Source organism: Phoca vitulina, unplaced genomic scaffold, assembly GCF_004348235.1.
Source record: "Phoca vitulina isolate PV1807 unplaced genomic scaffold, GSC_HSeal_1.0 scaffold10, whole genome shotgun sequence".
NCBI classification, from domain to species: domain Eukaryota; kingdom Metazoa; phylum Chordata; class Mammalia; order Carnivora; family Phocidae; genus Phoca; species Phoca vitulina.
Genome location: NW_022589713.1, coordinates 18,234,251 through 18,295,198, shown reverse-complemented (window position 1 = coordinate 18,295,198; position 60,948 = coordinate 18,234,251). Strand labels below are relative to the sequence as shown.

Genomic DNA, 60,948 nt, shown 5'->3' with positions numbered 1-60,948 from the left:
CCTCTGTGAGCGGTACCCTCCCCATACCAGGAGGAAGTAGGACATTCTTGTTACCAGGGACAGAGAATTTAGGGCTGGGAAGGCTGTGTAAACAAGCCTTGTTAAACTAACCCTTACCTTCCTAGTTACTTCTTCACCATTTACTACCCCTAGCCCCAACCCCCTTGTCTTGTCAATTCTTCACAAAATTTTATTTCCCTAAAAGGTATAAAACCTTTCTGCTCTGGTCCCTTCTTCAGGTCTTCATTCTCTTGGAAGGCTCCCATGTACAAGTAAAATTTTTTGGAAAACATTATTCTTTCCTCCTGTTAATCTGTCTTTGTCAGTTTCATTGTCTGACCAAGCCAGGGACCCTGTGAACCTCGAGGGAAACTTTTTCCTCCCCTACAATACCATCACCTTTGTAATCTCCCAGAACCTCCCCTTTGTCACCTCTGCTAAGGCACCCTTAATTGGTTTCTCTTACACTCGGGGTTTTGCAGGTGGGAAGACAGCGTGGAGCGGGTGTGGGGCTGTTGTAAGTGAGACCTCCAGGGCAGAGGCAGAACCAGGAAGACAGCTTTTGAGATACTCAGCTACCTAATCCAATTCTCCTTGCATACTCAGCAGCCTCCCCTCCCTCTGCATGACAATGGAAGGAAAGAGGAAGTGGGGGAAAAATAAGGTCTTATAATTGAGTTAGAAGGGGTAATTACCAGGACCCTGCAGTAGAGGGAAAGTACCTTCTTAAAGACAAGCCTAGGAGGCTGAGTGGAGAAATAGTAACAAATACTTGCCTGTGCAGGGAAGCAAAAAAATAAAACCTCAGTGCCGAATTGGCCAGGCACTGGAGAAACCTGAGGTAGGCAGCAAGGACTGGGCTACAGTAGATTCGAGGGAGGAGGAGAGAAAGCTCCAAGCCAGGCGGGGGTTTTGCCGCAGCCGCTGTGCCCTGATACTGAGTATCGGTGCCGCGAGGGAGGGATGAGTCAGTCCCAGCAGATCCCAGTTTAGGATTAAAGAACTAGTCGAAGGCACTCGGCAAACACTTTCCCGTGAGAGGGCTAGTGACCATTCTAAAGTGGGATCCCAGCCGCTCACAGGACACCAAGGAGGTCCTGGACCTGCTGGAAGGGATCGTTTGCACGGAGACTGAGAGTGAGGTGCTGTTTTCCTTCCTCTCCCCGGAAGTTCCCGCCAGATTTGCCACCCTTTGTTTCATTTCGTTGAGTTGTTTTAAAACCAGGGTTGGCTTAGAGCGGAAGGCAAAGGGGGAAGTGCCCGATTATGGTTGTGAATGTCGCCTCTTGCTACAGGAGGCAGGGAAGGGCGTTTTGCAACAAGAATTCTTGGTCATGGGCGTGGCTGTACATGCATCCTGCACCTTGATGCCTCATGGGAGAGTGTGAGGAGCGGTGTGGGGCTCGGGCCAACTGTGGGCTGATTTCTTTGAGGAAGGTAAGGTCCACCACCCCATCCTGACATTTCGAGGCAGTTGAAAGGATAGCAGGATCAGGTTCCATCACTCAGCCTAAGTCTGCGTGGAAACAGAAAATGACCCAGAGCACATATTGGCCCGCTCTGTGAGCTGCCCGTTCAAGGTGGCTGAGCAGCCCCTGGAACAGCATGTCAGAGAAAGAGCCCCTTTTGGGGGAGGAAGTTTGTGATAGGTGACTTTGATTAGATGGTTTTATGTTTGTTTTGAGGCAAGATATACACATCATGAAATTTGCCATCTTGACTGTTTTTTTCTCTAAAGATTTTATTTGTAAATAGTCTTGACACCCAACGCAGCGTTGGGGCTCAGACTCACAACCCTGAGATCAAGAGTCACGTGCTCTACCGACTGAGCCAGCCAGGCACCCCTTAACTGTTTTAAAATATACAAATACAGGGCGCCTGGGTGGCTCAGTTGGTTAAGCGACTGCCTTCGGCTCAGGTCATGATCCTGGAGTCCCGGGATCGAGTCCCGCATCGGGCTCCCTGCTCAGCAGGGGGTCTGCTTCTCCCTCTGACCCTCTTCCCTCTCGTGCTGTCTCTCATTCTCTCTCTCTCAAATAAATAAATAAAATCTTTAAAAAAAAAAAAAAATAAAATATACAAATACAATGACACTAATGAAAACCACAATGTTGTACAACCAGCACCATTTCCAAAATTTTTTCATTACTCTAAACAGAATGTCTGTACTCACTTGTGTGCTTATTTTTGTGTGTGGTTTTTTTTAAGATTTTATTTATTTATTTGACAGAGACAGACACAGCGAGAGAGGGAACACAGGCAGGGGGAGTGGGAGAGGGAGAAGCAGGCTTCCCGCAGAGCAGGGAGCCCGATGCGGGGCTCGATCCCAGGACCCTGGGATCATGACCTGAGCCGAAGGCAGTCGCTTAACGACTGAGCCACCCAGGCGCCCCAAATAAATAAAATCTTTTTTTTTTTTAAAGATTTTATTTATTTATTTGACAGAGAGAGAGAGAGAGAGAGAGCGCACAAGTCGGCAGAGAGGCAGGCAGAGGGAGAGGGAGAAGCAGGCTCTCCACTGAGCAGGGAGCCCGACGTGGGGCTCAATCCCAGGATTCCGGGATCACGACCCGAGCCGAAGGCAGCCGCTCAACCGACTGAGCCACCCAGGCGCCCCCCCAAATAAATAAAATCTTAAAAAAAAAAACTTTTGCCAATTTGCTAGATCAAAAATAATTACCCCTAGCTGTTTTCATTTGTACTTCTTTTTATTATGAATGAAGTTGAGCATCCTTTCATATAAATGAGGGCCATTTGTATTTATTTTTCTGTGTGTGGTCTGTTTATATCCTTTACCTATATGTTTTCTTCTTTTTGTTGCTTTTCTTGTCAATATTTAGACTTTAAATGTATATATATATTTTATATATATAAAACATATCGTGTGTGTGTGTGTGTGTGTGTATAAGTGGGCTCCATGTGTTGGAGCCCAACACAGGGCTTGAACTCAAGACCCTAAGATCAAAACCTGAGCTGAGTTCAAGAGTTGGACACCTAACTGAACCACCCAGGTGTCTCTGTAATGTGTATATTTTTAATATGCTTAATTTAACATAAAAAGACAAATACTACATGATCTTACCTATATATGGAATCTGTAAAGTGGAGCACATAGTAACAGAGATAAGAATGGTGAGGAGCGCCTGGCTGGCTCAGTCAGTGGAGTGTGCAACTCTTGATCTCAGGGATGTGGGTTCGAGCCCCAGGTTGGGTGTAGAGATTGCTTTAAAAAAAATAAAATCTTTGGGGCGCCTGGGTGGTGCAGTAAGTTAAGCGTCGGATTCTTGGTTTCAGTTTGGGTCATGATCTCAGGGTCTTGAGATCAAGCCCTGTGTCAGGCTCCACACTCTAGTAGTCTGCTTGAGATTCTCTTCCTCTGCCTCTGCCCCTCCCCCTGGTGAGGGCTCTCTTAAGTAAATAAATAAATAAATAAATAAATAAATAAATAAATAAATCTTTTAAAAAATAAAACTAAAATCTTTAAAAATTTTTTAAATTTTTATTTATTTGCTTTTTTTTTTAAGATTTTATTTATTTATTTGAGAGAGAGAATGAGAGAGAGAGAGCACATGAGAGGGGGGAGGGTCAGAGGCAGAAGCAGACTCCCCGCTGAGCAGGGATCCCGATGCCGGACTCGATCCTGGGTCTCCAGGATCATGACCTGAGCCGAAGGCAGTCGCCCAACCAACTGAGCCACCCAGGCGCCCTATTTATTTGTTTTTTAAAACATCTTATTTATTGATTTGACAGAGAGAGAGTGCACAAGCAGGGGGGGCAGCAGGCAGAGGGAGAGAGAGAAGCGGGCTCCCCACTGAGTAGGGAGCCTGATGTGGGACTCGATCCCAGGACCCCAGGATCATGACCTGAGCCGAAGGCAGACACTTAACTGACTGAGCCACCCAGGCGCCCCTAAAATCTTTTTTTTTTTTAAAGAATGGTGATTACCAGAGACTGAGAGTGGGAGAAATGGGGTGACGTTGGTCAAAGGGTACAAATTTTCAGCTATAAGTTCTGGAGACCTAATGTATACCATGGTGACTAGAGTTCATAATAATGTATTGTATACTTGAAATCTGCTGAGAGTAGATCTCAAGGGTTCTCACCACCACCAAAAAAAGGGTAATTAGATGACATGATGAATATGTTAATTGGCTTGATTGTGGTAATCATTTAACAATGTATATGTATATCAAAATATCACATTGTATACCTTAAATACACACAATTTTGATTTTCAATCATAGTTTAATAAAGCCGGGGTTTATTAGTACTTTCTTCTAGAGCTTCTTGTTTTATTTATTTATTTATTTGAGTGTTTTACCATTGTGAGGAAGGCTTGTCCACAGCAAGATTATATATATAATATATATATATATATATATATATTCTGTGGTGTTTTCTTCTGGTACTTTTTTTCTTTCACTTTTCACATTTCAGCCTTTCCTCTGGCTAGAATTTATTTTGCTATAAAGAACAAGGCAGTGATCCAATTTTATTCCAGGTTGCTCTTCAGTGTTCCCAAACCCTTCATTGAATAATCCATCTTTTCCCAACTGATTTAGAATACTATTTTTTTTTTCTAAGTAGGCTCCACATCCACTGTGGGACTTGAACTCACCACCCTGAGATTAAAGAGTGGCATGCTCTATGGACTGAACCAGCCAGGAGCCCCACCCCCAGAATACTATCTTTATTTTATTTATTTTTTAAAGATTTATTTATTTATTTGAGAGAGAGAGAAAGAGGGTGGGGTGAGGGACAGAGGAAGAGGAGAGAGAGAATCCCAAGCAGAATCCCCATTGAGTGGGGATCCAGATGTGAAGCTTGATCTCATGACCCTGAGATCAGGATCTGAACCAAAATCAAGAGTTGGACACCCAACCAACTGAGCCACCCAGGTGCCCCCCCCAAAACTTGATGTTTTAATCCTGGTTATGTTAAATGTATAGATAATTTATTGTGAATTGACATCTTTATAATATTGAGTCTTCCTATCTAATATGTATATTTTCTTCCTCCTACCAGACTATTTTTTGAGGCAACTTATTCCATCATTGGATGGTTCTGCTAATTTTTAAAGTTCCTCCGTGTTTTGAAGTGCATGTCTTTCTGTGTCTTTTTTAGGCAATGGTTCTAATTTTGTCCCTTGAAACTATATAGGAGTTAAAATGTAAAGTGTTTAACATGATTTACAAAAACTTACATTAGCATTTCTCAACTTTCCAAATCATGGAACACAAAGGAAATTATAATATGTGCACAGAACACAGGTAAGTAGATGGAACTTTTTGAAGTCCAAGGTGATGGTGGTAGGGAGGGAATCAGGTTGCCCCAGTCCTGCTTCTGCCTAGTGGAGGGCTGACAGGATCAATAGCTGGGGGTCATGTGAAATTCCTTGGGGAACATCATCTGGGAGGCTCTTCACAAGAGGGTCCACTCCTTGCCCATCTGTGCCTCTCTCACTTCATTTGAGCTTCCAGGACCTGCTTTTCTTCCCTAGACCTTAAATATACTAAACACATTCTCTCTCTCTTTTTTTTTGAAAGATTTTATTTATTTGTCAGAGAGAGAGAGAGAGAGAGAGAATGAGCGGGGAGGAAGAGTAGAGGCAGAGGGAGAAGCAGACTCCCTGCTGAGCAGGGAGGCCCATGTAGGACTCGATCCCAGCACTCTGGGATCATGACCTGAGCCCAAAGGCAGTCGCTTAACCCACTGAGCCACGCAGGTGTCCCCCAAACACATTCTCTAAAAGGGGCTTTGCATTTGCCTCTGCCTAGAGTGCTATAGCTCCAGAAGTTCACACAGTTGGCTCCTCATTCTTCATCTTTTTTTTTTTTTTAAATGTAAGCTCTAGGGCACCTGGGTGGCTCAGTTGGTTAAGCGACTGCCTTCGACTCAGGTCATGATCCCAGGATCCTGGGATCGAGTCCCACATCGGGCTCCTGGCTCAGCGGGGAGCCTGCTTCTCCCTCTGACCCTCTCCTCTCTCATGCTGTTTCTCTCTCGCTCGCTCTCCAATAAATAAATAAATAAAATCTTTAAAAAAAATAAAAAATAAAAAAAAAATAAATGTAAGCTCTACATCCAGGATGGGCCTTGAACTTACAATCCCCAAATCAGAAGTTGTGTGCCCCACCAACTGAGCCAGCCAGGCACCCCTGCTCCTCAGTCTTTAGATCACTAGACTATTACACCTAAAGGAGCACCCCTCTTCTGCCCCAAGTCATGCTATTCTCTTGGTAACACTTATCAGCTTTAGAAATTTCCAGATGATTTGTGTGTTCGTTGTCTCTTTCCCCACCACTAGAATGTAAGCTCCGAAATTCTTGTCTGTTTTGTTCTCTCCTGTCGCTAGTGCCCCACACAGGCCCTCAATAATTGTTTGCTGTGTGAATGAGTGAATGTGCTTCATAGAAGTTATGACTTCTGCTATCTACCCTGTCTATTACTTTTTTTGGCCATCCTGGCCACAGAGAGACCACGGGACCTTATCATCCCCTTTGCAGAATCCAGATATACCGTGTCAGCAGTATTCTCGGAACCCATCCAGTTTAGTAACCCTATCAAAAACGGAAATGAAGTTAGCTTGGCAGGAAATGAGGTCAGTTTGGCAACCGATGGTGAAACATGTGAACAATGTGGGAGTTCGTGGTCTGAGTTAACCATGTCAGATATGTCCCATGGCAGAGGAATAGGAAGATCGAATGGACCATGAGCTGTGTAGGGCTGTGTAGGAAAGATCCCTGTAAACTGGTGATTGCTTTCTGTGTAACTTGGGCAGCAAATGTGTAGTGGAGCATGGCTGAGTCTTCCCAACCTGGCATAAATTTCTCATGGTATCTGCAGGATGTGGGTTTGGCCAAAATCAATAAACACCATTTATTGAGCCTCCCATACCTTGTGCTAGGCATCTGTTATCTCTACTCCTCCTAATACTCCTGCTAAATAGGAAATGTTATCCATTTCAGAGAGAATGACACAAAAACTTAAATGACTAAAGGACCTGCCCAAGGTCACAGGGTGTGTGATAAGGCAGGGAGTCAATCCAGGCCCTCTACCCCAGTTTGGGCTCCCCTCCTTTTTTTTTTTTTTCTATGCTAAGTGAGAAAAACAATGCAAATCTAGGGCTCTAGTGAATTCTTTTGCAAGCAAACGTTGATTTGAATCTATCTAGTGGGGTACACAATGCTCAATTCTGAAATGCTATATTTAAGTCTTTGGAATTACTCTTGTTAACATAACAGAAATAGAAGATGAGTCCATGTAAAAAGAAAAAAATGTACCAAAATATCTATAGTGATTATCAGACACGATCAGCATACTCAAATTTCCGTGTGTCACATTCCATCAAGAACTAATAGGCATAAAAGCTAATCAATAGAATATATCCATAAATGAAAATAATGATGCTGTTAATATACATGAAAGATATAGTTGAGCTCATTAACCTCCTGTTTTATCCATATCATTCCTAAATTTGTGGAAACGATGCAATTATAACGAGAAAGAACAGAGGCCGGTGAAAATTAGACTTCCATGTGGAGGACATTTAACTGTTTAATTGCCTGTTCCCATCTTCCCATTTCTTCTGGATAATCAAAGCCGCTGGCTACCTTTCCCTCCCCCCTCTCTAAGCCCCCTGTCCTGCACAGGATGTTTGAATTGGCACTAAGAGAAGGAGTGAAGTTCTTGGGTGGGGTAGTTGGGAGATGCGGTCTGGAAACTGCCAACAGCTATTCTTGAATTCACTTGTAGGAACTTGTCTGAGGGAGAATGGAGTTGACATGTAGAGAGATGTACAGACAAGAGAAAGAAGAAGAGGAAGAGAGAGAGCCAGTGTTAGTTGCACTTGCCCTTGAGGCTCTTTCTGTGGTTGTCTAAGCTAGTTGAGTTGGGTTTCTTTCACCTGTAACCAAGAGTCGGACTGTTTACTTATTCATTCCAAACACCTAAACCATCAGCTTTCTTTTGGCTATTTGAACTTCATCCTTTCTGATCTAGGGAGAATTCTGTTCTCTGTGTGTTGGTGTGTGTTTGTCCTCACCCATTTTCTCTTAAGAAATCTTCCCTTCTAGGCTCTGCCCAGTGATCTGTTCTCAGGGACTGTAAATAAGTTTTAGTACTCACTTTGTTGAAACAAAGTTAATTCTACTTTTTAAGTCAGCGTCATCTGTTTAAAAATAATGTTTTTTTTTCTCTTTCAAAAATTTTTTTTTTAAGATTTTATTTATTTATTTGACAGAGAGAGAGAGAGACAGCGAGAGAGGGAACACAAGCAGGGGGAGTGGGAGAGGGAGAAGCAGGCTTCCCACGGAGCAGGGAGCCTGATGCGGGGCTGGATCCCAGGACCCTGGGATCATGACCTGAGCCGAAGGCAGACGCTTAACGACTGAGCCACCCAGGCGCCCCTCTCTTTCAATTTACCCTAAAACTGGATGTGGGCAAGTCTTGGAGTCAAATGAGGAGTAGTAAATAAAGCACCAGATATGGAGTCAGGACAAAGGGGTTTGAAACCTAGCCCTTTTATTTTATTTTTATTTTTAAGGTTTATTTATTTATTTACTTATTTATTTTTAAAGTAATTTCTACACCCAACGTGGGGCTTGAACTCGCAATCCTGAGATTAAGAGTTGCATGCTCTTCCAAACAAACCAGGCAGGCTCCCCAAAACCTAGCTCTTTTAGTCTGACTGTGTGACCTTGGGCAAATTTCTTGAAGGTTTCTGAATTTGTCCTCATCTGTTAAATGAAATGAATATGTGCAAGCATCTCGTACAGTGCCTGGGACACAATGCATGCTCAGTAAATGTTTGTTAAATGAATAATGTAATGAAGGAACTGAATCATAGTATCCCTTTTTGAATCTACCATGTGAACAGTAAGTTCCCTTTGTCTTTAGAGCTCTACCCCATTTTCTTAGCTCACTGAGATCAAAGGTCATACCCCTCATCTCAGTTTGCTCAAATGTCAAAGCCCTAAAAGAGAGCATTTGATTGGCACACGTTAGGTCACATGCACCATGTGGGCAGTGAGAGGAAGTTTCTATGGGAAGGATCTTCTAGGGACACTTACAGGTTCTTTTTTTTTTTTTTTTTAAAGAGTTTATTTATTTATTCGACAGAGAGACAGAGAGAGACACAGAGAGAGACACAGCGAGAGAGGGGACACAAGCGAGGGAGTGGGAGAGGGAGAAGCAGGCCTCCCACTGAGCAGGGAGCCCGATGCGGGGCTCGATCCCAGGACCCTGGGACCATGACCTGAGCCGAAGGCAGACACTTAACAACCGAGCCACCCAGGCGCCCCGACACTTACAGGTTCTTTAGTGAGAAGACAGATTCCCGGATCAACTAATTAATTCATGCTGGGGATTACTAATAAAGGCTAATTTAGGGGCGACTGGGTAGCTCAGTTGGTTAAGCATTTGTCTTTGGCTCAGGTCCTGATCTCAGGGTCCTGGGATCAAGCCCGGAGTTGGGCTCCCTGCTCAGCGGGGAGTCCGCTTCTCTTTCTACCCCTCCCCCTCCCCCTGCTCCTGCTCTCTCTTTCTCTCTCGAATGAATAAAATCTTTTTTTAACGTTATTTTATTATGTTATGTTAGTCACCATGCATTACATCATTAGTTTTATTTTTTATTTTTTATTTTTTTTTAAGATTTTATTTATTTGACAGAGAGAGAGAACACAAGCAGGGGGAGTGGCAGGCAGAGGGAGAGGGAGAAGCAGGCTCTCCGCCGAGCAGGGAGCCAGACGCGGGGCTCGATCCCAAGACCCCAGGATCATGACCTGAGCCGAAGGCAGCCGCTTAACCGACTGAGCCACCCAGGTGCCCCTACATCATTAGTTTTTGATGTAGTGTTCCATGATTCATTGTTTGCGTATAACACCCGGTGCTCCATGCAGTACGTGCCCTCTTTAATACCCATCACCGGGCTAACCCCTCCCCCCACCCTCCTGAATAAAATCTTTTTTAAAAAAGGCTAATTTATCATAAAATTATCACAATATACTTCAAAATAAAATATATTCATGGAGGGGCACCTGGCTAGCATGCCACTCTTGAGCCCCACGTTGGGCATAGAGCTTACCTAAAAAAAATTATATGTATATATTCATGGGGTCGATTATTTTTGGATTATTTGTGCCTTTTCCCCACTCCATGGGGGAGAATTATCAGAACTGACAACAGAAACTCAACAGCTTTGCCATCGACCACATTTATGAAGCTACTCACTGTGATGGAAGAGCTGGAGAAATAAAAAGGTGGTAGGTACAGACCTGAATCCTGAAGACTTTGGCCATGCCAGAGACAGCCTTACCGCAGTAGTGTTCATTTACAAATCAGCAAGTGTGTTTACGAAAGGAACTGCTAAAATCTTTTAGGGTCTAGATTGGGAGGGCGGCAGAGGACCATTTTACTTTATAGAAAGGAATGGCATTTAAAATTTTTTCCAAGTTTTATTGGGATATAATTGATATATAATATTGTATTCATTTAAAGTATAAACCTAAGAAAAATAAAGTGTACAACATCATTATCTGATATATATATATTGCAAAATGGTTACTGGAAAGAGATGTTAAAACACTTCACAATCTTGGTAACTTTCCTTTTCCGTTCTGTCATCAGTTCTTTTGCCTCCTTCTTGTCTCTTGGATACTAAATGTTTATTTCCTCTGATTATAAACCTACCCATAGATTCTTATCCCATACTGTGCAGGGTTACAAGTAGATTATATTCAAATGCTAATGCAACTGGTGGCCTGCCTCCCATCCCCCATAATGCCAGGACCCGCTCACCCACATGCGGGTTCTGCACACCGCAGTTCTTCCGGAAGGTGCAGCTGGGGTCCAAAGGATGCCTTGAGCAGTTTCCTGGCTAAGACCCACGCCCATGCTTGACCTGCTCCTGCTGGTCATTAAGTCTAAAGGAGCCTTTTTCAAGGGTCCTTTGTAAACCACAAGTGTGGATTTACTCTTGAGGTCTAGGTAAACACTCTCCCCGTTGAACCCGGCTCAAGTGTAAGGTCTCCCCATTGCAGAAAGCACCTTAGCAGAAACTCCCTCTTTCCAACTCAGGCTGCCCTGCAACTCAGCTGAAGGGAGCAAAGTTCAGTCTGCGCGGAGCCTCACCTTGGCTATACTTCCTTTATTGTGTTTGAGCAGTTCTTTCCAACGACCTCGTCAGCCGTACTCAGGCTCCTCAGCCTCCTAGTCCAATCCCCCAGCCCTCAGCCCTGCACCTCAGTGTACCTTTAGCTTACCATGTGACCTGAAGTGGTCCAAGCTCATCACACCAGGTGGTAGTGGCTAAGCCATTCCTGTGCCTTGGGGCTAGGATCTGGAGTTTCTGGCTTAGTGATCAGCAGGGGAGAGTCCTTCCTGAGCAAGTGGCTTTGACTTTCACCCAGAAGCAGAACCTGAGTGAAAATATTAACTTTAGGGGCACCCGAGTGGCTCAGTCGTTAAGCATCTGCCTTTGGCTCAGGTCATGATCCTGGAGTCCCAGTATTGCCTTTCCCTTTTTGAAATTGTGTTGTATTTTATTTATTTATTTATTTTTAAGATTTCATTTATTTGACAGAGAGATAGAGCACAAGCAGGTGGAGTGGCAGGCAGAGGGAGAAGGAGAAGCAGGTTTCCCGCTGAGCAGGGAGCCCAATGTGGGGCTTGATCCCAGGACCCTGGGATCATGACCTGAGCCGAAGGCAGATGCTTAACAGACTGAGCCACCCAGGCACCCCTGAAATTGTGTTTTAATATGATCAGGTTTTTTTTCTTAATACTGATGTGGGAAATAAAGGCAAAAGAAAAATTAAATTTCCTCATTACCTATAGCTCCTTTTTTTTTTTATAATTTTTAAAAAATGTTTTATTTATTTATTCATGAAAGTCAGAGAGAGAGAGAGAGAGAGGCAGAGGCAGAGGGAGAAGCAGGCTCCCCGCCTAGCAGGGAGCCCGATGCGGGACTCAATCCCAGAACCCTGGGATCATGACCTGAGCCAAAGGCAGACGCCCAACCATCTGAGCCACCCAGGCGCCCCTACCTATAGCTCCTTGATGGGTCCTTGAAACAGGCAAAGTAACAGGCTGCCTCAATGTTAACACTTTGCTGAGGGCAAAAGGCAATCTTAGCCCAACCCCCAGGATCCTGTAAGTCTACTTTAATGTGTAAAAGTTCCTTTGGAAACTTCCTTTATCTCTACCCCCCAAGATATATGTTGGCAATCATCCCCCAAGCATATGGCCCACTGATACACATCTGAAGAGTCTCCTGACTGAGTTTTTACTAAACAGTAATAAATGACCTTTTCCTAACAATAGCTAGCCCCCTCAAGGTCCTGAAAACCTTGTTTCCAAAATACCTGGGAGGCTTACTCTATCCCTAGCCCCCTCCCAACTTGAAAGTATATAATGGGCCACACCTCATGACCCCAGTACAGCTCTTTATGCCCACGGGTCCTGTCCCGTGCTTTCATAAAAACACTTTTTTACACCAAAGACGGCTCAAGAATTCTTTCTTGGCCATGGGCTCTGAATCCCAGCAACACTCCAAAACTACATCAATACTGTGCATGTATTGCGGAGACTTTTCAGTGTCAGCTCTATCTCATTCTTTTAAATTGCTGTTTAGGGGTGGCTCAGCTGCTGAAGCTTCGGACTCTCTATTTTGGCTCAGGTGCTGATGTCTAGGTGGTGAGATTGAGCAACCGGCTTGGTGCTCAGCAGGGAGTCTGCTTGACATTCTCTCCCTCCCTCTCCCTCTGCCCCTCCCCCCTCAAATAAATAAATCTTAAAAATAACTTAGAAATAGGGCGCCTGGGTGGCTCAGTTGGTTAAGCATCTGGCTTCCGCTCAGCTCATGATCCCAGAGTCCTGGGATCGAGCCCTGCATCGGGCTCCCTCTCCTCCCTCTCCCCCTCCCCCCCACCCCCACTCGTGCTCTCTTTCGCTCGAGCGTACTCTCTCTCTCTCAAATAAAATATTTTTTAAAATATTAAACAATTAATTGCTGTTTAATATTTTATAGCATGAATGTATTTGACTAAACTAATGGATATTTAGGTCATTCCAAATCTTTTGCAATTAGAAACTATACTGCATTCAAGATTATTGCATGCATTTCCCTGTATACATGTGTATTTTTTTCAAGTTTGTTTATTTTTAAGTAATCTCTACACCCAATACGGGGCTGGAACTCAAAATCCTAAGATTAAGAGTCAAATGCTCTTCTGACTGAGCCAGCCAGGCACCCTTGATATTTAAGTTCTTGATAATTCTCTCTCCCTACCTTTGTATTTTGTTGCTTTAATTCACATTTTTGTGATTACTAGTAAGGATAAGTAACTTTTTACATCCATATTGGATGTTTAGATCTCCTCTATAAATTACATCTTTATTATTTGTTATGATTTGTCACTGTCTCTTCTTTATTGATTATATATCCTGTGTTTTAGTGATTTGGATGATTATATGCACTTCTTTTTTTTTTCTTTTTAGAGAGAGAGCATTGTTGAGCGAGGGCGGGGGGGGGGGAGGGGCAGGGAGGGAGAGGGACAAGAAGGAGAGGGGAGAATCTTAGGCAGGCTCCACACCCAGCTCAGAGCTGACCCAGCTGGATCTCACATCCCTAAGATCATGACCTGAGCTGAAATCAAGAGTCCAATGCTTAACTGACTGAGACACCCAGGGGCCTTGATTGTCTGCACTTCAAATATATTTTCCTAATTATCACTTGTCTTATAATATTGTTTTTTGTTTTGTGTGTTTAGTCCCATAGAAGTTTTTGAATTTTATGCAATAAAACTCAAATTCTTCCTTCATGGTTTCTGGGTTTCATTTCATGCTTAGGAAAAGTTTCCATTAATAAACTGAGTTTATGGTAATAGTCTCATATTTTCCTCTGATAGTTTTATGTTTTTTTAGTACTATGATTTTTTTAAAAGATTTTATTTATGTATTTGACAGAGAGAGACACAATGAGAGAGGGAACACAAGCAGGGGGAGTGGAAGAGGGAGAAGCAGGCTTCCCGCTGAGCAGGGAGCCCGACGTGGGGCTCGATCCCAGGACCCTGGGATCATGACCTGAGCCAAAGCTAGATGCATAACGACTGAGCTACCCAGGTGCCCCTTTTTAAAAATTTTTTAAAAGATTTATTTATTTATTTGACAGAGAAAGAGCACAAGCACGGGGAGCCATAGGCAGAGGGAGAGGGAGAAGCAGTCTCCCCACTGAGCAGAGAGCCTGACCCCAGGGCTCAATCCCAGGACCTTGGAATCATGACCTGAGCAGAAGGCAGATGCTTAACCAAATGAGCCACCAAGGTGCCCCTTATATTACAATTTTTGTATAAGGTGTGAGGTAGAGTGTAACTTAATTTCTAAATAACCAGTTGCCCAATTCCTTGCATTGCACCTTTATCAGAAACTAAGTATATTTTTATATATACACGAAGTCTGTTATTAGATTTTCTATTCATTTCATTCATCTATTTGTATTCCTGCAATGATACCATATTGTGTCGATTACTATTGCCTTTTACTATCTGATATGGCAACTCTCCCCATTACTGATCATTTTTTAAAATGTCCTTGGCTGTGGGACACCTGGCTGGCCCAGTCAGTAGAGTATGCAACTCTTGATCTTGAAGTTGTGAGTTTGAGCCCTACGTTGAGCATAGATTTTACTTACTAAATAAATAAATAAATAAATAAATAAATAAATAAATAAATAAAATGTTCTTTGCTGTGCTCATGCATTTTTACTTCATCTTGGGAATTAGATAAGCTTGAGGATTACTATATGATCACTCCAATAGATGTAAAAAAAAAAGCTTTGATGAAATGGACATCCACAATATGGAATACTATGCAGTTGTTAACAAAAAAGGGAGTTATTTGTACTGGAATGGAAAGATCTCCAATACAAGTGAATAAAGCAATAGAACAATGCATACCTTATGAATTACTTGAAGTAAAAAAAGAAAAGGTCTATACATATACACCTGTGTATGAAAATATATATGTATATGAGTTTTAAAAACATAAATCTGGAGGGATATAGACATGTCATGGTTTTTGTTTCTGGAGAAGGGAATAGGAGTGTAGGGGTGTCCTGGATACTGTGGGGTGTTAGCCACATGCTTTTTTTTTTTTTTTAGGACAAGGCACTTCAGATGGTTGCCAGGAATGTTGCCTGCTGACAGCTAACGCAGAGTGCCTTTAGAAGCTTTACCCTCAGCTGCCTATACCTGCTTTGCCAAGTTTAAGTCCCTCCCTGGGGACTAGTTGCATCCAATGACTGGTTACTATGCAGTAAAAACACATGTTCCCTTTGCTCCAAATTGGGACAGTTCAGAAGGACCATTCTAGCTTCAGAGTTCCCCCAAGATACTGCCTATTATCGCTTCTCTCATTCCTTCCAGATGTTGTTTCTGAACATAGTTCTCAATAAACCACCTGCACGTGAATATGTCTATTTCCTGGGAAACCTGGCCTACAACAATGCGCACTGAATTATTGTAGGTGGAGGGGAGCCTGGGCGGCTCAGTCAGTTAAGTATCTGCCTTCAGCTCAGGTCATGATCCCAGGACCCTGGGATCAAGCCCCATGTCAGGCTCCCTGCTCCACGGGAAACCCACTTCTCTCTCTCCCCACTGCTTGCTATCTTTCTCTCAAATAAATAAATAAAATCTTGAAAAAAAAGAAAAAAATTATTGTAGGTAGAGAATAGGTGGGAGGGTCTTTCACATTTTACTCTCTGATAAAAAGGGGGGAATGAGTGATTATGTATGTATGTATGTATTTATTTATTTATTTGAATATATTTTAAAGGATTTTTTAAATTAAATGAAATTTAATTTTTTTAAAGATTATATTTATTTATTTGTGAGAGTGAGAGAGAGCCAGCACAAGCAGAGAGAAAGGACAGAGGATAGGGAGAAGCAGGCTCCCCATTGAGCAGGGAGCCCTATGTGGGGTTCAATCCCAGGACCCTGGGATCATGACCTGAGCTGAAGGCAGACACTTAACGACTGAGCCAACCATGTGCCCCTTGAGTAAATTATTTATAAGAACACACTGTATAATTTTGAATTTGTGTTTAAATACTACTATTGAATGGGGGGCACCTGGCTGGCTCAGTCAGAGAGCATGCAACTCTTGATCTCCGGTTTGTGAGTTCCAGCCCCATGTTGAGTGTAGAGATTATTTAAATGAATAAAGCTTTTTAAAAAAAAATGATATATTAAGAGGGTCTTAAGAAAAAATAAAAAATAAATACTACCATTGAAAAGGAAATATAATAATGTTGTCCTGATTTTTTTTTTTTAATCTCTACGCTTAACGTGGGGCTAGAACTCACAACCCCAAGATTGAGAGTTGCATGTTCTACCAACTGAGCCAGTCAGGCACCCCCTTATGTTGAGCTAACTTTTAAAAAAGAAACTGGTGTCTTGTACACCTTTCTTCCCATCCAGCAGTCTCACTACCGTAGCAAGAGTCATTTCATTTTGACATACTTCCCTGAGTGGGAATCACACAGAGTCATGTTTTTGCCTGGCTTGATGTGGTGCAAAGAACCACAAAGTAATGCAAAAACTTCTCATAAAGGTGGATTTTTCACAGCTCTATAAAGATGATAAAAAAAACAAAAAGTACAGTTGAACCAGAACAGGTGTTCAGAGAACTGTGGCAACCATTGTGCCGGAGATGAGTTAGTTGAATTCCCCGAAAAAGGAAATTCCTGGAGGAAGTTTTTTTAACATCGCAAAGCCTCTGAGCCAAAGTACCAGAGGTGAAACCCAGGATTCTGAGCTCCAGATGCCCAGTGCAGCATTCTTTCCAAAAAATAAAAATCGTCATTTTCCAAAGGCTGACTATGTTTTCTGCTTAGGATCATCCTCGAGATGGGCACAGCAGACTTCTATGCTCTAACTAGGGTAGAGGAATTCTTGTCCTTGGAGGGGAAGGGGATAGGGAAATGTGTTCAAAGGAACTGCTTGCTAGTCTGCGGTCACCCTGAGGAAATAGCTGTGGTCCTCAGCTGCTCAGGAGCCCCTTCCTGCCCCACTTTTCTTCAGAGTTCTATTTTTAGGTTTCCCTGGGGACTGATCTCCAGAAGCTGTGGGGAAACACTGTCCCACCTTATTCTCACACACCCATGAAACTCCCCATTCAGGAGCTGGTATCTTCGGTTGGACAATGAATAATTAAGCACAAGTGGGGCGGTTGGATACTTCCCTCAAAAATGAGGAACTTCAAAATTGAGGAGTCTATGTTTGTTGATCCAGGACAACGTGCTTTGTTCTGCCCCAAACAAACCTCATGCAACCCTAAATGCAGAAAATAACGTGTTGATGAGGAAGTGGAGAAATTGGAAGCTTTGTGTGTTGTTGGGGGGAATGTAAGATGTTACAGGTGCTGTGGAAAACAGTATGGCAGTTACCATATGATCCAGCAATCCCACTTTCAGGGATATACCCCCCAAAATTGAAAGCAGGGTCTTGAGATACTTTCACATTTATGTTTACAGCAGCATTATTTAAAATAGCTAAAATGGGGCGCCTGGGTGGCTCAGTTGGTTAAGCGACTGCCTTCGGCTCAGGTCATGATCCTGGAGTCCCTGGATCGAGTCCCGCATCGGGCTCCCTGCTCGGCAGGGAGTCTGCTTCTCTCTCTGACCCTCCCCCCTCTCATGTGCTTGCCCTCTCTCATTCTCTCGCTCTCAAATAAATAAATAAAAAATCTTTGAAAAAAAAATAAATAAAATAGCTAAAATGTAGGGGCACCTGGTGGCTCAGTCAGTTAAGCAGCTGCCTTCGGCTCAGGTCATGATCTTGGGGTCGTAGGATCGAGCCCCAAGTCGCCCTCTCCCTTTGTCTCTGCCCCCATCTCTCTCTCCCTCTCTGTCTCTCATGAATAAATACATAAAATCTTAAAAAAAAAAAAAGCTAAAATGTAGATGTGACCCAGTATCCATTGATGGATGAATGGATAAACAAAATGTGGTATACATATACACTGGAATATTATTAGCCTTAAAAAGTAAGAAATTCTGTTACATGCTACAACATGGATGAACTTTGAGAACATTATGGTATGTGAAATAAGATAGTTACAAGAAGACAAAAACTGTATGATCCCCCCCACTTAAAAAAAATGTTTATTTTTTTAGAAATCTTGACACCCAGCATGGGGCTCAAACTCACAACCCTGAGATCAATCGTTGCATGCTCCTCTCACTGATCCAGCTAGGTGCCCTGTATGATCCCACTTACATGTGGTATCTACAAGAGTCAGATTCATAGAAACAGAAAGTTGAATGGTGGTTAGTTACCAGAGGGAAGGGAAATGGGGAGTTGCTGTTTCATGGGTACAGAGTTTCTGTTTTGTAAGATGAAAAAGTTCTGGATTGGTTGCACAACAATGTAAATATACTTAACACTCCTGAAATGTACACTTAAAAATGGATAGGGTGGTAGATTTTATGTTACATGTTTTTTACAATTAAAAAATATAAAATATAACATTGTATCTCAACTATACTTCAAAATAAGTAAAAAATTTAAAGCCTTTTTTTTAAAGATTTTATTCATTTATTCATGAAAGGCAGAGAGAGAGAGAGAGAGTGGGAGAGGCAGAGGGAGAAGCAGGCTCCCCGTGGAGCAGGGAGCCCAATGCTGGGCTCGATCCCAGGACCCTGGGATCACAACCTGAGCTGAAGGCAGACGCTTAACCGGCTGAGCCACCCAGGTGCCCCAGGATAAGTAAAATATTTAAAACACTAAATGAACAGGTCAAAAAACAAATTAGAGGGAGTTAATAAACTAGAAGATAGATTGTAGAAATTATTCAGAATATAATACAGAGAAACAAAGAGATGTTAGGAAATAGGAATGATGCAATGAGAAGGTCTAACATACAGACAACTGGTTTCTAGAAGAAAAGCATGGAGAAGATGGAAAAAGAGATATTATTCAAAGATAAAGTACCTGAGAAATTTCCCAGAATTGATGAAAAATATGAATCCTTTGATTCAGAAATCAGAATGAATCCTAGGAATAAAAACAAATAAAAAAAATAAAAATAAATTTACCCTACACTCTTTTTAGGGAAACTACAGGAGATCAAAGATAGGGAGACTATATTAAAAGTATCCAGGGGCTCCTGGGTGTCTCAGTCAGTTGAGCATCCAGCTCTTAATTTCAGCTTAGGTCATGGTCTCAAGGTTATGAGATGGAGCCTTGTGTTGCACTCCATGCTGGGCATGGAGCCTCCTTGGGATTCTCTCTCTCCCTCTCCCTCTGTTGCTCTCCCTCCCTGCTCTTGCTTTCTCTCAAAAAAAAAAAAAAAAAAAAGAAAAGTATCTACGTATCCAGAGAGCAACTCAGATGAACAACCAATGACTGAAGGCAGTAGGTGAAATGGGTAAACAAACTATGTACATCAATACATGAACTATTCAGAGCTAAAAAGAAATGAGCTATCAAGACATGAAAAGATGAGAAGGAAACTTAGAAACTTAAATGCATGTTACTAAGTGAAAGAAGCTAATCTTGAAAAGGCAGCATACTGTGTGATCTCAAGTACTATATGACATTCTGGAAAAATGCAAAAAAATTCTGCAAAACTGTGGAGATAGTTAAAAAGATCAGTGATTGGCAGGGGTTATTGGGGAGAGAAGAATGAATAGGTGGAGCACAGGAATTGTAGGAGTGAAACTATTCTGTACGATCCTATAATGGTGGATACATTTGTCCAAATCCATATAATGTACAACACCAAGAGTGAATCCTGATGAACTCTGAGTGATAATAATGTTAATATAGGTTCATTGATTGTAACAAATGTACCACTCTCGTATGGGATGTTTGATAGAGTCTGTGTTTAGGTGTCAGGGGGTCTTTTAGGGTTCCCAGGCCCAATGTGGAGGGGTTCCCCCCCACAAAACACCAGGCAATACTTGGATACCAGCAGGGTGTCCAAAAGTTTAACTCAACTCTGACACTATCTACCCAGAGATAACATAAGATTCCACAGGTTAAAGGTTCAGTCCTACAAGATTCCCCCCACCTCCCACTTCAGACACGAGTTCCAAGTTCCAGGCTATTACCTGTGCTTCTAACCTTCTAGCTACAGACTGGAGATTCCAACAACCTCCTCCTTAGGTTGGATTAATTTGCTAAAGTGGCTCACAGAACTCAGGGAAATACTTACTTATGTCTTCCAATTTGTTAAAGGATATGATAAAGAAAAAGATACGAAAGGATATGAACCGACAGTCAGATGAAGAGATACATAGGGCAAGGTCCCCAAAAAAGGAGCTTCTGTCCTTGCAGAGGACATGCCCACGTGCCATGGGGCCAGGCTTTCCCCAAATGTGAAAGCTCTTTGGAAAAAAAAGACCAAAAAGCTGTCCTCTTGGGTTTTTATGAAGTTTTCATTACATAATCATGATTGACAAAGTCATTGGCCATTGGCTGATTCAACCTCCAGCTCTTTCCTCCTCCCTGAAGGTCCGGGATGGGACTGAAAGTTCCAATCATTTAATCCCATGGTTTGTCCATGTAGCAATCAGACCTTCCCTAAGGTGGGGTCCAAAAGTCACCTTCAATAATAAAATACCCATTTCACTTTTATGGCTCTGTAGCATTTTCAGGAACTGTGGAGGAAGACCAAATATATCTGAGAAATATATGACCAAATACATATTTCTTATAAATCATTATATCATAGGAGGTAAATAAGAGTTTTCTGTATTTTCCACTCAATTCTGCTATGAATCTAAGACTACTCTAAATCTTTAAAAAAAAAAAGGGGGGGGGGCATCTGGGTGGCTCAGTTGATTGAGTGTCTGCCTTCATCTTGGGCGATGATCCCAGGGTGCTGGGATCGAGCCCCGCATCAGGCTCCCTGCTCAGTGGGAAGCCTGCTTCTCCCTCTCTCACTCCTCCTGCTTGTGTTCCCTCTCTCACTGTGTCTTTCTCTGTCAAATAAATAAATAAAATCTTTAAAAAAAAATAAGACTACTCTAAAAGATGAAGTCTATAAAAAAAAAAAAAAAAATCAACCCAAAGGGACAAAAAAAAAAAACCTACCCAAACATCCAGAGAGAAAAAACAAATAGCTAACAAAAGAACAATAATTACACTGACAGCAAACATCTGAAAACAAATTGAAAAAAATTTTTTTTATTTATAGATTTTCTTTAGTAATCTCTACACCCAATGTGGGGCTTGGACTCACAACCCAAGAGTAAGAGTTGAATGCTTTTCTGAGCCATCCAGGTGCCCCACAACAAATTTTTAAAAATTCAAAAAAATACACACAGGGGCACCTGACTCTCGGTTTCGGCTCAGGTCATGATCTCAGGGTTGTGAGATGGAACCCGAGCAGGCTCTGTGTTGAGTAGGGAGCCTGCTTGAGATTCTCTCTCCCTCTCCTTCTGCCCCTCCCGCTCATGAGCTCTCTCTCTCTCAAATAAATAAATTAATTAAAAAAAATACACTTAATAAGAAATTTAAGGTTGGTTATTGCTAGATATGGTCTTTCCCTAGTCCCTTCTCCCTTCCCCCTACCGTTTGTTTTCATTAATATGCATGGCAGCTTTTATTTTGTGAATAGGAAAAGGGTAAGCCAAAGTAAAGGGAGGAAAACGGAAGTTTACTGAGGGAGGAAAGGATATTTGGTTTTTAATAGTGATATTAACCTCGTGAGGGAAGGGATCTAGAAAGGCCATTGGTCCATTTCCATTTTAGGGGGATAAGAATATTCCCACTTTAGTCTCTATGGGGTAGGAGACTACTGTAGACTTTTTTTATTTTTATTTTTTATTGAGTGATAGTAAAGTTTATTCAATAATAGACTACAAAGCTCCTGAAGAGAGAAGGGACCCACCCCAGAGGGTTGCCCACTGTAGACATGTCAATGATGGTGCCCATCTGCCTAGGAACTTGGAAGCTCTAAAGCACACTTAGATATATCAGCCCCTTTAGGCTCTGAGAGAGGTCACTCTCCAGCTCTGTCAGGCAATGCCCAACTGCAACATTTCTAGATATTTTGGTTAATCTTTTTTTTTTTTTAAGATTTTATTTATTTATTTGACAGAGAGAGAGAGAGAGCACAAGCAGGGGGAGTGGCAGGCAGAGGAAGAAGCAGGCTCCCTGCTGAGCAGGGAGCCCGACGTGGGGCTTGATCCCAGGACCCTGGGATCATCGCCCGAGACGAAGGCAGACACTCAATCAACTGAGCCACCCAAGCGCCCCTATCTTGGTTAATCTTATGCTTCCTGATATTTATTGGTTGAAATTCTGTAGGCCCCCTCTCATTCCAATGTTTCTTTTTGCTTATGAGCAGAGAAAGGCAGGCTAAGATTTCGAAATGTTTTACCTACAGCCTGGACCTTTCTCAGGAACTCTGGATTGGTATCTGAATATTACCACTGGAATGTCTAAATAAGCATCTCAAATTTAATATGTCCCCAAATCAAGCTCTTGATTTAGTTCTTTCAATTTACTTGTCTTGCAGTCTTTCCTATTGCAGAAAATGGCAATACCACCCTTTCAGATGCAGAGACCAAAAACTTGGAAGCATCCTTCTTTTTTTTTTTTAATTTTTTAATTTTTAATTTTTATATTTTTAAGATTTTATTTATTTGACACACAGACAGAGACAGCTAGAGAGGGAACACAAGCAGGGGGAGTGGGAGAGGGAGAAGCAGGCTTCACACTGAGCAGGGAGCCCGATGTGGGACTCAATCCCAGGACCCCAGGATCATGACCTGAGCTGAAGGCAGACGCTTAATGACTGAGCCACCCAGGCGCCCCCATCCTTCTTTTTTAGAAAAGATTTTCATTTAAGTAAACTCTATGGCCAATATGGGGCTCAAACTCATGACCCTGAGATCAAACATTGCATGCTCTCCTGACTGAGCCAGCCAGGCGCCCCATGCAACCTTCCCTTCATACCTCATGTCCCGTCCACCAGGGAATCCTGTCGGCTCTACCTTTCAAAATATATCTACTATCCAACCACTTCTCATTACCTCCATACTGGTCCAAGTCTCCATTATCTTTCACTTGGATCACTGCAGTAGCCTTCTTAACAATCACACGTGGTAGGAGCTCAATAAATAATTATGGAATGCATACATGGAGCAATGCCCAGGTATGGGTTATCATTGGCTCTCTGGTGATTCATGGTTAAACTTGAGACCCCTTGCCATATTTTGGAGAAAGAGTGGGAAGAAGTAATATTTGGGCAGCAAGTACTGTGGGCTCATGGAGACAATGGGGAAAGTTGAAACAAACATGACAAATACAGGAGAGAGGATTTAGCGGCATTTGAACTCAGTGGGCATCAGCAAAGGTGCTCCCGGGCACTGAGTGCCCTGACTCTGCTGTTGTGATTGCCCATTCTTTCTCCGTATAGAGCCTGGCTGGATACCCCACTTCCTTCCGCTGACCAGTCCAGCCTGGGATCCTGTGAGGTGATCTGCAAGAAGTCCAGGCAGTTGAATGACCTTTGCTGAACATCAGGTGAAGAGAGCAGTTTTCCTTCTGAGCTTTGGGGGTGGTGCATCCTGTGGAGGGAGGGAATTGAGTGGATTGGGCAAGCTCCTGGAACTGGAGAGGCAAGGTAAGGAAGGCATGGAGGTGTGGCCTGGCCTAGGATCCTTCCTTCTCCTCCTGGGCCACCCCATTCCCCTCCTTCCCCCTCTCCCCATAGGAGATCCAGCAGCTGCTTCCGACAGCTTAGGTCTTCTGCCTGCTTTCAGAGTCATTCCAGAAGCTCATTCATTGTTCTTTGGCCTGACTCTTTTTAGTCATTCTTTCAGTGAACACCTAAAGCCTGGTTCCCTTGTCTCTATCACCAGGGGCTCTTTTCCAGACTGGTTAATGGAGTATAGTTTGGGGAAAGTGCCTGGCTGGGTCCCCTACATGTTGAGTTCAATTTCCTCCTTTGGGTGTGTTTCAGCTTCCAACTGGGATCTTTGCCACTGCAATCGTAACAACCACAGTCTGCATGGAGGTTCTTAAAGCTATACAGGCAGACAAAAAACAGAAAGGAATTCTTTTTTTTTTTTTTTTAAAGATTTTATTTATTTATTTGAGAGAGAGAGAGCATGAGAGGGGGGAGGGCCAGAGGGAGAAGCAGACTTCCTGCTGAGCAGGGAGCCCGATGTGGGACTCCAGGATAATGACCTGAGCCAAAGGCAGTCGCCCAACCAACTGAGCCACCCAGGCGCCCAAAACAGAAAGGAATTTTTTTTTTTTAAAGCTTTTATTTATTTGTTTGACAGAGAGAGACACAGCGAGAGAGGGAACACAAGCAGGGGGAGTGGGAGAGGGAGAAGCAGAACCCCTGCCGAGCAGGGAGCCCAATGCGGCACTCGATCCCAGGACCCTGAGATCATGACCTGAGCCAAAGGCAGACGCTCAACTGACTGAGCCACCCAGGCGTTCTTAAGAAAACACAAGCGGTTATCAGAATTTCCACTCCCATCAGACCCAGATGCTCTGTACTCGCCTGCCCATAACTGCTTAGTAAGAAGTATTTAACCAGCTTGCTGATCTCAATAACCACATTGAAATCAGACATCCTGAGGGAAAGGGAAGTTTCCCCCACCCCTACTTGCTCTTCCTCCAGCCTTCCCCATCCAGACAGTAACACCGTTATTCACCTGGCTGTTTGAGAGAAAAAGCTAGAAGTTTGCCTCTATTTTTCCCTATCCCTCACCCCTCATCCTTCCAATCAGCAAGGCCTGTTGCCTCTACAAAATATGCCCAGAATCTATCTTTTCTCCACCACTTACGGACAATCGTCTTCATCTTGGCCAAGTGCGGTGTCTGTTCACTGGTCCTCCTGCTCGCTCTTGTCCTGACACAGACTACCCTCCTCACAGCAGCCCTAGCCATCTTCCAAGGACGAGCCACATCCCCTTTCACATCGCCCCAAAAACTCCCACTGAACTTTTGAACTTTTGATTCATTTCTAACTTCTTCTTCTTCTTCCTCTTCTTCTTCTTTGAGAGAAAGAGTGTGTGTGCACTGTGGCGGGGGGGGGGGTGCAAAGTGAGAGAGAAAGAGAATCTCAAGCAGACCCCCCACTATCCCATGACCCTGAGATCATGACCTGAGCCAAAATCAAGAGTCGATTGCTTAACCGACTGCACCACCCAGGCGCCCCTGATTAATTTCTAACTTCTTACCATGGTGCCTGAGACTCTGCACACTGTGGCTCCGTTCCTTTCTCTTCAGTCACACATCTACTGCTCTCTCTCTCAGCCACATGGCCTTGTCTTTTCCTTCAGTGTGCCAAGCTTGGTCCTGTCTCAGCGCTACAGGATTTGTTGTTGGCAATGCTTAAAATGCTCCATGAAGATTTCCTTCTGGCTGGCTCCTTAGTATTTAGGCCTCAGCTCAGTACTGTTGCTCTGTAATGAAACCTTCCAAAACTCAGTGGCTTCAAAATAGCAGTCATTTATTTAGTTTATATATCTGTAATTTGGGCAGGGTTTGATGGGAAAGATGCATTTTTGCTCCATGAAGCTTCAGATGGGGCAAATCACCCAAGAGTGGGGATCTGCTTCTAAGGTGGCTCACTCACATGGCTGGCGTGGTGGCGCTGGCAGTGGTCCATGAGCTAAGCCAAGGTGGAGCATGGGGGCCTTGGTTGTTCGTGTAGCTTGGTTTCAAGGAAAGTGTCCCAAAAGACTCAGGCGGAAACTGAATTGTCTTTCCTGACCTCAGAAGTCACATAGCATCACTTCTGTTGTACTTTATTAGTTCAGCAAGTCAAAAGGCCTGTCCAAGGTTAAGTGGAGGGAACATGGACTTTACCACTTGAAGAGGGAGTATCAGGGTTCATACAGAAATGGAAAGATTGCTCTTCTGGATAATTCTGGGTAATGTTATCTACCACAGCTACGTCCTCAGTGTGACTTTTACTGACCACTCTGTATAAATTAGCTCTTCCTCCCCACCCCAAATAGCCATTCTTTATCATTTTAGCCTCTGGTTCCTTCATAGTACCTACCATTATCTTAAATTATATTGAATGGGGCGCTGGGGTGGCTCAGTCGGTTAAGCGTCCAGCTCTTGGTTTTGGCTCAAGTCATGATCTCATGGGTCATGGGATGGGGCTCTGCACTCAGCAGAGAGTCTTCTTGAAGATTCTCTCTGTCTGCCCCCCATTCCCACTCGTGCAAGCACATGCACATGCCCTCCTTCTCTTTCTCTCAAATAAATAAACCATAAAAAAAAGATCTTGTCTATTTATTTATTTTCTCACTTTCAGCCTTACACAAGAATGTACATCCTCTGAGAACAAGAGCCTTGCATGAAGGAGGCCAGCTGGGAAGCTGATGCCCTGAGCTCTGGCAGTTGCAGTCACAGAGGTGATGGCTATTTAGAGATACGTAAGGATGGAGACATTGGTGTTTAGACTGACTGACTATGGGGGATGACGTGAGAAAGGAGGACACTGGGTTGCTGGTCCATCTCAGATGGAGAAAGGGCACGGGATTGAGGGCGTGCATGGCTCAGGATTCCCTGGCAGAGGCCATGCTGAGACCTGCATCCTGGAGTGGTGGTGTTTGTGTGGGGAGACTGGCTAGATGCACACCAAATCCCTTTCTTCTTCTTTCAAGCTTCCAGCCACATTTCCCAGCCTTCCTGCAGTTAGATGGGGGCCACGTGAAGCTATGTCAAAAAAATGCAAGTGGAAGCTGATGTGGACCACTCTCTGCGATGGCCTATTGAATGCCACCCTGTAAGATTCTCCAGGCCCCCTTTCCCTTCCCTACAGGAGGCGTGTTAAGGATGGCAGCATCACAGAGGGGGCAGGTCTGGGTTCCCAAAAGACTATGTGGAGTAGAGAACCACTCCATCACAACCTTTTTTATTTCATGACACCACATTTTTGAAGAGACAAGGATAGTTGTACAGTGTCTCCATGTTCAGGACCGATCTCAATGTTTCTTCTTGCTCTTATTTAACTTCTTCCTCTGTTCTTTGTATTTTCTGCCAACTCAGTCAGCTCTCTAGCTTGATTAGCGTCAGGTTAACTTTTTTGGTGAGAAATATTTTGAAGATGATGTACTTTATGTTGCATTCTATCTGGAGGGACATCAATGTTAGGTTGTCCCACCTCTGGTCCTGTTATGTTTGAAGACTGAGTTTAGATGGTGGTTGTTATATGTCTCCATTGTAAAGGCACTTCCCCCTTTTGCAATTAGTGTGTAAACTATGAGGTAACCCTTGGTCACCATTCTGACATCCTGTTCCTGAACAACATTTCATCTAATCTTTTTAGCATCCGTTGTGGTTTCTTCCCTCAATTGTTTACATTTACTATTTTTCTAGCATTTATTTAGCAACTTACTAGTTGCCGAGCACTCTTCTCTGGGTTCTACCTGTATTTTCTTCCTTCCTTTCTCTCTTTCTTTCTTTCTTTCAAGATTTATTTATTTATTTGAGAGAGAGAGAGTGTACACATGCGGGGTGGGGAGGGGCAGTGGGAGAGGGAGAGAGAATCCCAAGCAGACTCCTAGCTGGGTGCAGAGCCTGACTCGGGGCTTGCTTGATCTCACAACCCTGAGATCATGACCTGAGCAGAAACCAAGAGTCAGATTCTTAACCAACTGCACCACTTAGGCACCCTCTTTCTTTCTTTTAAAGTAAGATTTATACCCAACGTGGGGCTTGAACTTACCACACTGAGATCAAGAGCTGTATGCTCTACCGACTGAGCCAACCAGGTGCCCCTATATTTTCTTTTTTAATCATCACAGTAACCTTATGAGATAACTTTATTTTATTATTATTATTTTTAAAGATTTTTTTTTAAAGATTTTATTTATTTATTTGACAGACAGAGACAGCGAGAGCAGGAACACAAGCAGGGGGAGTGGGAGAGGGAGAAGCAGGCTTCCTGCTGAGCAGGGAGCCTGATGTGGGACTCGATCCCAGGACTCCGGGATCATGACCTGAACCAAAGGCAGATGCTTAACGACTGAGCCACCCAGGTGCCCTATTATTATTTTTATACTTTTAAAAAGTAAGCCCTACCCTCAAGTGGGGCTCGAACTCACGACCCTGAGATCAAGAGATGCATGCTCTACTGACTGAGCCACAGAGGTGTCTGAGATAACTTTATAAGTGAAGACTGTGAAATAGAGAAGGTGTATTAGTTTTCCACTACTGTTATAATAAAACACCACAAACTCAGTGACTTAAAACAATATAAATTTATCTTAGTGTTCTTGAGGCCAGAGGTTTGAAATGGGTCTCACTGGACTGAATTTTTTTTAAAGATTTTTATTTATTTATTTGAGAGAGAGAGAGCATGAGCAGGGGGAGGGCAGAGGGAGAGAGACAAGCAGACTCCCCACTCAGCAGGGAACCCAAGACAGGGCTGGATCCAGGACCCTGAGATCATGAACTGAGCTGAAGTCCTACCCATGTGCCTAATTTCAGTCTCACTGGACTGAAATTAAGGTGTAGGCAAGGCTGCTTTCCTTCAGAGGGCTTTAGGAAAAATCTGGTCCTTGCAGGTTTTAGAGGCTACCTGCATCCCTTGGCTCATGGCTCATGGTCCCCTTCTAGCTTCAAAGCCAGCATTGGTGGGCTGAATTCTCATATGTTCTCACCCTGATCTTTTTTTTTTAAGATTTTATTTATTTATTTGACAGAGAGAGAGAGAGAGAGAGAGAGCACAAGCAGGGGGATGGGCAGGCAGAGGGAGAGGGGGAAGCAGACTCCCCGCTGAGCAGGGAGCCCAATGCGGGACTCGATCCCAGGACCATGGGATCATGACCTGAGCTGAAGGCAGACGCTTAACTGACTGAGCCACCCAGGCGCCCCTCTCTCTTTTTCTTTTTTTTCTCTCTCTCTTTTTTTTTTTTTTTTAAAGATTTTATTTATTTATTTGAGACAGAGAGAATGAGAGAGAGAGCACATGAGAGGGGGGAGGGTCAGAGGGAGAAGCAGGCTCCCTGCCGAGCAGGGAGCCCGATGCGGGACTCGATCCTGGGACTCCAGGATCATGACTGAGCCGAAGGCAGTCGCTTAACCAACTGAGCCACCCAGGCGCCCCTCTCTCTCTTTTTCTTAAAGATTCATTTATTTATTTTAGAGAGAGAGAGAGCAGGGGGAGGGGCAGACGGAAAGGGAGAGAGAAAATCTCAAGCAGACTCCACACTGAGTTCAGAGCCTGACACGAGGCTAGATCTCATGACCCTGAGATCATGACCTGAGCCAAAAGCAAGAGTCGGATGCTTAACTGACTGCACAACCCAGTAGCACCAACTTGATCTCTTTTTGAAGAAAAGTTTTTCTGTTATTAGTTACATTAGTGGTTCTCAACTGACAATGATTTTGCTCCCCAGGTGACATCTGGCAATGCCTGGAGACATTTTTATTGTCACAACTGTGGAAGTGTCCCTGGTATCTAGTAGGTAGAGGTTGGTGATGCTGCTGAACAGCCTACAGTACATACTACTGTCTTCCACTGCAAAGAATTATCTGATCCAAAATGTCAGTGGTTCCACATGTGTTCCCCTTTGTCCACTGTGTAAAAGCAGCTCTATCTCCTTCTGCTGATCAGGGTCAATTGCCTTTTCCAGTGTGGTGACTCCTTCTTTCATTGGCAGGATGCTGGTGAGGAGCTGCAGCTTGTAGTTCAAAGGGAACTTGTTGTGTCCCCCTTGGGGACCAGAGCCTCCTACCTTGCAGAGTTCAGACTTGCAGGCACAGGAAGCACAAACTGGGTCATGGGAGAGAGGGCAAGCTTCCATGTTTTGGTTCCCAGACCCAGGAGGATGTTCTGTTCCGCTGCAACCTACCTTCTCTGGCTTAGCTGATGGATGGTTTCTTGGCTGCCTACACTCCAGTCTCCCTTTGCAGCTCTCCTGCCCTGTCTCCTAACTCTGTGTCCCACTTGGATTAGTTTTGTCTCCTCAGATAGCCTTTTAAGCTCCTGCCACCAGGTCCCTGGCTTTCCCCTCTGGGAGGCTTCATCGATTCCTCAGGTGCTCAGGAAGTTCCGACCAGCACCTGTTTAAGACTTTAGTTCTAGTGCTACGGAAGGGCTCCACAGATCTTTACCCAGATAAAATGTCCTGAGGCGGTACATTTCCGAAGACTAGGGCATTTTGGAGAAGGACCGCTTACTGCTGAGTTTATCTGTCTACTTCTTGTTATATCAATGCTTTGGTTAGAATGGGTATTTTATAGGATATACTGTGAGCCCTGCCAGGGCTGGTTGGTTTTTTTTGTTGTCATTGTTGTTTCTTTTGAATGGGTAATTATTCACAGTGTTCAAAGTTCAAAAGGCACAAAACAGTATTCAGTGAAACGTTTCCCTCCTACCTCTATTTTCCAGCCACCCAAGTTCCCCTTTCTAAGCACAACAAATATTTTCAGTTTTTCCAGATGCCATAACACACACATTTATATTTGTTTAGCCACATGGTAACATACTATACAATTGTTCAGAACCTGGTGTGCATGGTTTTTGAAAATCTAACAGTGTATCTTACTGCTTATTTCCTCATTCTATTTTTATTCATGCTTTGTTGTGTGTGTGTGTGTGTTTGTGAATGTAATAATTTATCTAACTAATCAACTAATTGATGGGCATTCAGTTTTTTTTTTCTAATTGTCTGAGATTACAGACAATGTTGCATGAGTAATTGTGTACATTCTAGGTGTAGGAGTATATTTATAGGATAATAGCTGGGTCAAAGAGTATTTACATCTGCTGTGATTTTTTTTTTTTTTTACTATATTGCCTATGCTGTACTTTTCATCGCCATGACTTATTTATTTTATAACTAGAAGTTTCTATCTCTTAATCTCCTTTATCTGTTTCATCCATCCCCCCACCCACCTCCCTTCTGGCAACCACCAATCTGTTCTCTGTATTTAAGAGTCTGTTTTCTGGTTTGTTTGTTTTTTGGATTCCACATATAAGTGAAATCATGTGGTATTTGTCCTTTTCTGTGTGAATTATTTCACTTAGCACAATACCTTCCTGTCATTTGAGAGACAACTCCCAAATCACCTTCCACAGAGATTGCTCTCAATGTCTGTTTCTCTAGAGTTTTGCCAACACAAGGTGTTAGCAAACCTTTTTAATCTTTGTCAATATGAAAGGATAAAAGTAATATCTCAATATTGTTTTGTGTTAATATTAGTCATATGAAATTGCTGGTTTAGGTAAAAATAATTGTTGAATATCAGCAATTTTATGTGGTTTATTTCTTTCACTGTGAGATGGAGAATTTCTTTCGAGAGAGCGAGAGAGCTTGTGCACGCGGGCACACACACACACACACAGGGTGAGGAGAGGCAGAGGGAGAAGGAGAAAGAGAATCTTTTTTTTTTTTTTTAAGATTTTATTTATTTACTTGACAGAGAGATAGAGCCAGAGAGCACAAGCTGAGGGAATGGCAGAGGGAGAGGGAGAAGCAGACTCCCCGCTGAACAGGGAGCCCGATGTGGGGCTCGATACCACAATCCTGGGATCATGACCTGAGCCGAAGGGCGGACGCTTAAATGACTAAGCCACCCAGGCGCCCCTATCTTATTTTATTTTATTTTTATTTTATTTTTTTTTTATTCATGTGACAGAGAGAGACAGAGAGAGAGGGAATATGAGCAGGGGAGAGAGGCAGAGGGAGAGGGAGAAGCAGACTCTTCGCTGAGCCAGGAGCCTGATATGGGGCTCCATCCCAGGACCCTGAGATCATGCCCTGAGCTGAAGGCAGACGCTTAACCATCTGAGCCACCCAGGTGCCCCTATTTTTTATTGAAGTATTGAATCTTGTAGATTTTTCCACATTGGCACATATAGATTTGCTTCACTAACTTCAATGGTTACACAGTCTTTCACTGGATAAATGCATCATAATTTATTTAACTATTCCTCTGTTGATGGACATTTAGGTTGTTTCCATCTTTGACAAGACTGCCACATACCTTCTTGTTCATGAGTCTTTGTGCAAATGTGCAAGTATATCTTTAGGATAAGCTCCTAGAAGTAGAATTGCTGGGTCAAAAAATAGGGCATTCTAAGATTTTGATTGATATTGACTGACTATTCAGATAATAGGTTGAATTAGCTCTCCTAATTCAGAGGAACTGAGGCCCCTAGATCCAAGTCCTCCCCAGTCCTGTCATGCCACTCATCCCAGCATTCTGAAGGACTCTCCTCTTTCGGACACTTGGTCTGACTTGCCAATATGGGTCTCAAAATGTCTCTCATTGACACAATCTTTCTAAAATTACATTTTATTTTGTACAGTGGATGCACCACAAACTTCTTAGTCATCTCCCTATTGTTGGATCTATATTGAGGTTGCTCCAAAACAGAGTTATGTAGATAATCTTGCAAAGAGCCTTTTGGTGAACAGGTCAGCTCATGTTTTTGTCAAGTAGTTGCCCGAGCAAATAATAATGGCTAACATTTATTGAGCACTTGCTATGAGCCAGGCCCTGCTCTAAACCCTTTGTGATGTATTTTCTCAAAAATCCTATGAATTGGTTATCATTATTATTAGCTTAATTTTATAGATGTGAAAGCTCAGGCATACAGGTAAAAAGTATTTCCAGGGCCCTAGACCTGATAAGGGATGGGGCTGGAGTTAAAACCCAGTCAATCTAGGGGCACCTGACTGGCTCAGTCGATAGAGCATACTCTTGTTCTTGGGGTTGTGAGTTCAAGTTCCACGTTGGGCGTGTAGAGTTTACTTAAAGAAAACCAAACCAAAACAAACCCAGTCAATCTAGCTCCAGTCAGTGGTCTCAGATTGAGGCATTTGGCTCAAAGTGTAAGAACATTTAAAAGTGAGATGCTGTCAAATTACTCTCCAGGAAGGTTGTGGCATTCTCCAGTCCCACTAGAGTGAAGATGAAGGCCATTTTTCCTCCAAGCGGTATATCTTTTTCATTCCCATATCCTGGGTGTAGGGGATATGAAAATGAAATACACCCGGCAGAAGGTCCAGCATAAAGCAGGTGGGTGCCCTGGACTGCCGAGCTGAAGGATGGCTGGCTGGCCGGTCGGATGAAGGGAGGGGGCAGACAGGTGTGGAGCGAGGGTGCCTGGGTGCATCAGAGGAACCATGGCCCAGTGCAGGGTCCTGCCTTGAAAACTCATTCATTTAACACAGTGTGAAGCGTTTATTTTCCTGCTCTTACCGCAGCTAGCTGCTTGGCCGCCCTCGCCCCTTCTTTTAGGTATCTGCTGAAGTGTCTCCCTCTGAGAAGCCTTCCCTGACCACACTGTAGAAAGTAAGAATCCTTACCTCACTCGACAACTCCTTATTCTGCTTTAGTTTTCCCCGTAGCATTTATCCCCTTCTGACATCTACGTACTGCTTTTTACTCCTTCTATCTTGTTTATTGCCTGGCTTTCCTGCCTCCCCTCGCTGCCCCCACAACAGAATATAAACCTCACCAGGGTAATGGTTTTGTCTGTTTTGTTCACTCATTTATCCCCAGTGCCAAGGACATTTCCTGGCATTAGCAGGCGCTCAGTCAGAATCTGGGGAATAATCTTCTTATTCACTGTTCCAGGAAGTGAAGGTGCAGCAGCCAGCAAGACAGAGGACCTGCCCTCGGTGCCCGACATGAGTCCTGCTGGCGGTAGCGGCCGGGGGAGGCTCTCGCCACCCTGCGCTCAAGGTCTCTGGGCTCCGTTCTAAGTGTGACCGGGCCCTAGACCACGCCCCCGGCGGCCAGCCGGCCCCGCAGCGCCCCCTGGCGGGCCCCGTTGGCCGGGCGTCCCTGCGGCGTGAGTGGGCCCCTCCCTCGGCGGCGCGCAGGATCTCACCGCCAGGCTGCCGCGCTGGCAACCCCGGGAGCTCCCGGCCCGTTTCCTCCAGACCTTCAGACACTTCTGCTTTTGCCCCGAGCGGGAAGAGGAAGGAGGGCAAGGGCGGAGCGCAGGGCGAGACCGGCGGGGAAGGGGGAGGGAGGTCGGGGTTCTGGCGTCTTCTCCCACCGCGTCATCCGCAAGACGTGTCTTTTAAGGTGCGAGGTCCCCTCAGTTTTGGGCGGCCTTGCTTTCCCCGGGCCCTGCTCGGGTCTCATCTTCCGCCCCTTCTCCGCGCGGGAGGCGAGGGGCAGCGAGGTCAGAAGGCGGTGGCGAGGGCCGTGCCAGTGTCCTCCGGACCCGGCGTCCCTCGGCCCTGTACTACGGTTTGGGGGTCAAAGCAGTTGGTGCCCCTGTGTTTGGGGTCGAGCTCCGCGGTCTGCGGGCACCAGGCGCGCCCCGTCGAGCGCCCAGTGGGTGCACGTCCTGCCCCGCGGCTTTTGGAGAGAGAAGAGCCGGCGGTAGCCGGAGCAGAGGTTAGGGCGCCACCTGGCGGTCGCAGCCCGCGGCCCAGACGTGCCTTTGGGGTCACTTGGCCAGGGGATCCTGGTGTTGGGCGTCTCTTTCCAGGCCTGCCCCTAACACAGGATCGCCGGTCCATTTCACTTAGTGGTTGGGGGCCTGGATCATTGGAAATGTGCACGATAGGGTGGGATCAGGATTTGAAGAGCTGAGGAATGACAAAAACGGGATAGTTCTTGGTGTTGGAACTCAAGTTTTTTTTGCCCTTGTGGATGGTGTAGTGGCCCTCCCTCCTCTGAAGTCTCCCCCGCCACCCCATCTATATTGTTCCTTTTATTCTGGTCTTGAAAGGGCATGTGTGATTATAAAAAGAACGCATTAAAAACAAAAAAGAGAAGGCGCCTGTGTGGCTCAGTCGGTTAAGTGGCTGCCTTCCCCTCTGGTCATGATCCCAGGGTCCTGGGATCCATCCCTGCCTCGGGTTCCCTGCTCATCTCTGGTCATGATCCCAGGTTCCTAGGATCCATCCCCGCCTCGGGTTCCCTGCTCATCGAGGAGTCTGCTTCTCCCTCTCCCTCTGCCCTTCCCCCCGCTTGTGTGCTCTCACTCTCACTCTCTCTGTGCGCGCTCTCTCTCTCCCAAATAAATAAAATCTAAAAAAAAAAAAAAAAGAATGCATAGTCATTGTAAAAAAAAAAGGAGAAAATATGGTTTCTATTGAAAGTCCTCCCTTCACTTGAACAGAGGCTTGTGCTCCCTGGGAGTACAGGTTTGCTAGTTCTCTTTCCTTGATCCTGGCAGGACTGTTGGTTAAGGATCAAATCCACACCCTTCCTGATGTTGGCAGGATTGGCCCATCCACCACCAGGGCTGGAACCATGCTGGAGGCAGCACTTGGAGTGCTGGGGTCTGGGGTCAGCCAGAGGGGAGGCCAGGGGCTTCCCCTGAGGTTTCTCAGTTCTCTTTTTGCACAATTTGATTAATTTTTTTTTGCCCTTTTTGTCCTTATAAAGTTCTTGTCCCCTCAAAGACAATTTTATTTTATTGTAGTAGGTTTACCTTGATACATTAGTAGTCACTCCTGCCAAGCGTGAGCCCATTTTCAGTTGATTTATTTACGAAGGGCCACATCAGGGATGGGCCAGTATCCCATGTCTGGAGTGGGAGAAACCAAAGTTTGTGGTCTACTCCCCTGGTTTAGCTAGGGGTGTCCAGTCCAAGAAGTCCGAGTCCTAATAGTAGCAAAGTTATCCTGTCCTCATTTTCTACCTTACATGGTATATGATTGTAATTGTTTCCTTTTTTTTAAAAGTTTTTATTTATTTATTTGAGAGAGAGAGAGATATCGAGCAGGGATAGGGGCAAGGGAGAAGCAGGCTCCCCATCGAGCAGGGAGCCCGACATGGAACTCGATCCCAGGACCCCGGGATCATGACCCAAGCCGAAGGCAGATCCCCAACCGACTAAGCCACCCAGACGCCCTGTTTGTTTCCTAATAAACACATGGAAATATCCAGTTCAACAATTCTACCAATATCCTGCTCCAAAACATAGGTATTCTCTTTCAAAGAGCTGACAGTCTGGATATGTTATATGTAGTTTATTCAGGCAGCCTGTGGGTGGGCAGGGTGGGGACAAGTCTGGGTACGGAAGCTGAGGCTCCCAGAGATTCTTGCTCACATGAGGCCCCAGGTCATTGTCTTGTGTGGTGGTTGCCAGGTTTTTGGAGTTCATGTACCTGGGAAGTATCCCCTATAATTATTGGGGAAACTGCATAGACTTGTCAATCATTGCTTTAGCCATCAGGACATTAGCAAAAGCCAATTCTATGATCAGTTCAGAAAAGAAGGGGGACATTTTAACAGCAAGAATCTCTAAGTAGAAGTTTTTTTCTCATTTCATTAAGGACTGGTGGGACAGGAAAGGGCAGCATGGATTCTGCTGGGCATCTGGGAGACCTGGCTGATTCCCTTCACAAGGGACTGGCTGCCACAAGCACCTTGAGGCCTCGGTGACCAAGGAGGGACATCCATTCAGAGTCTAAGTCTCTGAAAACACAGACTTCACAGTATCAAGCTCAGCGTTTCACCTCTCTGGTCTGTGGCTGGTCACCATCTCTGGACTCTGGGACTTTTGGGACAGGTCTCTGTCATTGCACTTCCCACATTATTCTGTGGTTCTGACTGCCCACCCAATGGCTAGCTGGCTAAAGATGGGAACCTCCATAGATCTGACTGCTTGGCTGCCCAGCACAGTGCTCAATACTCAGCAGGTGCTTACAAAATGCTTATTGCTGGAATGAATTACACTCACTTTCACCCTTTTGTATTTCCAATTAAATAATTAAGGAAGTACTCATTGTAAGCTACTTTAAAATGAGAGGGGAAATGGCTAATTTCATGCTGAGAAAGGAAAAATATTTGCGAGTTTTCCCACAGGCTATTTTATAGCCACTTGATTTCCTTCAGGTTGTGTATTTTTTGTTGGGCAATCTACACTCCGCAAAAGAGAGGTCCTGCCTTTCACTGTCCCACCTTCTAGAATAGGGATTCTCAGCCTCACTGCACGTTAGGAGAGGGAGAGGTTATAATACTGATGCTCAGGGGACCTCTGACCAACAGAATCAGGATCTGGGGGGAGATGAGGTCTGAAGGTTGGTTTTTTAAATCAGTTTTACCAGTGATCCTAATGTGCATCAGGGACTGAGAACCTGTAGCCTAGAAGCATCTTTTGGTGCTCTAGCAGCTGAGAGAGAGGAAGGGATGAAGTAGGAGGACGCTGTGCACAAGGAAGGGAGACTGGGGTTGCAGGCTTGGTTCCCCCCTTGCTGTGGTTTAAGCCCTTGGTTTTATCTTTTGTAAAGATGATGATGGCTGTCCATAGGATTGTTGTTGGGGTTATCTGAGTGCCTGGCACTGAGTTAGTGCTTGTGATGGTTATTTTATTTATTTATTTATTTATTTTAAATTTTTATTTATTTGACAGAGAGAGAGACAGCGAGAGAGGGAACACAAGCAGGGGGAGAGGGAGAAGCAGGCTTCCCGCGGAGCAGGGAGCCGATGCAGGGCTCCATCCCAGGACCCTGGGATCATGACTTGAGCTGAAGGCAGACGCTTAACGACTGAGCCACCCAGGCGCCCCTATTTTATTTATTTAATTTTTTTGAGTAGCTCCACGTCCAATGTGGGGCTTCAACTCATGACCCTGAGATCAAGAGTCACATGCTTGGGGTGCCCGGCTGGCTCATGACCCCTCTCAGGGTCATGAGTTCGAGCCCCACATTGGGCATAGAGATTACTTAAAAAAAAAAAGTAAAAAAAAACTTAAAAATAGATAGATAGATAAATGAATGAATTAATGATAAATAAATTTGTTTACAAAAAACAGTCACATGCTCTACCAACTGAGCCAGACAGGTGCTCTTGTGGTTATTTTTATGTGTCACTGGTCTAGGCTATGATACCCAGTTGTTTGGTCAATCACCAATCTAGATGTTGCTGTGTGGTTATTTTTCAGATGTGATTGACATCGAAATCAGTAGACTTGGAGTAAAGCAGATTACCTTCCAATAAGGTGAGAGAACCTTTAAAGAATTGAAGGCCTGGGAGGAAAAGACTGAGGTCCCTTGACGAGGAAGGAATTCTGCTTCTAGACTGCCTTTGGACTTGAGCCTGGAACATGGACTCCTGCTGCAGTTTCCAGCCTGCTGGCATGCCTTGCAAAATTCAGGATTTCAGACTGGCCAGCCCCCATAATCACATGAGCCAATTCCTTTTTTTTTTTTTTTAAAGATTTTATTTATCCATTCATGAGAGACAGAGAGAGAGATGTAGAGGCAGAGGGAGAAGCAGGCTCCCCGTGGAGCAGGGAGCCTGATGTGGGACTCGATCCCAGGACCCTGGGATCATGACCTGAGCCAAAGGCAGATGCTTAACCGACTGAGCCACCCAGGCGTCCCATATGAGCCAATTCCTTAAAGCCTCTCTCTCTCCTGCTCTGGAGAACTGTGAGCAGTGCTCAATAAATGATGGCCCCTGCTCTTCTCCTCTAACTCGGCAGTGGCTCGAGCTGGGTTGGGTTACTAAGGCTGTGGCTTTATAGGTCAGGGCAACCGGCATTATTGTAAGGAAGTGATAGCAATGAGCTCCCACTGTAACATTCCAGAGTGAGAAGTCCAGATGCAGCGACAAATGCAAGGCGCAGAAATCCTTGTCTCTTTCTTCATCTGAAATATGGAGATTTCCCTCAGGAGGGAAGTCCTGTGGCACATGGCACAGAACCCCAGACCCTGGGTCCGGAGGCCTGGCTTTGGCTCCTGGCTGTGTCATCAACTTACTGTGTGACCTTGGGCAAGCACCCTGCCTTCTCCAGTTTTTGGCTTCCTGAGGGACTTGGGCTGGGTGATATAGGAGGAGCTTTCTGTCTCAGAGCCTGAGTCTAGAGTTTCCTCTGGTGCTTCGACTTGCAAAGCAGATTTCCCGCCAGTTTGTTTGTTTACCTGCTAGAGTTTGGTTTCTGCTTCCTAAGTGGTTGCAGGTTGGGGCACTTGTATTTATGCTCAGGAGAGAGGCCACAGGGCTGAATCGTGGCTGTCCTATCCTGGCTTTAGAGGATGCCTCAGACCTCACCCCCAGCTGTCCCTGTGCTCTTAGCGGCAAGGAGGTTCCAGGATGTGGAAAAGCCGGGCCCCTATAGGTTTCTGCTGCTGGGATTCCCTTCCACGTCTGCTCAGGCACACCGGACCTTCCCTCCCCTGCCAGCATGCTCTGGAGAGGTTGGAGACCACACACAGAGGACCTAATGCTGTTCTACAAACACACATGTGAAAGAAATAGCACAGCTGTGGTCCTCTTCAAGTGATCCTGATTCTGACTAATCCCCATCCTGCTTGATGTCAGGGGCCAGACCTGACTGCCAAGTTGTTTGCTGTCCTGGGCTGCGTGTCCCCTTGGCCTGGCATCGCTGCCCGAGCTGGTGAAGCTGGGAACCCCAGGGTAGCCTGTGGCCATTCCCTCTGATCATCTGCCTCCTCCCCAGGGCATCCTCCGGAAAACTTACTGACACTTAGGTCCACCGAGCCTTTCCTATCTACGGGTAAGGGCACCCAGCTCTAACCTTGGCTTCAGTCTCCATCTGCAGAATGCAAGACCTCAGCTTGCTGCAAAACTACCCTGTCCCCTCGGTGCTGCCAGACTTGCCAGGGAAGTGTTCAGAGAGCTCCCATTTCTCTCACCTGGGTCTACTCTGGACTGCCCCGCCCCCTTGTGGAATTTTGCTGCCTCTGAAGTCACTGGAGGGTGGTGGCTCTTCACTGTCCTGGCTGTGAGGCTATTCTCCTGTCCAGGGGGCATCTGCCTGGCTGCCAAAGCTGCAATCCTCGAGGATCCAGAGGGACCACACCATTGTGGTCTCCCTGCCGCCAGGCTGTGACCTCCCTTGCATCAGGGTGGTGACCTGGGCACGGATGCGGCCCTGCTCGTGGCCAGGGGCTCTTAGAACCCTCCTGAGGACTTCTGTCTCAGCCCGTGGCTGCAGAGGACCCCGGCACATATCCCCGATGACCTAACTCCTCAGACAGTCCCCGCATGTTAGTCAGGACACTGCTGTTTGCAGTGATGGAAACTCAACTGAAGCTGCTCATAGTTGTTTTTTTTTTTTTTTTTAAGGAAATTTATTACTTTATATTACTGAAAACTCATGGCAAGTCTTCAAGTATGGCTGGAACCAGGACTTTGAACAATGTGGTCAGAACTCAGTCTCTCTCCTGTCCTGTTTTCTTTTGTGTTGTCTTCACTCAGGCTGACTGTTTCCACTTGGCTGACCCCAAAATTCCAGGCTTCTATCTTCCTTATAGCTATCAGTCTTGGTGGAAAAAGATCTTTTCTTTGTCTTTAGTCCCTACAAAAGTTCTGAAATTGGGTCTCCCTGGCTTAATTCATTGCCTGCCACTGAAGCAATCCGTGTGGAAGTTGGGGTGAAATCGACCTCCTCTCCCATGAGACTGTAGGTGGCCCCCTCTCAGCTACTGGGATAAGAGTGAGGGAAGGTCATTCTCCCAAGAACATCAAGGTTCCCTTAGAAGAAGGAAGGAGAAGAGATGCAGGTAGAAACAAAGTTTCAGGTGTGCGCCTCACCAGGGACACCTGTATCCCGGCACTGAGAGCACGTCAGGCTCGAGCTGGGCTCCCAGCTACAGCTAAATGCTAGTACGGGAGAGGTGTGAGGACCTGTCAGGTAAGAGACACAAGTAGCAAAGGCTGTGAGAGTTCAGAGGAGAGGGTGAGAGTTTGGATTGCTGCTCTATCATAGAGCAGGACTTCTCAAATTTTAATATGCATGCAAATCACCTAGGATCTTGTTAAAACGTAGATTCTGATTCAAAGTCTTAGAGCAGTGGTTCTCAAAAAGGGGTGATTTTGTCCCCCAGGAGACACTGGGCAGTGTCTGGAGACATTTTTGGTTGTCACAAATGAGGAAGGGCGCTACTGGCGTCTAATGGGTAGGGACCACTGTTAAAAAAACAAAAATTCAACCGAGTAAGTATGAAGATCTAATTGGCTTTATTAAGTAATTCATGCACTGGGCAGCATTTCATCTAGCAAGTAGAGGGGCGTTCTGGGGGATGTGCAAAATGGAGAGTTTTTATAGGAAGGACGGTGGCATAAGAAATTATCAGCGAATGAAAAGAAAGGATTGTTCGCAGCAAAGTTAGCCTCCCTTACAGGGAAAGACAGGGGGTGTTTTGTTTTGTTTTTTAAAAGATTTTTTTTTTTTTGTCAGAGAGAGAGAGAGCACAAGCAAGGAGAGCTGTAGGCAGAGGGAGAAACAGGCTCCCCGCCGAGCAGGGAGCCCGACGCGGGGCTCCATCCCAGGACCCTGGGATCATGACCTGAGCAGAGGGCAGACGCTTAACGACTGAGCCACATAGGTGTCCCAAAAGGGGGTCCTATTAGGTGGATTACCTCAAAGTCCTTTGGGAGATGGAGAGGACCTATGTGACAGATTACCTCATTGATGCTTATCAGAAAATTCCTGACTGACTAGTTGGAACTTAGATTTCTGGGGGAGACTGAAACTACAGTTAGGTTAGGTAGTAAACCCGGGTTACTACCTGGTCCAGGTGACTTGACCTGCTCCAGGTGATGCCATTTTGGGCCTATGGTTTTCTTTCTTTTTTTTTTTTTTTAAAGATTTTATTTATTTTTGACAGAGAGAGAGCACACGCAGGGGGAGCAGCAGAGAGAGAGGGAGAAGCAGACTCCCCGCTGAGCAGAGAGCCCAACACAGGACTCGATCCCAGGACCCTGAGATCATGACCCGAGCGGAAGGCAGACGCTTAACCGTCTGAGCCACCCAGGCGCCCCTGGTTTTCTTTTTAACACCAGGAATGTTGCTAAACATCTTCCAGCATATAGGAGAGCCCTTTGCAACAAAGAATGATCTGGTCCAAAATGCCAGTAGTGCTGCGGTAATCTGGAGGGCATGGAACTAGGGGAGGACATTTGAAGCAGAGGAAATGTCCAAGCAAAGGAACTGAAGGAGGAAAGTGTCCGGTTGATGGGGGCAAGTTGTCGTAGGCAGCCTGGCGGGGGGGGGGGGGGGGGTGGGGGGGGGGGGGGGGGGGGGGGGGGGGGGGGGGGGGGGGAGTGGGTGGGTGCGGTGCGGCAGTGCATGCTGATGGAATCTTAAAACCTCATATATCCTGGGTTTGTAGAAAGTCTAAGGGTCACCTACAAATTTGCTGTTGAAAGTATGCTCCAAACCGGGTGATGGGCATTAAGGAAGGCATGTGATGAATGAGCACTGGGTGTTATATGCAACTAATGAATCACTAAACTCTACCTCTGAAACTAATAATACACTGTATGTTAATTAAATTGAATTTGTATTTATTTATTTTTTTTAATTTTTCAAAAGATTTTATTTATTTATTTGACAGAGAGACACAGTGAGAGAGGGAACACAAGCAGGGGGAGTGGGAGAGGGAGAAGCAGGCTTCCCACCGAGCAGGGAGCCCGATGCGGGGCCCGATCCCAGGACCCTGGGATCATGACCTGAGCCGAAGGCAGACGCTTAACGACTGAGCCACCCAGGTGCCCCTGAATTTTTATTTTTTTAAAAAGATTTTATTTATTCATTTGAGAGAGAGTGCACAAGCAAGGAGAGTGGCAGGTAGAGGGAGAGGGAGCAGCAAGGAGCCCAACACAAGGCTCCATCCCAGGACCCTGGGATCATGACCTGAGCCAAAGGTAGACGCTTAATCAACTGAGCCACCAGGCGCCCCTTAAATTGAATTTTAAATAAAATATTAAAAAAAATCTCCATTTTAAAAAGATCCAGCTGATTTGTATGCACGTTAAAGTTGAATAAAAACTGACCTTAAACAACTCCTTAGGATGAGTTGACCAACCAGCTTTTATTTATTGAGCACCTACTATGTGCTCAGATTTGAATTAAAGAGTTGACTTACCCTGAGTGCACATTTGGTTATAGAAAAGCAAAATGAATTCCAGATGTCAGACCTCCTAATGGGAAGTGCCCTGATGCATCCCCACTGGGACTTCCCAAAGGGGCAGATTTCAGCAGTCAGGTTTCATGACAAGTGACCCTGCTCCCTTCCTTGGTCAGAGCTGATTGGAGCTGGGGTAGTTCATTTCCTCAAGGCAGCCACTCCAGATGCTGGCCAGGCCAGCAACCCCTCAAGGTGGCTTGTCAGGATGAACAGCCCCAAACGGAGTCACCGCTCTTGACAACTGGAATTAAGAATTTCCAAGAGAGGGACGCCTGGGTGGCTCTGCCTGGTTGAGCATCTGCCTTCGGCTCAGGTCATGATCCCAGGCCCAGGGATTGAGTCACGCATCGGGCTCTCTGCTCCACAGGGAGCCTGCTTCTCCCTCTGCCTCTGTCTCTCATGTATAAATAAATAAAATCTTAAAAAAAAAAAAAAAGGGATTTCCAAGAGAGGTTGTTATTTTGCAGAGGAAGTGGGGGGTTGGAGGGGCCTTGGTGGCCACCAAATCCAGGAGGGACCCAGTGATTTGAGGGAGCATTTGAGAAAGTAGAGACCAGGGGGACATGTGGGGAAGCAGGTAGACACTGGGTCAGACCAGGCAGTCTAGGAGAGACAAGGCCAGACCACAGAGAAATCTCTGATCTTGATAGCAGTCTGGTCTCAAGGCCATGGACTTGAGTCCCTTTTTCTTTTTTCTTTCTTTCTTTTCTTTCTTTTTTTTTATTAAGTTCAATTAGCCAACATATAAACACATCATTAGTTTTTAATGTGGTGTTCAGTGATTCATTAGTTGCATATAACACCCAGTGCTCATCAGATCATATACCCTCCTTAATGCCCGTCACCCAGTTGCCCCATTCCCCCACCCCCTCCCTTCTGTAACCCTCAATTTGTTTTCCAGAGTCCAGACTCTCTCATGGTTTGTCTCCCTCTTTGATTTTTTTCCCATTCAGTTTTCCCTCCCTTCCCCTATGGTCGTCTACACTATTCCTTATATTCCACATATTAGTGAAACCATATAATTGTCTTCCTCTGCTTGACCTATTTCACTTAGCATAATCCCCTCCAGTTCCATCCATGTCAATGCAAATGGTAGGTATTCATCCTTTCTGATGGCTGGATAATATTCCACTGTATATATGAACCACATCTTTTTTTTTTTTTTTTAAATATTCTATCCATTTATTCGACAGAGGGAGAGAGAGAGAGCGCACAAGCAGGGGGAGAAGCTAAGGGAGAGGGAGAAGCAGACTCCCCGCCAAGCAGGGAGCCTGACTCGGGGCTTGATCCCAGGACCCCGGGATCATGACCCCAGCTGAAAGCAGATGCTTAACCAACTGAGGCCTCCAGGTGCCCCTGAACCACATCTTCTTTATCCATTCATCTGTTGAAGGACATCTGGGCTCCTTCCACAGTTTGGCTATTGTGGACATTGCTGCTATGAACACTGGGGTGCAGGTGCCCCTTCTTTTCACTACATCTGTTTCTTTGGGGTAAATACCTAGTAGTGCAATTGCTGGGTCAAAGGGTAGCTCTATTTTTAACTTCTTAAGGGATCTCCATACTGTTTTCCAGAGTGGCTGCACCAGCTTGCATTCCCACCAACAGTGTAGGAGGGTTCCTTTTTCTCCACATCCTTGCCAACATTTGTTGTTTCCTGTCTTGTTAATTTTTGCCATTCTAACTGGTGTGAGGTGGTATCTCATTGTGGTTTTGATTTGCATTTCCCTAATGGCAAGTGATGTGGAGCATTTTTTCATGTGTCTGTTAGCCATTTGTATGTTTTCTTTGGAGAAGTGTCTGTTCATGTCTTCTGCCCATTTCTTGATTGGATTATTTGTTTTTTGGGTGTTGAGTTTGAGAAATTCTTTATAGATCTTGGATATCAGCCCTTTATTTGTTATGTCATTTGCATATATCTTCTCCCATTCCGTAGGTTGCTTTTGGTTTTGTTGATTGTTTCCTTTGCTGTGCAGAAGCTTTTTATCTTGATGAAGTCCCAGTAGTTCATTTTTGCTTTTGTTTCCCTTGCCTTTAGAAACATGTCTTGAAAGAAGTTGCTGTGGCTAAGGTTGAAGAGCTTACTTCCTGTGTTCTCCTCTAGGATTTTGATGGATTCCTGTCTCACATTTAGGTCTTTCATCCCTTTTGAGTCTATCTTTGTGTGTGGTATAAGGAAATGGTCCAGTTTCATTCTTCTGCATGTGGCTGTCCAATTTTTCCAACACCATTTATTGAAGAGACTGTCTTTTTTCCATTGGATATTCTTTCCTGCTTTGTTGAAGATTAGTTGGCCATAGAGTTGAGGGTCCATTTCTGGGCTCCCTATTCTGTTCCATTGATCTATGTGTCTGTTTTTCTGCCAGTACCATGCTGTCTCAATGATCACAGCTTTGTAATATAGCTTGAAGTCAGGCATTGTGATGCCCCCAGCTTTGGTTTTCTTCTTCAACATTCCCCTGGCAATTTGGAGTCTTTTCTGGTTCTATACAAATTTTAGGATTATTTGTTCCAGCTCTGTGAAAAATGTCAATGTTATTTTGATAGGGATTGCATTGAATGTGTAGATTGCTCTGGGCAGCATAGACATTTTAACAATGTTTATTCTTCCAATCCATGAGCATGGAATGCTTTTCCATCTCTTTGTGTCTTCCTCAGTTTCTTTCATAAGTGTTTGTAGTTTCTAGAGTACAGATCCTTTACCTCTTTGGTTAGGTTTATTCCTAGGTATTTTTTTTTTTTTTAAGATTTTATTTATTTGAGAGAGAGAGAGAATGAGAGACAGAGAACATGAGAGGGAGGAGGGTCAGAGGGAGAAGGAGACTCCCTGCTGAGCAGGGAGCCCGATGTGGGACTCGATCCCGGACTCCAGGATCATGACCTTAGCCGAAGGCAGTATTCCTAGGTATCTTATGATTTTTGGTGCTATTGTAAATGGGATCAATTCATTAATTTCTCTTTCTTCAGACACGTTGGTAATGTATAGAAATGCAACTGATTTCTGTGCATTGATTTTGTATCCTGCCACATTGCTGAATTGCTATATGAGTTCTAGCAATTTTGGGGTGGAGTCTTTTGGGTTTTCCACATAAAGTATCATGTCATCTGCAAAGAAAGAGAGTTTGACTTCTTCTTTGCCAATTTGAATGTCTTTTATTTCTTTTTGTTGTCTGGTTGCTGAGGCTTTGAGTCCCTTTTTCTTTCCTCAAAGAAACTGCAGAGTCTGACTAAGATGGTGTCATTTGACAATTTACACTTAACTAATTTACTTAAGACTATAGATAGATTTAAAGAGGAGTAATAATATTCCAAGTGTGTGTGGGTGGCAGGGAGGAAATTTTCAAATTGCTTTCACTTTAGCTCACATACATTACTGTTTTGGTACATTTCCCTTTAAGATTATGGTGCTAGCTGCCCCTCAGTCAATTCCCCCTTCTTCCTTCTTCAGAGAACGCTAATTTTGTTCAGGGATGCCACTTAAATACTGCAGAGAACCTGGCTCCACTCTGGACCAGATTCTAGTTTGTCTGAGCCAGCCACGGTGGTCTCATCTTTTTTTATTTTTTTAATATTTTATTTATCTATTTTATTTTATTTTATTATTTTTAAAATTTTATTTACATTCAATTAATTAACATATAGTGTATTATTAGTTTCAGAGGTAGAGTTCAGTGATTCATCAGCTGCATATAACACCCAGTGCTCATTACATCACGCGCCCTCCTTAATGCTGATAACCCAGTTACCCCATACCTCTATCTACCTCCCCCTCCAGCAATCCTCAGTTTGTTTCCTTTGGTTAACAGTCTCTTATGGTTTGTCTCCCCCTCTGATTTTGTCTTATTTTGTTTTTCCCTCTCTTCCCCTATGACCCTCTGTTTTGTTTCTTAAATACCACGTATGAGTGAAATCATATGATAATTATCTTTCTCTGATTGACTTATTTTGCTTAGCAAATCATAATGCACTCTAGTTCCATCCATGCCACTGCAAATGGTATATTTATTTTACAGAGAGAGAGAGCACAAGTCGGGGTGGGGGTGTGGGGGGGGGAGCAGAGGGAAAAGGATAAGCAGACTCCACACTGGACGCAGAGCCTGATGCAGGGCTCAATCTCATGACCCTGAGATCATGACATGAGCTGAAATTAAGAGTTGGATGTTCAACCAACTGAGCCACCCAGGTGCCCATGGTGGTCTAATCTTTTTGCCAGCAAACAGGAACAAGTGTGTGGCGCAGCCCTGGCACGAGATGAGTGGGGAGGTCTGCTGAGGGCTTCTGGGAAAGTGGTCCAGACTCCTAAGAAAAAGCCTGGAAGAAATGGGTCCTTTTCCCATTGGACATTTTAAAATCTGAATGTGTTGCTTGGACCTGCTATGGTCCACAGTGGTAAAAGCCAAGAAGTAGAACGGCTCATGCTCAAATCTTTGAGTGACTATATCCGTAGCTTAGAGCCACTAATCTCTATCTTCTCTTTTGTGAGATAATAAAGCCCTCACTGTTTAAATTCAGTTTAAAATAATCCAGAAGTATTGGGATGCCTGGGTGGCTCAGTGGGTTAAGCCTCTGCCTTCGGCTCAGGTCATGATTCTGGGGTCCTGGGATCGAGCCCTGCATCGGGCTCCCTGCTCAGCGGGGAGCCTCCTTTTCCCTCTGCCTGCCATACCCCCTGTTTGTGCTCTCTGACAAATAAATAAATCTTTTTTTTTTTTAAGATTTTATTTATTCATTTGACAGAGAGAGACACAGTGAGAGAGAGAACACAAGCAGGGGGAGTGGGAGAGGGAGAAGCAGGCTTCCCGCAGAGCAGGGAGCCAGATGTGGGGCTTGATCCCAGGACCCTGGGATCATGACCTGAGCCGATGGCAGACGCTTAACAACTGAGCCACCCAGGCACCCCAAATAAATAAATCTTTAAAAAAAAATTCTTAAAAAAACCCCTGCAGAAGTATTATAATTGATGCAGAGATATAGCAGGTTATTCATCACAATAGATTAATATAATCCTGAATCAGAAGAGATTTTATTTATTTATTTATTTAAAGATTTTATTTATTTGACATAGAGAGTCAGCGAGAGAGGGAACAAAGGCAGGGGGAGTGTGAAAGGGAGAAGCAGGCTTCCCGCTGAGCAGGGAGCCCGATGCGGGGCTCCATCCCAGGACCCTGGGATCATGACCTGAGCCGAAGGCAGACGCTTAACCAACTGAGCCACCCAGGCGCCCTTCCGAAGAGATTTTAGAGGTCATCTATCGATGCAGTTCTAGTCTAAGTTCCTACAGGGAAAGGGCATGAATCTGAAGTCACCTCTGCTCCCAGGCTGCTGTTTACAAGATGCGTGGCCCTGCACAAGTTATTTAATCTCGCTCAGTCTCACTTTCCTCGTATAATAACAGGAAATATAATGTAGTTCATGGGAATTCAGCGAGATAATGTTAGTCCATCACAGACTAGCTACCCAATAAAAAGTAGCTGTTATGGTTATTATCCAGATGAAAAAGTTATGGTCTTTGTTTCAATAATATCATAATAAAGGCTTATGGAAAAGACAAACAGCTACTAAATACAGAGCAAGATGAAAGTGAGCGAAGTCGTAGGAATCTAGGGATGTGACATTAAGAGATCAGAGGCAAGAAAGCTTGATGAGCAGAAGGGGAGTTGGGATGATAGTTGATTTTTATTTATTTTTATTAATGTCCTGAATCTTTCAGATTGCCTGCAAAAAATATCTATTTCCTATATAGTCACATAAAATTATTAAAATATACACTCCTCAACAATTTATTTATATTTATTTTACCTCAAAAAACAATTTAAAGGAAAGAAACAGTCAAATATCAAAGATCCCCACTTCAATGTGTTCTTTTTTAAAAGTGAAAAACTTGGGAACATTCTAAATCGAATTAAATAAATTAGGCCACATCCACATGGCTGGATATGATGCAGTTGTTAAATAGTTGTAAACTGTGTAGCAACATGGACAAATGAAAATACTTGCTTTGTCAGTGGTCAGACTTTGAATGATTCTTGGCTTTCCATTGTAAATTTTTTTTTTTTAAAGATTTTATTTATCTATTTGAGAGAGAGAATGAGATAGAGTATGAGAGGGGGCAGGGTCAGAGGGAGAAGCAGACTCCCCGCTGAGCAGGGAGCCGGATGCGGGACTCGATCCCAGGACTCCAGGATCATGACCTGAGCCGAAGGCAGTCGCTTAACTGACTGAGCCACCCAGGCGCCCCAATTTTTTTTTTTTTTTTTGAGAGAGAGGGAGAAAGAAAGTGAGAGAGAGCAGGGGAGGGGTGTAGGAGCAGAGAGAGAGAGAGAGAGAGAGAGAGAGAGAATCTTAAGCAGGCTTCATGCCCAGTCTGGAGCCCGATGTGTGGCTCGATCCCATGACCCAGAGATCATGACCTGAGCTGAAATCAAGAGTCTGATGCTCAACGGACTGAGCCATCCAGGTGCCCCTTTCCATTGTATTTTTAAGTTGCCATAATTATTAGAGTATTGTTTGTGCAATAAGAAAAAAAATGAAGTCAAAGAAAGTGAGTGTGAAGTTTCATAGGAACATTAGGGCCTATTGTGTTACATTCTTTGCTCTGGTGGTTGTAGGGATGTCTGCTGGTTCTCCAAGCCATGGCAGGTCGTGTCCGACCACCCCCCTGCCCCCCGCCCCCGCCCCCGCACAGAACTTTTACCACTCCAGGGAAGCCAGGATGTGGAAGGCACAGCTCCTTGATTTGGCCAGGGCATGGAGACCACCCTCTTCTTCAGTGGGTGGTGGTCTGCTTTCCGCATCCCCCTTGTCTGCAGGGGATAGTAAGGCAGGGAGACTGGGTGTGACTCTTCTTCTTCTTCTTTTAATATTTTATTTATTTATTTGAGAGAGAGAGAGAGAATGAGCAGGGAGAGCACCAGAGGGAGAGGGAGAAGCAGGCTCCTCGCTGAGCAGAGAGCCCGACATGGGCCTCCATCCCAGGACACTGGGATCATGACTGAGCCACCCAGGAACCCCTCTTCTTTTTTAGTATTCTCTTCATTGATGTTCGGTACTGTTCGTGAAATGGATAAGAAATTGGAGGAAGACAGGTGTAGCATGTTCCCCTGAGCACCTGTGAGGGACCTGGGCTCAGGTAAACAGGTAAAACAGAAACATTATCTGGGGTTCTGGGGTTCTGGGGAATTCCTATGATGCTTTGCTCCTTAGGTGCTGCATTTGGTAGGCCCGGGTCCTACAGCCGAGAGCCCCTGAACTAACTTCCACTGAAGTGATGGGGTCTGGAAGTGCCCTTTGAAGAAGGGCAGTGCCTGACCCCAAGGAGCACCACCACCGGTCTAATGGCAGGTACCGAGCCTGCCGAGCAGCGGACGTGAGCTCTTTGGACGGCCTGGGCGGGCTCTGGCCACCGAGTTCTGCTTTTCTCTGGGGCTATTTGTAACCAGGGCGGGGAGGGGGGGGGTCTCTGGGTGTCGCGGCGCAGGGGCGGGTCAGCTGCGTCCCGTTAGCGGGGACAGGCTCCGCCGCGTAATGGGGACCATGCCCGCGCTAATGGGAAGCAGCCGCTGCGCCCGGCCGAGCCTCTTCCTCCCACCCGGCCCCAGAGAGGCCGAGATAAAACGGAAGCGCCGCGAGAGGCGCTTTGATTCCAATACGAAACAAATTATTCCTCCCGGAATGGAACAAAATAAGTCAGAGTGGAGTCCCATGGCCGTCATTCCTCCCCGCCAGGCCACTGCTGGCGGCCCCCGGCCTGCAGACCCCGCGACACTCGGCGGGGACGGTACACTGGGGGGAGGGGAGGGGGGGGCTCCTCGGCTACGCGGGCTGGGGAGGTTGGAGCCCCCGGTGACTGGGCCAATGGCGCGCGCGCGGGGGTCCTAATCCTGTAAGTCAGTTAGGCACCCAGCTGCCGGGCTGGCTCCTGGTTGAGCCGAAATCACCTCCCTGCCTGTGGTCCTCAAACTTGGGTGAGGGAGCCTCAGAATCTCCTGGAGGACTTGTTAAAGCACAAATTGCTCAGCCCCGCCCCCAGAATGTCTGATTCTATAAGTGGGGTAGGATCTCATAATTTCCATTTCCAGGTAATGCTGGTGCTGCTGGTCCAGGGACACTACTCTGAGAATCACTTGACAAATATGTAGGCGGGAGCAAACCTGGCTGCACTGCCCAGACATTCAGCTGGCTGAGTCCCAGAGAGGTCGGCAGGGGGTAAACTAGCCAGTAACTGCTCCCAGGACCCACCGACTGATGAATATGCCTCCCTTCACTTTCCTTTGGAGCCTGTTTTTGATTGACCACCATTGCCCAACAGTGAACCAAGAAGTCCCACTCCAGAGCTCAGGGACTGGAATTTCCCAGCAGCCTGAGTAGGTAAGGGGCCAAGAGCCAAAGGCCTTTGAAGAACACTGGTAATTGCCCTAGCACTCCAGGCAGTGTGACGCTTCTGTTCAGATCCCTGGCCTTTAGAGAGGCCCCTGACTCTGTGTCACCATGCCTGGGCCAGAAGTCATCTCTGGCAGGGAGAGTCTCTGTGTGTTGAGGTGGGGGGGGGGGGTTGTTACAGGGTGTGGGTGTGGGGAGGACAGGGTCAGTAATTCTTGCTGGGGTGACATCTGAGGTCATGGAAACTGCTTAGAGATCTAAGAACCTGAAAGAGATTAGACTTACTGTGTGTTTCAGGAGGGAGCTATCTGGGATAAGCAAGTTCCTCCCCTCCCTGCATGCCCTAGAGTAGACCAGTGGTTCTCAAACTTAAATGTGCATCAGAATCACCTGGAAGCCTTGGATTGTTGTCCCCATCCCCAGAGTTGCTGATTCAGTACATCTGAGGTGGGGCTGAGAGTTTGCATTTCCAACAAGACCCCAGGTGATACTGGTGGTCTGGGTTCCACACTTCGAAAACTGCAAGCTTAGGCTGTATTTGGCATCTCCAAGCCCTTTCTGTAGCCTTAAAGTGGTCATGGTATGTGTACCCAGCCTGTACGTCCTGCACCAGCCCCTGGCCTTTGTGTGACCGCCTTTCCCAGTTTTCTGAAGGTGATTTGGTCTTGCTGTCTGTCCACCTGGCACTGGGGCCAGGGAACAGCTCTCAGGGTCGTTCAAGGTTGGTCGTTCAGCATCCCCAAACTCCCATCCCCATTCCTGCACTCAGCCAGGCATGAGAGTTCCCTTCTCCTTGTCATCCCTTATCCTCTCCCATTTGCTTGAGTCCCAGCCCCTAGGCCAGGCTGGAAAGAACAGGAAGTTGAGAAAGGAATCCCTTTCATACACTCTTAGGATCCCATGCAAGGCCAGGCCTACAGGGGTCGCTGTTGCACTTCTGCCAGTAACAGGATCTCTCTGGGATGATACTCCTCTTTTTACTCTGTATCTTGCACATCATAGCTATTTGGGAAATATTTGCTGTTTGGCTGATAAATTGTTTGGGAATTTACTAAGGAGGGGAAATAAAGCAAAACAAAATGAAGACACTCCTCAAGACTGCCACAGACTAGGACAAGGTTTTGATCATTGTTAGCCAGCTTGGCGAAGGAGGCACAGTTTTTGGTCTCCTGTGTCAGAAACTCCCGGGTGGGAACCCTGAAGCACAGGCCTGTGGGCATGAGCAAACAAGGTCAGTGGGATTCAGGATTGAGAGCTTTGAGACTGCCCCAGCAAGCTGGAGACCTTGGAAAAGAAGGGGCAGATGGTCTGTGGGGGGCTGGGATCAATCAAGGCCATGGGGAGGCATCTGTTGTTCTAGTGGCTCAGGATCTTGAGAAAAGGCAAGTTTCGGGGCTCCTGGGTGGCTCAGTCATTAAGCGTCTGCCTTCGGCTCAGGTCATGATCCCAGGGTCCTGGGATCAAGCCCCACATCGGGCTCCCTGCTCAGCGGGAAGCCTGCTTCTCCCTCTCCCACTCCCCCTGCTTGTGTTCCCCCTCTCACTGTGTCTCTCTCTGTCAAATAAAAAAAGAAAGAAAGAAAGAAAGAAAAAGCGAATTTCTTTAGGAATGTAACTGAACATTTATACCAAGAGGTTTAGAAAATGTTAAATGTGAGGGGCACCTGGGTGGCTCAGTGGGTTAAGTGTCTGCCTTCGGCTCAGGTCATGATTTCAGGGTCCTGGGATCGAGCCCCAAGTCAGGCTCCCTGCTCAGTGGGGAGTCTGCTTCTCCCTCTCCCCCTGCCTCTCCCCTGCTTGTTCTCTCTCTCTCTCAAATAAATAAATAAAATCTTAAAAAAAAGAAAATGTTAAATGTGAATAATCATGGCATTTGAAATTTGGATTAGGATGTCAATCTCCAATTTAGATGAAAATCAGCCATATGCAGCCCATTAGGTTTTAATAATTTTCCTCTTAATTACTTGTACTTTGAGGCTGTTTATTTAGGAAATGGCTAAATTGGCTGTAGATTTCTTATTTGGTTATTGCTGTGATTAGCAACCCTAGCTGTATATTGGATTCACCTGGGTTGCTTTGAACATTCCTGATTCCCCGGCTACATCCTAGATGTAGAGCCTGGGTTCGATATTTTTTTGACTCCCCAGGTGATTTTTGGAGTGCAGCTAGCTACTTACTGGAGGGGCCAAACTGAGGCAAATCGGAGTTTGGGGGTGTGTGTGCTTAGCTGCCAATGAGGCTGTGACTGCTTTCTCCCTGCAGGAAGAGACCATCAGAAATAATTACAGGACCCTCCACCTTGCCAATAGCTTCATTCAACAAGACCAGAGGTGGACCTCCAGGACAAGATCTGCACTCAGCCAGGCATGAGAGTTCCCTTCTCCTTCTTGTCATCCCTTATCCTCTCCCATTTGCTTGAGTCCCAGCCCCTAGGCCAGGCTGGAAAGAACCAGTTTCTCTCTCACAGGAAAATGGACTGCAGTCCTCCCTGAACAGAGCAGAGCGGAGGCTGGTCAGGGCCGCAGGAAAAGTTGGTCTGCAGACGGAAGCTACCTGGGTTCCTGTCATCACCTCAACCCCTGTTCTAGCCCTTCAGGAAGTCTGGCTCCCACCCCGCCCAGGGCTCCAGGGCTCCAGGGCTCCTCACCTACAAGTCCTTATAACAACCCCACACTCCCACTGTTTGGTTTAAGCTGGCTCTAGTGGATTTCTGTTACCTGTGACCGAAGAGGCCTGACATGTATACAGACACCAGCGCAACAAAAGCACATGAAACCAAACGCGTATTCCCTCCCTCCCCCATACGCACACACACACACTCACACACACACACACTCACACTCACACAAACATCCGGTGTTTGAACAGGCTTTTTGTAACTCCATGTGGTCCCAATGGAAGATTCTTTGGAATCTATATTTTCTGGAGTCCACTTGGAGAAACCTCAGCTTTCAATTCAATTGGGAACAGCAGTGGTTCCCTACTGTGGCTCCATAGGCTTCATCAGAATCACCTGGAAGAACTGACCTACAAATACACACATACATAGCTTGCCAGGCACTAGCCCCAGAAAAGGCAGACACTGGCCAATTTGAATAGGATCCTGAAATTCATACCTTAAAGTCTTTCTCCATGAGGTTTTTAAAAAAGATTTTATTTATTTATTTGACAGAGAAAGACAGCCAGAGAGGGAACACAAGCAAGGGGAGTGGGAGAGGGAGAAGCAGGCTTCCTGCTGAGCACAGAGCCTGACTCAGGGCTCGATCCCAGGACCCTGGGATCATGACTTGAGCCGAAAGCAGACACTTAACGACTGAGCCACCCAGGCGCCCCTCTCCATGAGATTTTGATAGGCCATTGAGTCTACTGGGATCAGATAGCTAAATTAATGTAATCTATGAAATTTCTCTTTAGTCTCATTTCTAGATGGAGCTGGTATCCCTATCAAGTTTGGGAGAAGGTATGTTGTTTGGGAGATGGATAAAAGCCTAGTCTGAGGCCATGCAAAATAGGACCCAGTGATGTTCAGGCTTCTTGGAGCCCATATACACAAGCAATCAGGCCAAAGGGACCCTTCCAGATTGACTGCTTGAGCTGGTCAAATGAGCCAGCTCATTTGCTTTGCCCTCTTAGCTTTGTAGATACAACCCCCCCCCCCAAAAAAAAGTGTGTGTGTGTGTGTGTGTGTGTGTGTGTAAAGCAACAAATGTACCTTTTATTTTAGAAACAAAAATATCATTTCTGACCCAACAATAGCCGGATCCCTGTGAATGAAGGGTTTGCATATTTTCCTGTTTTAACGGTTCTAGTATAAACAGTCCAAGCCCAGGCCTGATTGTCAGAAAGTCCTGAGCAGCCCAACCAGGGTGCTGGAAATGACTTCTTCAGCCCTGAGAACCTGGGCCCGGCTTGGTGCCAGGATTCGGGTTTGTGTTTAACAGTAGCAATAGGGTCAGGAGTTGAGGGAGAGGGCAATTGCAGTGATCCCCAAGACCAAAACTCATGCCAGAAGCAACAGCAGAAGCGGTAGGAGCAGTAACTACCATGTATTGAGGACTTCTTTGTACAGGCACCAGGCTAAGTGATGTAATTATTTGAATACTTTAAAAGTTCAATGTGGTAGTGTTATTTTTCCAATTTTAAGAATGAGATTCAGGCGGCGCCTGGGTGGCTCAGTCGTTACGTGTCTGCCTTGGGCTCAGGTCATGATCCCAGGATCCTGGGATCGAGCCGCATCAGGCTCCCTGCTCAGCGGGAAGCCTGCTTTTCCCTCTCCCACTCCCCCTGCTTGTGTTCCCTCTCTCGCTGTGTCTCTCTCTGTCAAATAAATAAATAAAATCTTAAAAATGAGATTCAGAGAGGCTGAGAAGCTTTTCTGAGATCACACAGCTCTAAGGGGGGAAGATTCAGGATACAAATGAAGGCACATTTGTCTCCTAACTATTACAAGATGCCACACACAGGGGCACCTGGGTGGCTCTGCTCGGTCAGCGTCTGACTTTAGCTCCGTCGTGATCTCAGGGTCCTGGGATGGAGCCCTGAATCAAGCTCTGTGCTTGGCCGGGAGTCTGCTTCTCCCTCTCCCTCTGCCCCTCCCCCTGCTCATGTTCTCTCTCTCTCTCAAATAAAATCTTTAAAAACAAACTAACAAACAAACAAACCCAGGATACTGCACACAGATGCCCAGGTCACAGACACCATCTTGTGTGCCAGCTGTGGGTATAGGGCTTTGTTCCTAGAAGCAGTCCAGGGCAGCTCTTCAGATACATTGCTGGTCCCTGCTTTCTTTCTTTCTTTTTTTTTTAACAGACATTTCTCCCAGCACTCCAGCTCCACTGGTCTCTGGCAAAGGGAGGTAACAGTCAGGAGGGACTGGAAGGCTCTTTCCCAGCTCCAGGCAATCCCAAGTTTTTGGGTGGATCCTTTGTGCCCTGCGGGTGGGATGACTCTCCTTTTTGGGCTAACAAAGGACTCAAGATTTATTGATCAATGACTGATTATTTAGTGACCCAGGGAGGGAGACTAAGGAGACTTTCCTGGACCTGAAACAAAGAGATTTGTGCTGTTATATAAAAAATTATGGTTCATCCATATGATGTATTATTAAGCATTCGTTGAAAATCATGTTTCAGGGGCTCCTGGGTGGCTCAGTCGTTAAGCGTCTGCCTTCGGCTCAGGTCATGATCCCAGGGTCCTGGAATGGAGCCCCATATCGCTTCTCCCTCTCCCACTCCCCCCGCTTGTGTTCCCTCTCTCCCTGTCTCTCTCTGTGTCAGATAAATAAATAAAATCTTAAAAAAAAAAAAAGAAAAGAAAATCATGTTTCAGGGGCACCTGGCTGGCTCAGTTGGAAGAGCATGAGACTCTTGATCTCGGGGTTGTAAGTTTGAGCTCCACGTTGGGTGTAGAGATTATTTAAATAAATAAGCTCTTTTTTTTTTTTTTTTTAAAGATTTTATTTATTTGACAGAGAGAGACACAGCGAGAGAGGGAACACAAGCAGGGGGAGTGGGAGAGGGAGAAGCAGGCTTCCCGCCGAGCAGGGAGCCCGATGCGGGGCTCGATCCCAGGACCCTGGGATCATGACCTGAGCCGAAGGCAGACGCTTAACGACTGAGCCACCCAGGAGCCCCTAAATAAATAAGCTCTTAAAAAAGAAAATCATATTTCAAAGAATAAGATATGGAGAACCCTCACGGTGAAAGGTAAAACGTAAAAGATATAGGATACAAAGTTGCAAATTCTGTATAAAATATGTCTTTAATCATCTAAAATTATGTAAAGTATATAAATAAAAGAACAGAGGAAAGTCACCAAAATGTTAGCTGTGGTAACCTCATGGGGGAGGGATGGGATTTCCTATGTTTTGTTTTCTTTATGAATTTTAATGTTTTATTTCCCCAATTTTCTTCAATCTGAATTATCTTTGTAAAGGAGGAAAAATGTGAAAACGTGAAAAGTCCTAATATATAGCAATGGAAGTACACAGGTATGATTATTGATTGATTTGGCTCTCAGCTTGGATTTCAGCCCACAGAAGTGTCTTCTCCACTCACTGCTTAGGGCTCATTTCAAGAGCGAGGATGGAGGCATTTTGAACGTTTCGTTACCACTAGCAGAACCTGAGAGAGGCTCTGTGTGGGGCAGGTCAGAAACTGGCCCCTGCCTGTCCTTGAGCGCTCTTAATTTGGTGGGCGAGACAAGTGCACTGCAACAGAGGCATCCAAGCGCCAAGGCTACTACTGTTAAACGGGGTTGGAAGTTAATCGGAGCTGGAGGGCAGGGTTTTCTTGGCGTAGGCAGTAACCCTCGGGATACCAATCCATGCATGGTGCTGGAGTAAAGAGGCTTGAGCACAGCCCGGGGCTCTCCCTGGGGTCTCCCGAGTGGGCCAGTGGCCTGCAGGGAAAGGCCTGACGGACGCCTGTGGATTGCGGCTTCCCACGCCCGGTCCCGTTCCTCCCCGAGGGCCAGTCGGCTGGGGATCCCGGCGGAAGCCGCAGAGCGGCTGAATTGCCGGCGTAGAGCTTTGGCTCTCCAAGCAGCCCCCTAGTCCCAGCACTCAGGGTCTTTGGTGCCGGCGCGGGCAGGGGCCAGAGATTGAAAAATTCGGGAGGATCTCGACAGTGGTTGAAAGTGGGGCGGCCACTCCCAGGCTCCAGCGAGAATGGATCGCTTTGCCCTGCGCGAATCCCTCGTGGGCTCAGATTCTGGGCCGCTGAGGTAGGTGGCGATGATGTCGCTTGGTGCCAGCAGAGGGCAACCTCGAGGCTATGCGGCTGACTGGCGACCTCGCCAAGCAGCGGGCTCCCTTCCAGCGCCCAGGCTTTGCTGGGTGAGGGCGGCCTTGGAGCCCGGAGACCAGCGACCTCAGTCTGCAGGAGTCGGGCGCCAAGGCCCAAGGGCACCTGGCAAGTTGTGGTCAATTACACCCCTCCGGCAATCTCAGTCTCGGAGACTGAGGGCTTGGGGCCGGTGGTAACCAAATGTGCCAGAAGCAGCAAGAAGCAAAACCTACACACAGAGGGAATACATACATGCATACATACATACATACATACACAGAACAGATTCCAAGGGTGTAGGAACCTTTTAAATGATGCTAGTGAGAGCTAGGATATTCACTTCCTTGGGGAGTGAAGTCAGAGGCTAGGAGCTGGGTGGTTCAGCAGGAGATGTGGCTCAAGCAGGGACCTGGAGATCCGTGCTGGGGACAGAGGAACTGTGGTCTAGGGATCCCGACAGAGGTAACTGGGGATTCCAACCCCGACTATACCCTTCTGTAAAATGGTGGGCTCTGGGTCTTTTAGGGTCTAGAGAGATTTGAGACAGCAGAAACTCAATGAATTCAAGTTTCATCCCTGCCCCAGCTCCGGCACAACACAGGGCTCCTGGGTTGGCTGCTCGGGTGAAAAGATCCTGTCACCACGCCATTTGCCTGACATGGTTGTATTGGAGACGCAGGCCCCCAGGCTTTGGGACCAAGCTGCTTGTGGCGGGCCTGGAATCTTGGGTGCTCTATCTCTGTGCTCCAGGGAGCCCTGAATTCCCCAGTCTTCGGCATCGGGGTCAACGAGCTCCTGCAGGGCTCAATTATCTGTCAACGAAATGAAGCCCAGGACCGGCGCGTTGAGTCTCTCGGCAAGCCTGGCGAAGGGCCAAAGCCCTTTGGGCCTGGGGTTGCTTGGCACTAACCAGGCCAACCTCAGAGCACCCTGGGCAAACACATCTACGCTCCACAGTGGGCAGTCTTTGGCTGGCCTTGGTCTCTTACAGACAGTGTGCTCACGGGCATCCATTAAGTTCTCTTAGTTTGTTTCTCCGTCTAAAATTTGAAAGGAGAGCATTTCCCAGGGCAGCTGTGAAAATCGTGATTGAAAACTGGATAGGGTTGTGTAAAGGTGAGGAGTAATTACCACTCAAGAGCAGCCAACTTCATCAGTGCTTGCGCAGCATGTGAACAGGACACATGCAAGAACAGTATCCAAACGTGTGCACACGCACATCACTCGTGTGAAAATGTGTATGCCTGTCTCCCTAGATGCATGGCAAATGCACACATGTATGCATTTACTGTACATGCACACATACGGGACACCCTCGTGCAGACGTGTGCATGCGCATTCCTCATGCGAACACTGCTGTTTGTGCCTAGAGTCAGAGTGTGCACGCTGCTCAGCTGACCCGTTTCTCTCGAACTGGGTCACTGCCATCGGGGGTAACGTGCCGCTCCAAGGTGCGGGAAAGCCCGGATCCCGTCAGCGACTCGGCGCCGCCAGGCTCCTTTATCTCTCATCTGCCGGCGGGTGGGCAGCTCCAGTTTCAGTAGGGACCAAGATCCCCGAACCGGCTGGTGGGGGCAAGGGGCAAGAAAAGGAAGAGGTGGAGGGCGCTCCAAACACGCGAGGCTGCAGGGCCTCACTCCTCAGGTCTGTCGCTTTTTCTTTACCTCCCTAGGTCGCGTCCCCAAGGAAGACAAAAAGAGGTACCCCGATCCTCCATTCAGTTCAGGAGAGACGGCCTGGGCCCCCTCCCCTCACAAGCCATTAGGGAGAGAGGCGAACCGAGGGTTCGCCCTCGGTTAAGGAAGATAAGCGGCGGCAGCGCGGACCTGGGCCCCAGGGTCCGCCAGTGGTGTGCGTGGGAGGCGCGCAGCGTGGCGGCGGGAGGTCGCTCCACCTCCTCACCAGCAGGTCGCCGGGCTCGTCTTCCGTCTCTTGGGTAGGATTCTAAGCCGCGCAACCCTCGCGTCGCCTGGGTGTGTCTGCGGAGAAAAAGAGACACGCGTACTCTGGGAAAGCAAGGCCGCCGTCAGGCCGAGGCTTGAGTGCCGCGGCGACCCGTGTTTCTAAATCGCAGAAAGCGATAGGATAGGGTCACAAACGCTCTCCCGTCGTCTCCGCAGACCTTTCCGGCGGCCAGGACAGCGTCACGCAGAAAAGTTGAGGCCAAACGCTGGAGGGGTCTCCGGGGCCGCGAGAAGGCACAGAAGCGCAGCGGCGACAGACACCGCACGGGTTCGGATCCTGCGGGCCAACCGAGCCCAGCCGCCGCGAACGCGAGTCTCCGCAAAAGTGGCGCACGGTTCCAGTTCTGAGGACCGCGTCAGGCGAGGTCGGGCGGGGAACCACGGCCGCTCGCCCTCGGAGAGCCTTGAAGTAGGGGAACGTACTGCTGGTGGGAACTTAGTGGCAGAAGGAGTTTAGTGGCGGAAGGCTTTCGGGGAAAGTCAGACAACGCGGCCCGGAGCCGGGGCCGGGGCCGGGGCCGGGCCTGGGGTTGGGGGAGCAGCCCCTGGCCGGGTAGCCCGGGTTCCGGCAAGGCCGGCCTGTTGGAAGCGGCCAGTGGGACGGCCCCGCGGCCCCCTCCCTCGGGATTCCACAGGGCTCTGACCCGGCCTTTATCTCGGCGCGGTCAGCTGTCGTGGGGGCTTCAGGAAAGAAGACAAAGGCCCGGTGTCACTGCAGGCGGGGGCTCGGTTTCCTGACTCTCTGCTCACGCTCACAGCCTTTAGCGTTGGCCGGGGGGAGATTTTTAAAAAATATGTGCCCAATTTCCTTCCCCCCCTCCCCGAAACAAAGAAAAAGCAAAAAGCATATTCGCCTTCCCTCCTCGTCCATAGAGATGAAAGTTTCCTGGGATCCTGCCCTTTCCTTTTCTTTGCCTGCCTAGAGAAGTAATTTTCCTTTGGACATAGAGGAAAATTCCGGGAAAGGTTTT

General features: G+C 46.1%; 1 long non-coding RNA gene across 1 annotated transcript; it reads left to right on the top strand.

The window, feature by feature from the left end:
- The first annotated feature begins 1,362 nt into the window (after positions 1-1,362).
- LOC116635285 lies at positions 1,363-26,954 on the top strand. Its single transcript, XR_004300128.1, has 3 exons — positions 1,363-1,437; positions 23,428-23,534; positions 26,296-26,954. It is a non-coding gene; the product is annotated as an uncharacterized LOC116635285 (long non-coding RNA).
- The last annotated feature ends 33,994 nt before the right edge of the window (positions 26,955-60,948 follow it).